The sequence below is a fragment of the Staurois parvus genome, unplaced genomic scaffold, assembly GCF_062004578.1.
Source record: "Staurois parvus isolate SC_StPar_1 unplaced genomic scaffold, SC_StPar_1.0 ptg000493l, whole genome shotgun sequence".
Lineage (NCBI taxonomy): Eukaryota > Metazoa > Chordata > Amphibia > Anura > Ranidae > Staurois > Staurois parvus.
The window spans coordinates 754,909-826,997 of NW_028318289.1; the positions used below are offsets into that span (position 1 = coordinate 754,909).

At 44.4% G+C, this 72,089-nt stretch overlaps 1 protein-coding gene across 1 annotated transcript; it reads left to right on the plus strand.

Annotated features, from left to right (window-relative positions):
• The first annotated feature begins 20,874 nt into the window (after positions 1 to 20,874).
• LOC149452168 (uncharacterized) lies at positions 20,875 to 40,095 on the plus strand. The gene is made up of 4 exons (XM_089689694.1): positions 20,875 to 21,080; positions 30,320 to 30,661; positions 35,300 to 35,425; positions 39,737 to 40,095. Exons 2-4 carry the CDS (start codon positions 30,332 to 30,334, stop codon positions 39,869 to 39,871), a joined length of 591 nt encoding a protein of 196 aa, XP_089545820.1. The 5' UTR covers positions 20,875 to 21,080; positions 30,320 to 30,331; the 3' UTR covers positions 39,872 to 40,095.
• Positions 40,096 to 72,089: the final 31,994 nt, after the last annotated feature.

Consider the following 72,089-nt stretch of genomic DNA (forward strand, 5'->3'; position numbering starts at 1 on the left):
AACACGTAATAAGCATTCCTGTGCACGAAAACACACCAGCACATGCAGGGTGTACTAATGACACTCAGTGGCCTTTATAAGGACTGCAGCTCTGCTCAGTGATTGCTGGATTATCGTCAGCCCCTCCTGTTCCTGTGCTCCTGAGTTTCCTGCTGATTACCCATTACCGACCGAGCTTGATCCTGACCTTGTTCCTGTCTGCTGCTCTGTGTATAATCCCGGCTTGCTCCTGAACTTGTTCCTGTCTGCTGCTCTGTGTATGATCCCTACTTGCTCTTCACCTTGTACCTGTCTGCTGCTCTGTGTGTGACCCCGGCTTGATCCTGATCTTGCTCCTATCTGCTGCTACTCTGTGTATGACCCCAGTTTGATCCTAACGTTGCTCTTGTCTTCTGTTCCATATTGATCCTGGCTCTGGCTACTGACTACTCTACCCATCCTCCAGGATCCACGTGTTCCCTGGAGAAATGCATCCTGCAACTAGAGCACCCACGGGTTCCATCTCATCAGGCATTGCCAAGCAGCAACACCACTGGCAACCCGTATTTCTTTGGGCACTGCACCTCCTGTTCCACCTCCAGGGGCGCACTGCACTTAGCACTATATTACACCTTGGTGGAAAAACTGTTACCTTTCCATTCTATTTATATTTTTTTTTTGGTTTCTGTTTGTTCTATATTCAACACAATATATTTGCTGTTTTATATAGATGAGCGCTGTTTTATGAGAAGGTCATATTATACTCACACATCAATTTATCTAGGAATAAAGTTAACTCCCTTCAATAAAGAACATATGTCAGGTAAACTATATCCCATTAATAAATGAAATAAAGAATGAGATTGGATTGGGCGTATAAACCTGGTTAAGATGGTGATAGTCCCAAAAATCTTGTATAAGTTCCACATGCTCCCAGTATATATACTGGGATCTTTCTTTGTGATAATAAAAAAAATGATACTTAAGTTTATATGGGCTAATAAGAAACCAAAAATTAATTATGAGGTTTTGTGCAATAATAAAGGGAAAGGGGGATTAAACTTGCCCAGTATTAGGAATTACTATATTTTGTTAATATTGTCATGAGTTGTAGATTGGACATATAACTCAGAGGAGAAAATTTGGGTTAAAATGGAAGGTATATTAAGTAACGCACAACTAGGGGGGATTATTTTGATACCACAAAAATTTTGTGCAGTGGATAAAAATATTAGCATGTTGTCAGGGGAGGTGTTAAGAGTATGAAATGCAATGCACAAGCAAATTGGTTGGAAGTATAATTCATTGTTGATTCCCCTGGTGAGAACAAAGATTTTCCCACTAGGGAAATATAATATTTCAGGGAAGTGATTTAAAGATAGAGATGCACGTTTAAAGGATATAGTAGATAAGGGGAAATTGCACACTTTTCAAGATTTAAAGAGTAAAAAAAAATTATTTTTCATATTAAACGAATTGAGGTATTATCAATTAAGACATTTTGTCTCAATGCTCCCCCAACCACTAAGGATTCCGGAGGACAAGCTCCCATTTGAAAAAATGTTGAGTTCAAATATAGCTCAAAAACATGCCACCTCTAGGATCTATAAGATCCTTATTGAACTGATGGGATCTAATCCTCCATTGTTCTTAGAGAAATAGGAAAGTGAATTGGGAACAAAAATGAATGAGCAACAGAAAAACAAGATATTATTTATATCAACACATGGGGTGATGAGCATGAACACAGTTGAAATGAATTACAAATGCTTACTGAGATGGTATTTCACACCAAGTGTGGCACATAGACAACGAGCAGAAGTTTCACCATTATGTAGGAGGGGGTATGGGTCTAAGGGAACAATGGCACATATATGGTGGGATTGTCCTAAAATACAGGTGTTCTGGCAAGAACTAATCCAATATATACAGGAGATATTGGGGATCACTATACAGAAGGATCTGTGGGTGTGTTTATTTATAGGTTAGAGATTTCAACGAAACAATATACAAGCAGTGTACTATACCATCTAAATAGCGCGGCCTAAAGGACTCATTACCAAATTTTGGCAGGTACAGGAGCCCCAAACAATGAAGGCCTGGATAGATAGGATCAAGTATATAAATAAGATGGAGGAGTTATACCATACAGAGGAAGATAAAATGTAAAAACCTAGAAAAGAATGGGGTAAATGGTATGACTTTAAAGCATCAAAACAATATTTAGAAGTGGAACAACTGGAGGGTCGTTTATAAAGATAAAAGAAAGGAGAGAGGGAAAAAAGAAAAGAAGGTAGGAGAGAAAGAGTGAGGGAAGAGAAAAGAAAGGGAAGAAAAAGAGTATAAGGAAAGAAAGAGGGAAAAAAAGAGATAAAGACAAAGACAGGAAAATATGAAAGGAAATAGATGCAAAGAATTACAGTGGGGCAAAAAAGTATTTAGTCAGCCACCAATTGTGCATGTTCTTCCACTTAAAAAGATGAGAGAGGCCTGTAATTGGCATCATAGGTAGACCTCAACTATGAGAGACAAAATGAGAAAAAAATCCAGACAATCACATTGGCTGATTTAGAAAGAATTTATTTGCAAATTATGGTGGAAAATTAGAGATGAGCGAATCGAACTTGGCGAAGTGGAATTAGTTTCGAATATTAGGAAAAATTCAATTCGCGCCGAATCCGAAAATTAGCAAACTTCGGATGCACGAATCGAATTTTCCCTGATCGGCTGATTTTCATCCCTTCTACAGCTGGCAAAAAGTGTCCCTGCAGAGAGCTCCGCTATTTCTGACAGTTCTCTGACAGTTCCTTCACATTTACAGCGGTTGAAACATTGTATCTATTTGTTTCCATTTAGGATACAGATGTTTTTATTCGGAAACAAATAGATACAATGTTTCAACCGCTGTAAATGTGAAGGAACTGTCAGAGAACTGTCAGAAATAGCGGAGCTCTCTGCAGATACACTTTTTGCTGGAATGGAATTCTTCTTATTTTTATCCTACTTCTTCTTCTTCTTCTTCATCCTCATCCTCATCCTCTTCTTCTTCTTCTTCATCCTCATCCTCTTCTTCTTCATCCTCATCCTCTTCCTCTTCTTCTTCTTCTTCTTCTTCTTCATCCTCATCCTCTTCTTCATCCTCATTCTCTTCTTCTTCATCCTCATCCTCTTCTTCTTCATCCTCATCCTCTTCTTCTTCTTCATCCTCATCCTCTTCTTCTTCTTCTTCTTCTTCTTCATCCTCATCCTCCTCTTCTTCTTCTTTTTCTTCTTCATCCTCATCCTCTTCTTCTTCTTCTTCCTCACCATCATCCTCTTCTTCTTCTTCATCATCCTCATCCTCTTCTTCATCCTCATCCTCTTCTTCTTCTTCTTCTTCTTCTTCTTCATCCTCATCCTCCTCTTCTTCTTCTTTTTCTTCTTCATCCTCATCCTCTTCTTCTTCTTCTTCCTCACCATCATCCTCTTCTTCTTCATCATCATCCTCATCCTCTTCTTCATCCTCATCCTCTTCTTCTTCTTCTTCTTCTTCTTCTTCTTCATCCTCATCCTCTTCTTCTTCTTCTTCTTCCTCATCCTCATCCTCTTCTTCTTCTTCATCCTCATCCTCATCCTCTTCTTCTTCTTCTTCTTCTTCATCCTCATCTTCTTCTTCATCCTCATCCTCTTCTTCTTCTTCTTCATCCTCATCCTCTTCTTCTTCTTCCTCATCCTCATCCTCTTCTTCTTCTTTTTCTTCTTCTTCATCCTCATCCTCATCTTCTTCTTCTTCTTCTTCTTCATCCTCATCCGCATCCTCTTCTTCTTCTTCTTCTTCTTCATCCTCATCTTCTTCTTCTTCTTCTTCTTCTTCTTCTTTTTCTTCTTCTTCATCCTCATCCTCTTCTTCTTCTTCTTCTTCTTCTTCTTCTTCATCCTCATCCTCTTCTTCTTCTTCCTCATCCTCATCCTCTTCTTCTTCTTTTTCTTCTTCTTCATCCTCATCCTCATCTTCTTCTTCTTCTTCTTCTTCTTCATCCTCATCCTCATCCTCTTCTTCTTCTTCTTCTTCTTCATCCTCATCTTCTTCTTCTTCTTCTTCATCATCCTCATCCTCTTCTTCTTCTTCTTCTTCTTCATCCTCATCCTCTTCTTCTTCTTCCTCATCCTCATCCTCTTCTTCTTCTTCTTCATCCTCATCCTCTTCTTCTTCTTCATCCTCATCTTCTTCTTCTTCTTCATCCTCATCCTCTTCTTCATCCTCATCCTCATCCTCTTCTTCTTCTTCTTCTTCTTCCTCATCCTCTTCTTCTTCTTCTTCTTCTTCTTCTTCATCATCATCCTCATCCTCTTCTTCTTCTTCTTCATCCTCATCTTCTTCTTCTTCTTCATCCTCATCCTCTTCTTCTTCTTCTTCATCCTCATCCTCTTCTTCTTCCTCATCCTCATCCTCTTCTTCTTCTTCTTCTTCTTCTTCATCATCATCCTCATCCTCTTCTTCTTATTCTTCTTCATCCTCATCCTCTTCTTCTTCTTCTTCTTCTTCTTCATCCTCATCTTCTTCTTCTTCTTCTTCATCCTCATCCTCTTCTTCTTCTTCTTCATCCTCATCCTCATCCTCTTCTTCTTCCTCATCCTCATCCTCTTCTTCTTCTTCATCCTCATCCTCTTGTTCTTCATCCTCATCCTCTTCTTCTTCTTCTTCTTCTTCTTCTTCTTCATCCTCATCCTCTTCTTCTTCTTCATCATCCTCATCATCTTCTTCTTCTTCTTCTTCATCCTCATCTTCTTCTTCTTCTTCTTCTTCTTTTTCATCCTCATCCTCTTCTTCTTCATCCTCATCTTCTTCTTCCTCATCCTCATCCTCTTCTTCTTCTTCTTCATCCTCATCCTCTTCTTCTTCTTCTTCTTCTTCATCCTCATCTTCTTCTTCTTCTTCATCCTCATCCTCTTCTTCTTCTTCTTCTTCTTCTTCTTCTTCTTCTTCTTCTTCATCCTATTCTTCTTCTTCCTCATCCTCATCCTCTTCTTCTTCTTCTTCATCCTCATCCTCTTCTTCTTCTTCTTCATCCTCATCTTCTTCTTCTTCATCCTCTTCTTCTTCTTCTTCTTCATCCTCATCCTCTTCTTCTTCAATTGAAGCTGCTTCTGCTCCGCCACTCTGCCATTGGACTCTTGATAGTCGTCTCCCCACACTGCTGCTGGGGGGACTTTTTAACATAGGCCTCTGTATGGCCTTCAATTTAAGCTGCTTACGCTTCGCCACTCTGCCATGGGCCCCTGTACCGCCTCCTCATGCTGCTGCCAGGTCCAGAGTGTGTCATGGGTCCCTGTACGGCCTCCCATTGCTGCTGACTTCATCGCCACACTCTGCCATGTGCCACTTTCAGGTCTCCTCACACTGCTGGTGGGTTCCATTTTGTCATAGGGTGCTGGCAGATTACGGGCCTCCCATTGCTGCTGCCAGGCCCGTAATCTGCCATGGGCCCCCGTACCGCCTCCTCATGCTGCTGCCAGGTCCAGAGTCTCTCATGGGTCCCTGTACGGCCTCCCATTGCTGCTGTCTCCATCGCCACACTCTGCCATGTGCCACTTTCAGGTCTCCTCACACTGCTGGTGGGTTCCATTTTGTCATAGGGTGCTGTATGGCCTCCCATTGCTGCTGCCTCCACCGCCACACTGTGGCTCCACACTCTGGTTTTGGCCCCGTGACTGCCCAAATGAGTGAAGTGTGCGGTGATTCTAAGATCGACGGCACTCATCTGCATGTCATACTGACTGACAGTATTATTTCTCTTCCCCAGCAGACTCCAAGGGCATTTAAATTAAAGGTACAGTGTTCTGCACTAATATGAAGGCTCTCTGAAGCCTAGAAACCCTTTTAATAAGTTAAATTCGCAGCGAATAAATTCGCATCGAATCAAATTTATTCCGCAAATTCGGCGAATCAGCCGAATCGAATTTTTGAATAATTCGCTCATCTCTATGGAAAATAAGTATTTGGTCTATATCAAAAGTTCATCTCAATACTTTGTTATATATCCTTTGTTGGCAATGACAGAGGTCAAACGTTTCCTGTAAGTCTTCACAAGGTTGGCACACACTGTTGCTGGTATGTTGGCCCATTCCTCCATGCAGATCTCCTCTAGAGCAGTGATGTTTTGGGGCTGTCGCTGGGCAACACGGACTTTCAACACTCTCCAAAGGTTTTCTATGGGGTTGAGATCTGGAGACTGGCTAGGCCACTCCAGGACCTTGAAATGCTTCTTACGAAGCCACTCCTTCGTTGCCCGGGCGGTATGTTTTGTTGGACTATTGTCATGTTGGAAGACCCAGCCATGTTTCATCTTCAATGCCCTTGCTGATGGAAGGAGGTTTGCACTCAAAATCTCACGATACATGGCCCCATTCATTCTGTCCTGTACATGGATCAGTTGTCCTGGTCCCTTTGCGGAGAAACAGCCCCAAAGCATGATGTTGCCACCCCCATGCTTTACAGTAGGTATGGTGTTCTTTGGATGCAACTCAGCATTCTCTCTCCTCCAAACAGGACGAGTTGTGTTTCTACCAAACAGTTCTATTTTGGTTTCATCTGACCATATGACATTCTCCCAATCCTCTTCTGGATCATCCAAGTGCTCTCTAGCAAACTTCAGATGGGCCCGGACATGTACTGGATTAAGCAGGGGGACACGTCTGGCACTGCAGGATCTGAGTCCCTGGTGGCGTAGTGTGTTACTGATGGTAGCCTAAGTTTTGTTGCTCCCAGCTCTCTGCAGGTCATTCACTTGGTCCCCCTGTGTGGTCCTGGGATTTTTGCTCATCGTTCTTGTGATCATTTTGACCCCACGGGGTGAGATCTTGCGTGGAGCCCCAGATCGAGAGAGATTATGAGTGGTCTTGTATGTCTTCCATTTTCTAATTATTGCTCCCACAGTTGATTTGTTCACACCAAGCTGCTTGCCTATTGCAGATTCAGTCTTCCCAGCCTGGTGCAGGTCTACAATTTTGATTCTGGTGTCCTCTGACAGCTCTTTAGTCTTCACCATAGTGGAGTATGGAGTGTGACTGTTTGAGGTTGTGGACAGGTGTCTTATATACTGATAACAAGTTCAAACAGGTGCCATTGATACAGATAATGAGTGCAGGACAGAGGAGCCTCTTAAAGAAGAAGGTACAGGTCTGTGAGAGCCAGAAATCTTGCTTGTTTGTAGGTGACCAAATACTTATTTTCCACCATAATTTGCAAATACATTCTTTCCAAATTAGCCAATGTGATTGTCTGGATTTTTTTTCTCATTTTGTCTCTCATAGTTGAGGTCTACATATGATGCCAATTACAGGCCTCTCTCATCTTTTTAAGTGGGAGAACTTGCACAATTGGTGGCTGACTAAATACTTTTTTGCCCCACTGTATATGGACAGGGGTAATTCAATAGGGGGATGGGATCATGGTGGGAGGGGATGGGAACAGACAATTTATGTGAAATGTCTGTATTTTTGATAAATTTGATATAGTGTCGATTTATATATTGGAACAAATTTAATAAAAGATATAATAAAAAAAAAAATTGTATGGTAATGAGAATTATCTAGGTTCGTATATGAAGAGAAGAGAAAGAAGAGAGGGGGAAAAAAAGAAGAAAGGAGAGAAAGAGAGGGAAGAGAAAAGGAAGGGAAGAAAAGGAGTATAAGGAAAGAAAAAAGAGAAAAAAAGGGATATAGACATAGACCGGAAAATATGGAAGGAAATGGATGCAAAGAATTATATGGACAGAGGTAATTCAATGGTGGGGATGGGATAATGGTGGGAGGGGATAGGAACAGATAATTATGTGAAATGTCTGTATTTTTGATACATTTGATATAGTGTCGATTTATATATTGGAAAAAATTTCATAAAAGATATAATAGTAAAAAAAAAAAATTGTATGGTAATGAGAACTATCTAGGTTCATGTGAATGTTAACTTAACGTGCTTTTAGCATTCATTTAAGTTACAATTAACGTATTTTTCGCTCCATAAGACGCACTTTTTTCCCCCCAAAAAAGGGGGGAAAATGTCAGTGCGTCTTATGGAGCAAATATGGAGCAGCCGGTCCGGTATTTCCACTGCCGCCGTGTCACAATACAGGGCCGGCCGCTCAGCTCTGCAGCGGGACCTTACCTGTTCCTCTATCCAGCGCCGTGCTGTCTTCCCGGCGTCTGTAGTGTGGGCGCTCGGCTTGACAGCCGGGTGCCCAGTGCGCATGCGCGAGAAGTGGTGTGCTTTGTGAATGGTAAGGCGGCACCTGGGACACATGACAGGTCCCAGAAGCCGCCGGACCAATAACAAAGCGCAGCGCTTCTTGCTCATGCGCACTGGGCACCCGGCTGTCAAGCCGAGCGCCCACACTACAGAAGCCGGGAAGACAGCGCGGTGCAGGATAGAGGAACAGGTAAGGTCCCACTGCAGAGTGGACACTACCCAAAGAACAACTCCGCCAAAGTAAGAGCGGGTACCTGTCAAATTCAGATACCTGCTCCCCCCTCTCCCCAAAGGTCAGCAGTCATCTCCTGTACTGTCCGCAGTCTCTAGTCATCTCTTGTACTATATCTGCAGTCTCTGGTCATCTCCTGTACTTTGTCTGCAGTCTCTGACCATCTCCTGTACTATGTCTGCAGTCTCTGATCATCTCTTGTACTGTGTCCGCAGTCTCTGGTCATCTCCTGTACTGTGTCCGCAGTCTCTGGTCATCTCTAGTACTATGTCCGCAGTCTCTGCTCATCTCCTGTACTGTGTCCGCAGTCTCTGCTCATCTCCTGTACTGTGTCCGCAGTCTCTGCTCATCTCCTGTAATATGTCCGCAGTCTCTGGTCATCTCCTGTACTGTGTCCGCAGTCTCTGGTCATCTCCTGTACTGTGTCTGCAGTCTCTGGTCATCTCCTGTACTGTGTCCGCAGTCTCTGGTCATCTCCTGTACTCTGTCCGCAGTCTCTGGTCATCTCCTGTACTATGTCCGCAGTCTCTGGTCATCTCCTGTACTATGTCTGCAGTCCATTGGTTTAGAATATTTTTTTTATGTTTTCTGCCTCTAAAACCTAGGTGCGTCTTATGGTCAGGTGCGTCTTATGGAGCGAAAAATACGGTATACACTTTTATGTAACTTGACTCCTTCCCTCCTTTGGAGACCAAAGGATCCTTGGTGGGGAGAGTGCGTAGTAGTGGGGTGCAGTTGACCTCCCCCCCTAATTGCTCTTCTTGTTGGACAGAATACAATAGGAACACTGTGACAGGAGAGGGCTTGGGAAGAGCTCTTAATTTTTTCTCTCCCGCTCAGTCCACCACCTCCACAGGGAGTAAGGCAGAGTGACTCTGTGTGTTCCTGCAGCTCGCTTTCTCTTTCTGTCAGCAGTGGGAAACCAGGTACGTAAAAAGGACTGGAGCATCTTTATTTGGGCAGGATGTAAGCAGGGGGCTTTGAGTAACTCCCCGCTCGTCCCCACCCCTTCCTATCAGCAGCTCTAAACACACAGAGCAGACTGGGTGTGTGGACTCTTTGCCCCCCTCCCTTCTAGCAACAGTGAGGGACCAATCATGGTACATGTAGACCCTGGAGATAGGTGGCCCATAGCATTTAATAGGGCATGCACTATAGCCCCTAGCTAGCTTCAACAGGAAAAAAAATCAGATTGAACTAGAAATATCCAGGTGGGCAATTCTGGATGACCCTGAGAGAGAATGTGACATGACTGTGTAAAGGAACACCACCTAACAGGAACAGCCTGTGTCGGATATGGATTCTCCTCAGAGTGTGACAGGAGCTGAGTATGACAGGACCGTGTCCAGGGGCACCACCTAACAGGGGAACAGCCTGTGTCGGATATGGATTTGCCTCAGAGTGTGACAGGAGCTGTGTATGACAGGACCGTGTCCAGGGGCACCACCTAACAGAGCCTGTGCCAGCGGAGCCTTCAGCCATATGAGGATACAGAGCATGATGGGAGTACAGAGGGACAAAGCTATCTACCAGCGTCATCATGGACAACCCAGGGTGAACAGATACCCAGTCAGAGAAACCACTACTGCTGTGTAGCTGGGTCTGGTGAGAAGGCCTTGTGGTTGTTATTTGTTACCATCGTTAGTGACTGAGTTTCAAGCGCCAAATGCGTGTAATTGCGGCTAAGTGCGTTTATAAGCGTTTGGAATTTTGTTTTAACTCTTCCATTTCCAGATGCTGCCCAGAGCCTTTTTTTATCATGAAAAATGCATGCAAAGTGTTTTACCGGTACTCAAATGGATCTGGTACACCATACTTTGAGGTTTCACATAAAAGGAAATATGTTAAACACTGCTGCAATAATTTCTGCGCAGAAATGAGCTGGAAAACATCCAAACACCACAAAAAAAAAAAGACTGCTAATCTCAACAAACACGGCTCTCTCTGCTTCTGCTCTATTTCTCTCAAAATGTCTGAAATAGTTACTTTTTCAGTGCATTCTGGGCATTTGGGAGGTTCTCCTGGGGTTATCTTTAAAAAACGCTTCTAAATGCAAACGCTCAAAAACACATATAAACGCAATATGCAAACACGACTAAACAGATGTTTTTTAACCTACGTTTTACAGCAGTTTCCATCATTCAGAAGTGTTTTGCAAACATCCCGTGTACATGGAGCATAAAGACTGCCCTTAAAAATTGATACCCTGAGGGCTTGGCCCTTTTCTTTAGTTAAAGAGGTACCTCTTAACCACTTCAAGTCCAGACACTTTCACCCCCTTCCTGTCCAGACCAATTTTCAGCTTTCAGCGCTATCACACTTTGAATGACAATTGCGCGGTCATGCAACACTGTACCCATATTAATTTTTTAGCATTTTTTGGAGACAGATAAAACTTTATTTTGGTGGTATTTATTCACCCTGGCATTTTAATTTTTTTTGCTATATAAATGAAAAAGTCCAAAAATTTTGAAAAAAAGTGTTTTTCTTATAACATTTTGCAAATAAATAACAAAAATAGTTTTTGTTGTGGTTTGCCAGGCTTTGACCTACTTGGGCATACAAGGGCATACTGTGAATGCCTCTCTGGGCTTAGTCCATTCACCTCCCACCACCTCACCCACACAGGAAGAAGCCACCATGTCTCTCCAGACGTTCCTTCTCTAGGGCGCTATCCCAATTAGAGAGCGTCCCTTCTAGCTTAGATATCAAGGATACAACTTACACCTGGGAGAGATAGCAGAGCGCCAGGGAGAGACTACGGTAACATTGTCCCCTAATGCAAGTTCAAAATCAGTAGATCCAGCATCAATCACAATGAGACAATCTACGGACATTATGGCCCATGCCACAAAGATCCTCCCTGATTGTACTTCCACTGCAAATGACAACTCTTAGGACAGCTGAATGTCAACAAACCAGCCAGGGATGCCAGCTGATGTCATTGACCACATATGGTCAATGACCATCATCCAGAATCCCCTCGTACATATCCCTCCCACCCAGCTCCCCGTGCCATTTCTTTACCAAAAGCTTGCAAATTGACCTTGAAAAAGGCCAGACAATTACAAGATTTGTCTTTTAAGGACTTATTTGGGGTTCAGGCTGTATGGTCAGGGTTTGTGGATTTTTTTCTAGTGTTCTCCAAGTGTCTAGAAGACCAAATGTTCTTATTTTTTGCTTTAATACTGGTTAAAACTGGAAAAAAAGCATTACATTTTTTTTTCTTTTAAACTGAAAATAAAATATTTTTCCATTGCTCATTTTGTTGCTATGCTCACTTTTGCAATGATGTGATATTTCCACACTCCTTTTTAGTTTGATTGCCCTTTGTCCAACTTGTTACTTTTTATACAACCATTTCTTTTTCAGTTCAAGTTGACCCAGAATCAGATATTTCTTATTAGGTGTATACAGTATATGCTAAGTATTGTGCAAGATTAACATTTCCAGGCATTTATTACCTCCCACAGGCTGTATCTCTTTGTTCAAGCCTCACCCGGAGTCACCATCTACTTTCTGGACTCAGTTGCTGGCTCAAAGATCAATAGATGGAATGTCAAACACACCTTAATGGAGTCCCATACAACCGCACAACACTGCACATATTTTGTTGTGTTTTTATGACACAATAAAATGAATTTACCACAAGAACATTTTTGTTCCAGTGACGTACCTTGTGGATGTTATATACAATACCAGATGGTTGTAATAGAATGCACATAATGGTTGATTACAGTATGATGTGGGATGTTGCAGTTTGATCACTGCTGGAGGGGAGACTGAAGAAATTACTCCTTTTTTTTTTTTTTAAGATAAAAGGTGTTTTTTTAAACCTATACTGTTATTTTGAGTTTGGACATGTCAAAAATTTACTCATTTGGAAATTTTAAATTACTGAAAGGCCAACTGTAATAACTTTGGCTCCACCTACAAATCATTTAATTGATCATTATTACTTGTTTATTTGCTTAATCAAAAACTGCACATTGTTTGTTTTTATTTTTTTTTTACATTTTACTGTAATGTGGTCTATTGTTAGTTTCTTTGTTTAACCACTTCAATACCAGGCACTTATACCCCCTTCCTGCCCAGGCCAATTTTCAGCTTTCAGCGCTGTCGTACTTTGACAATTGCGTGATCATGCAACACTGTACCCATATGAAATTTTTATATTTTTTTCACACAAATAGAGCTTTCTTTTCGTGGTGTGTAATCGCCACTGAGTTTTTTTTTATTATTTGCTAAATAAAACAAAAAACACCTGAAACTTGAAAATAATGCACTTTTCTTCATTTCTGTTATAAAATTTTGCAAATAAATAAAATTTTTCATAAATTTCAGTCAAAATGTATTCTACTACATTTCTTTGGTGAAAATAATAATAATAATTGAATTTAGTTTTTTTTTCAAATGTTTCTATTTTTAAAATGTTTTCTTTTTTTTTACTATTTCATTTTTCAGCACACTGTGATCAAAGCAATACAATGTTACCATTAGAGATGAGCGAATCGAACCAGGCGAAGTGGAATTCGATACGAATTTCAGGAAAAATTCGATTCGCGTCGAATCCGAATATTTGCCTACTTCGGGTACGCGAATCGGATTTTTCCCGATCAGCTGGCAAAAGTGTCCCTGCAGAGAGCTCCGCTATTTCTGACAGTTCTGTGACATTCCCTCCATACAGCGGTTGAAACTGCTGTATGGAGGGAATGTCACAGAACTGTCAGAAATAGGCTATTTCTGACAGTTCTGTGACATTCACTCCATACAGCGGTTTCAACCGCTGTATGGAGGGAATGTCACAGAACTGTCAGAAATAGCCTATTTCTGACAGTTCTGTGACATTCACTCCATACAGCGGTTTCAACCGCTGTATGGAGGAAATGTCACAGAACTGTCAGAAATAGCCTATTTCTGACAGTTCTGTGACATTCACTCCATACAGCGGTTGAAACATTGTATCTATTTGTTTCCATAAATGGAAACAAATAGATACAATGTTTCAACCGCTGTATGGAGGGAATGTCACAGAACTGTCAGAAATAGCGGAGCTCTGCAGATACACTTAGCGGAGCTCTGCAGATAGATACAGCGGTTGAAACATAGGCTATGTTTCAACCGCTGTATGGAGTGAATGTCACAGAACTGTCAGAAATAGCCTATTTCTGTCAGTTCTCTGACATTCACTCCATACAGCGGTTGAAACATAGCCTATGTTTCAACCGCTGTATCTATCTGCAGAGCTCCGCTAAGTGTATCTGCAGAGCTCCGCTATTTCTGACAGTTCTGTGACATTCCCTCCATACAGCGGTTGAAACATTGTATCTATTTGTTTCCATTTATGGAAACAAATAGATACAATGTTTCAACCGCTGTATGGAGTGAATGTCACAGAACTGTCAGAAATAGGCTATTTCTGACAGTTCTGTGACATTCCCTCCATACAGCGGTTGAAACCGCTGTATGGAGTGAATGTCACAGAACTGTCAGAAATAGGCTATTTCTGACAGTTCTGTGACATTCCCTCCATACAGCGGTTGAAACATAGCCTATGTTTCAACCGCTGTATCTATCTGCAGAGCTCCGCTAAGTGTATTTGCAGAGCTCCGCTATTTCTGACAGTTCTGTGACATTCCCTCCATACAGCGGTTGAAACATTGTATCTATTTCTTTCCATTTATGGAAACAAATAGATACAATGTTTCAACCGCTGTATGGAGGGAATGTCACAGAACTGTCAGAAATAGCGGAGCTCTGCAGATACACTTAGCGGAGCTCTGCAGATACACTTTTTGCCGGCTTGGAATTCTTCTTATTTTCATCCTACTTCTTCTTCTTCTTCTTCTTCATCCTCATCCTCAGAAGAAGAAGAAGAGGATGAGGATGAAGAAGAAGAAGTAGGATGAAAATAAGAAGAATTCCAAGCCGGCAAAAAGTGTATCTGCAGAGCTCCGCTAAGTGTATCTGCAGAGCTCCGCTAAGAAATAGCGGAGCTCTGCAGATACACTTTTTGCCGGCTTGGAATTCTCCTTCTTCTCATCCTTCTTCTTATCCTTCTTCTTCTTCTCATCCTTCTTCTTCTTCTCATCCTTCTCCTTCTTCTCATCCTTCTCCTTCTTCTCATCCTTCTCCTTCTTCTCATCCTTCTTCTTCTTCTCATCCTTCTCCTTCTTCTCATCCTTCTTCTTCTCATCCTTCTCCTTCTTCTCATCCTTCTTCTCATCCTTCTCCTTCTTCTCATTCTTCTTCTCATCCTTCTCCTTCTTCTCATCCTTCTCCTTCTTCTCATCCTTCTCCTTCTCCTTCTTCTCATCCTTCTCCTTCTTCTCATCCTTCTCCTTCTTCTCATCCTTCTCCTTCTCCTTCTTCTCATCCTTCTCCTTCTTCTCATCCTTCTCCTTCTCCTTCTTCTCATCCTTCTCCTTCTTCTCATCCTTCTCCTTCTCCTTCTTCTCATCCTTCTCCTTCTTCTCATCCTTCTCCTTCTCCTTCTTCTCATCCTTCTCCTTCTCCATCTTCTCATCCTTCTCCTTCTCCTTCTTCTCATCCTTCTCCTTCTCCTTCTTCTCATCCTTCTCCTTCTTCTCATCCTTCTCCTTCTTCTCATCCTTCTTCTCATCCTTCTCCTTCTTCTCATCCTTCTCCTTCTTCTCATCCTTCTTCTCATCCTTCTCCTCATCCTTCTTCTCATCCTTCTTCTCATCCTTCTTCTTCTCATCCTTCTTCTCATCCTTCTTCTCATCCTTCTCCTTCTTCTCATCCTTCTCCTTCTTCTCATCCTTCTCCTTCTTCTCATCCTTCTCCTTCTCCTTCTTCTCATCCTTCTCCTTCTCCTTCTTCTCATCCTTCTCCTTCTCCTTCTTCTCATCCTTATCCTTCTCCTTCTTCTCATCCTTCTCCTTCTCCTTCTCCTTCCTCATCTCCAAGGGCATTTAAATTAAAGGTACAGTGTTCTGCACTAATTTAAAGGCTCTCTGAAGCCTAGAAACCCTTTTTATAAGTTAACTTCGTAGCGAATAAATTCGCATCGAATCGAATTTCTTCCTGAAATTCGGCGAATCAGCCGAATCGAATTTTTGAATAATTCGCTCATCTCTAGTTACCATAGTAACATTGAACTACTCTGGACAAGTGATCAAGATTTTTTTTTTTTTTTTTAACACATTATGATTGCTAATACCGATGTATTTCATTGATATTTCCAACCATTGCTACTAAATGAAACTGATTCATTCAGTCTTTTGTTGTGATTAGCTGTGATTGGGCAAAGCGGATCACATTATACAGATGGGCTGTGATTGGCCCTGTCTGTATCATGTGACTGCCTTGACCAGTCACAGCTAACAAAATAATTGTATACAATGGATGGCATGTATAGAAGCCATCCATTGTATACAATTGACATGTGATCTGCTGTGATTGGTCACAGCGGTCACATGACACTGGCAACAGGCTGATGTAGCCGCTGAGCTGCTCGTTTTGACAGGATGTCATATGACGCCCAGTCACAATGGCGAGTGTCCCGCTGGCCATCAATCTGCTATAGGCCGGGCAGGAAGGTGTTAAAGATAGCCAATTAAGTTATTAACCACTAGGGGACTGCCCACACTACATTTACTGCGGCAAAGCGGCCCATGTAGGCAGGATCATGTTTATAAACGTCATCCTTGTTTACATGCTAGGGGGCACGTGCGATCGCGGCCGCAGGTGCCAATCACCGGGTCCCGGCTGATCATTACCCGCCGGGTCCTGGCGATTGCCGGCAAACACTGACACGGGGCACAGCTGCATTGTTTTCAATGCATCTCTGCTCCCTGTCAGTTCCCAACACACTCTGTTCCTGAGAGCAGAGCTTAGCTTTCTGGGACAGTGTGTTCCTGTGAAGCACACACACCCCCGTCCCCTAGTAAAACACTCCCCTCACACAGTTAACCCTTTGATTGTCTTTTTATGTTAACCCTTCCTGCCCAGTGCCATTAGTACAGTGTCAGTGCTTTTTTTTGATCACTGATCACTGTATTGGTGTCACTGGGGATGTCAGTGACCCCAAGTCAGTTCCCCCCAGTGTCAGAATGTCTGACGCAGTCCCGCCATAAGTTGCTGATCACTGCCATTATTAGTATAAAAAAAAGTATCTATACCGCCATTTGTAAATGCTATAACTTTTCACGTAAACCAATGAATTTACACGTATTGGGATTTTTTTTAACAAAGACATGTTGCAGAATACATTTTGGCTGAAATTTATGATGAAATTTGATTTTTTAATTTTTTTACTGGACATGTTTTATAGCAAAAAGTCCAAAATATAGTTTTTTTTTTCTCAAAATTGTCGGTCTTTTTTTTATAGCGCAAAAAAATAAAAAAAACGCACAGGTGATCAAATACCACCGAAAGAAAGCTCAATTCATGGGGAAAAAAATTACGTAAATTTAATTTTGGTGCAGTGGTACATGACCGTACAGTTGTCAGTTAAAGTAATGCAGTGCCGTAACACAAACAGCTTATATAACAGCTTCCTGACCGCCATATAGCAGAAATACTGCTACAGGGCGGCATGGCTGTGCAAAATCATGTGTGTGTATATATACGTGATTCGCGCTCCCGTGGTTCCCCTCCCAGATGGTGTCAGATTGCCTGTCAGTACACCAGTAATCACATATAACCCCTTATGCACAATAAACCTCCATTGCTAGTATAGTGTCTGAACGGATCAATATCTTTGATCAGATCAGCACTATACCAAAATTCACATTAGTATAGCGTCCCCAAAAACACAGTGTGAGCGGGATCAGCCCCGGCACCTGCCAGCACCTGCGTTTAGCCCCTACGTTTACCACCCCTTCTCCCCCAGCAAGTGCAGTGTCAGTAGGTCACTGTCACTTGATACATTACACACAAAACCGCAGTCCTCGCAGAATTAGGCCTGATCTCTGTTAGCACTTGTCAGTTTTGATGACTCTCATATGAAGCAGAGTGCCAGTACTAGTACCCATTAAGTTTTCTGGCCGCCTTGCATTCAAACAATTTCTCCCCAGCAAGCGTGCCAGATATGGGGTTAAGATGTAGAAGACCTGTGAGAGGGGAACAGGCTATACTTATAAGTTTCGGATTTATGAGGGAAAAGATAGTTACCTGGAGCCCCCTGGATGCCCAGACTACATGGGGAGCAGTGGCAAGATAGTTTGGGACTTGGTGTCATCCTTTTTCCAAATGGGGTACCACTTATATGTGGAAATTTTTATTCAAGCGTGCCACTATTTAGACATTTGTATAATCTTGGAACTGGCGCTTGTGGCAAAGTGTGACCTAATGTATGCCCACCATTAGAAGTGGGTGGATGCAGGGCGGTATATTCTAATGGTAGGCATACATTAGGTCATTTCTTCTTTTTTCATTCAGCCCACAGGCTGCATACAAAAAAAAAGAACATAGCATATATACCCAGCAAGGATCAGCGATGTACTGGAACAGCTGCAGGCATCATCCTGGTATGGTTTTTCAGCCGGCGATTGGCTTTCATGTAAAAGCAATCCTAGTGTCTAATTAGCTGCAGGATTGCTTTTACAAGCAGCGAGAGATGATGGACCCCCCTCCCCCACTGCCTTCCAGGGCCTTCTTGGGCAGTTCCATGCCATCGGGGGAACCTGAGAATGCAGCCGCTGTTTTTGCCAGCTGACCATAGAGCTGATTGGAGACCAGAGTGGTGCCAATCATCTCTATAGTCTAAGAAATCAGAAGCTATGAGAATTTCATCACTTCAGTTTTGCAGGATGTAAACAGCGCCATTTGGCGGGATTTGGTGCTATCCTGGCATTTCAGGGCCTCCGAAACTGTGATAGGTAGTGAGGAAGTGAAATCAGGAAGTTACGCACCTTCCGGGTTTCAAAGTGGTCATTGGATTTCAGGCTCCTGTATGTGGCTAGGCACCCAAAAAGTCATACACATTCACCACGCATGTGGTATACCCATACTCGTTAGAAGTAGCAGAATGTATTTTGGGGGTGTAATTCCACATATACCCAGGGCTTGTGCAAGGAATAAATAATTTAAATGACAACTTTGTGTAAAAAAAAAAAATGTTTTTGTCATTTTCCAGAAACGTGTGGAAAAAAATAAATCTTCCATGGACTCAATATGCCTCTCATCAGATAGCTGAAAAGGGGTCATTTGGGGGTGTTAGTACTGTCCTGGTATTTTAGCACCTCAAGAAATGTGATAAGCAGTCAGAAAGTAAAAGCTGTGTATATTCCATTATCTATACCAGCGTTTTTCAACCACTGTGCCGCGGCACACTAGTGTGCCGTGAGATATTGTCTGGTGTGCCGTGGGATAAATTGCAATTTCATCCGTAACATGTGGCCTCGGCTCACAAATAGACCAATCATTAGAACAGCGATGGGCAAACTACGGCCCACGGGCCGTATATGGCCCGGCGGACCTTTTAATCCGGCCCGCGGAGCGTGATACTGTCAGGATGATCTGTCCCCCTCAACGTATCTGCGCATGTGCCGGAGATCGCCGATCGGCTGCTAATGCCTGAAACTGGCACATGCGCAGATACATCGAGGGGGACAGATCCTCATAGGAGACAGATTTTCATGCTACACCGGAACGGCGAGAGGAACGCGCGGAGCAAAGGTAAGTGAATTGACACAGGGGGGGCTTGGGGACTTAATATGGGGGATGAATTACTATGGGGGATGAATTACTATGGGGGATGAATTACTATATGGGGGATGAATTACTATGGGGGATGAATTACTATGGGGGATGAATTACTATTGGGGGGGATGAATTACTATGGGGGATGAATTACTATATGGGGGATGAATTACTATGGGGGATGAATTACTATATGGGGGATTAATTACTATAGGGGGGATGAATTACTATATGGGGGATGAATTACTATATGGGGGATGAATTACTATAGGGGGGATGAATTACTATATGGGGGATGAATTACTATATGGGGGATGAATTACTATGAGGGATGAATTACTATATGGGGGATGAATTACTATGGGGGATGAATTACTATATGGGGGATGAATTACTATGGGGGATGAATTACTATATGGGGGATTAATTACTATGGGGAATGAATTACTATATGGGGGATTAATTACTATGGGGGATGAATTACTATGGGGGATGAATTACTATATGGGGGATTAATTACTATGGGGGATGAATTACTATGGGGGATGAATTACTATATGGGGGATGAATTACTATGGGGGATGAATTACTATATGGGGGATTAATTACTATGGGGGATGAATTACTATGGGGGATGAATTACTATGGGGGATGAATTACTATATGGGGGATTAATTACTATGGGGGATGAATTACTATATGGGGGATGAATTACTATGGGGGATGAATTACTATATGGGGGATTAATTACTATGCTTACTATGGGGGAATATTACTATACTTACTATGGATGATACATACACATCATTCATCTACTCTTGATCCGGCCCCCGGGTCCAATATATGAACCCATTGCGGCCCTCAAGTCAAAAAGTTTTTCAATAAATTTTTTTAACATTTTCTAATGGTGGTGTGCCTCATGATTTTTTTCATGAAAAAAGTGTGCCTTTGCACAAAAAAGGTTGAAAAACACTGATCTATACCATAGTTTGTAGGCGCTATAACTTTCACACAAAGCAATCAGTATACACTTATTGGGATTTTGTTAACCAAAAACATGTAGCAGAATATATTTTGGCCTAAATTTATGATGAAATATAAACTGCTAAAACTTCTCATCAGCAGTTAGAGCAGTCTTGTGACTTCTATCAGTGTTCAGCAGAGTTCTGGTTAAGCATTGTAGGAGGAGTTTTCTTTCTGCTCCAGGAGGATGCAGAACTCCTGACCTCTGTCAAAACAGTGCTGATTGGCCCTGTGTTGACCACATGCACTCTCCCAAGAAAAAAAACCTCTCTTGCAATACACACTAAACTGAGCATGTGCAGAGTGACTCCACACATGTCTTATCAGGAGAGAAGAGGGGGCACTGAAAGAAGGGGAGGATCAGTGAAGTCAGGATTAAACAGCCTTTTTACACAATGCAGAGGATTAACCCTTTAGGTTCCACAGTGAGTATAACAAGCATGCTTTACTGCATATACAGATTGATTATACTGTTGTGGGTTTAGTAACACTTTAAATCCTTTATAGTTAGTTAGGAATATAATTACTGTATAGGAACATTTATAGTTCAGCTCTGATGCCAAAATAACAGGTCCACAGATTTAATCTTTTTTTTTAGGCAAGTGTTGGCTGCTATAGGTTTTGGCAAAGCACAAAGGGATCCTGTGAAAAATTATCTATTGTATATTGATTTAAGCACAACAGAATTGTGGGTAAGGGACATGACCAGTTTAAACACAGTTCCATTGCTGTATCTTCTCTTACCTTCTCTCCTACATGCAATACATTTATACTTCCTTTTATATCTTTATTTTCATTCTGAATACAGTAAATTAATCAGTGCTGATCTTCCTACATCAGAGGTCAATGTTACTTGATAAGGACACCGCATCGGCTCTGCTTACAATATAATAACAAGAGAATCTTCAAGTTTGCACAGTAATAAGAATAATCAGCAAAGCTCAGTACAAGGTGAGTACATATTGTACAATCTGTGATTAGTATTCTGTATAACTAATGCAGGCCATAGACGGGGAGAAAAACGGCCGATTTTTCTTTTAAAAAACGAAAAATCGGTCGTTCAAGTGGCCGACGTTACCAGCAATGGTAAAAAAAAATCGGCAGATTTTCATCCCGTCTACAGCCGGCAAAAAGTGTCCCTGCAAAGAGCTCTGCTATTTCTTTGACAGTTCTTTGACATTTATAGCGGTTGCAACAATGTATCTATTTGTATCCATTTAGGATACAGATGTTTTTATTCAGAAACAAATAGATACAATGTTGCAACCGCTGTAATGCAGGCCATAGATGGGTCGAAAATCGGCCGATTTTTCGGCCGAAAATAAAAGCGGCCGATTTTCGGATCGTTAGTGGGCTATTTGTTCGGCCGTTTTTCGGTATTTTGGCACTTTTTTTTTATCGGTAAAGTTGGAAAAAAATCGGCCTATTTTGCCGATTGGCCGATTTTCGCGGCAATGATGGGCAAATTGGCCGATTTTTTACCGATAAAAAATCTGCGCATGAGCAGTGACCTGCAAGAGGAAGACAAAAAGAAGAAAAATAAGAAGAGGAAGAAGAAGATAAAGAAGAGATGATGATGAAGAAGAAGAGGATGATGATGAAGAAGAAGAAGAGGATGATGATGATGAAGAAGAAGGGGATGATGATGAAGAAGAAGAAGAGGATGATGATGAAGAAGAAGAGGATGAAGAAGAAGAAGAAGAGGATGATGATGAAGAAGAAGAAGAAGGGGATGATGAAGAAGAAGAAGAATAGGAAGAAGAAGAAGAAGAAGAAGAAGAGGATGATGATGATGAAGAAGAGGAAGAGGATGATGATGATGATGATGATGAAGAAGAGGATGATGATGATGAAGAAGAAGAGGATGATGATGAAGAAGAAGAAGAGGATGATGATGATGAAGAAGAGGATGATGATGATGAAGAAGAAGAGGATGATGAAGAAGAAGAAGAAGAAGAAGAAGAGGATGATGAAGAAGAAGAAGAGGATGATGAAGAAGAAGAAGAAGAAGAGGATGATGATGAAGAAGAAGAAGGATGAAAAATAAGAGGAATTCCAGTACGACAAAAAGTGTCCCTGCAAAGAGCTCCGCTATTTCTTTGACAGTTCTCTGACAGTTCCTTGACATGTACAGCGGTTGCAACATTGTATCTATTTGTTTCCGAATAAAAACATCTGTATCCTAAATGGATACAAATAGATACATTGTTGCAACCGCTATAAATGTCAAAGAACTGTCAAAGAAATAGCAGAGCTCTCTGCAGGGACACTTTTTGCCGGCTGTAGACAGGATGAAAATCGGCCGATTTTTTTTACCATTGCTGGTAACATCGGCCGCTTGAACGACCAATTTTTCATTTTTTAAAAGAAAAATTGGCCGTTTTTCTCCCCGTCTATGGCCTGCATAAATGTCAAGGAACTGTCAGAAGAAATAGCGGAGCTCTCTGCAGGGACACTTTTTGCCGTACTGAAATTCCTCTTATTTTTCATTCCTCTTCTTCTTCCTCTTCTTCCTCTTCTTCCTCCTCTTCCTCTTCTTCCTCCTCTTCCTCCTCTTCCTCTTCTTCCTCCTCTTCTTCATCATCATCCTCTTCTTCTTCTTCCTCTTCTTCATCATCATCCTCTTCTTCTTCTTCTTCATCCTCTTCTTCTTCCTCTTCTTTTTGTCTTCCTCTTGCAGGTCACTGCTCATGCGCAGATTTTTTATCGGTAAAAAATCGGCCGATTTGTCCATCATTGCCGTGAAAATCGGCCAATCGGCAAAATCGGCCAATTTTTTTCCAACTTTACCGATAAAAAAAATCTGCCAAAATACCGAAAAACGGTACAAATAGCCCACTAATGATCCGAAAATCGGCCGATTTTATTTTCGGCCAAATCGGCCGATTTTCGACCCATCTATGGCCTGCATAAGCGGTGCTGGAAAATCGTGCTGATTTAACCACTTCAAGTCCGGACACTTTTACCCCCTTCCTGTCCAGGCCAATTTTCAGCTTTCAGCGCTATCACACTTTGAATGACAATTGCGCGGTCATGCAACACTGTACCCATATGAATTTTTAGCATTTTTTTGAGACAGAAAAAGCTTTATTTTGGTGGTATTTATTCACCACTGGGATTTTTATTTTTTTTGCTATGTATATTAAAAAGTCCAAACGTTTTGAAAAAAAGTGTTTGTCTTATAAAATTTTGCAAATAAATAGTATTTCATCATAAATCTTGGCCAAAATGTATTCCGTTATATTTTTAGTAAAAAAAAAATCCCAAATTAGTTTATAACCAAAAATTATAATTTTTAAACATTTGTTCAACATTTTTTTAATTTTCTTTATATTATTAATTTTTTTTTTTTTTTTTTTTTACATACTGTCTCCCTAGCATTACAGTGTCACCATGGTGACACTGTACTACTTGTGGGGGGTGATTAAGATTTTTTTTTTTTTTACACTGATTGCTTTTACACCCATAAAGGATGTAAAAGCAATAATTTCTCCTCTCTAGCTGCATTCTTGCAGCCATTGAGAACTACTGAGTGAGCTGTGATTGGTCACAGCTTGTCACATGGTACAAGGCTGTTGTGAATAGCCTTGTACCATGTGACCTCTGTGATCATTGACAGATTTCACACGTAGTAAGCAATGATGTCACAAGTGACATCTTGCTTACTACTCTGCATGTGATCACTGATTGGCCAATCAGTTATCACATGAATCACATGAGGTCCCGTTCGACGATCAGTGTTCCGCTGGAGGACACAGCGCGCACAAGCAGGGTGCAGGGAGGCCGTTTATAAACGGCCACCCGACCCTGCACTGCCACCGTCCGGCCGTTTATATACAACAACCAGACAGGAAGTGGTTAAGAGGGTGCTGTGTGGGTATGACGTGGTGACAAGGATGGGATAGCGCCCACACCTTGGGTGACATCACTGATGGATCTTGTTGCGGATGTGCATTGAGCAGTGGCGCCCCAAAACAATTGAGCGGTCAAGCAACGCTGCACCCCAATGAAATTAAATTTACATCCCTTTTTTCCCACAAATTGAGCTTTCTTTTGGTGGTATTTGATCACATGTGTTTTTTTCTTTTTTTCAAATTACCGGTCAGGACCCAGTGATTGACATCCACGGCCACAAATGGCGGCGCGGGTAGGGCACACATGCCCCCTACCCAGAAATGCAAAATGACATATATATATGTGATTCTGTACACAGGTGCCGCCCTGCAGCAGTATACTACAGGGCAGTCCTTAACCTCTTCACGCCGACTGAACGCAAATATACGGCCTCCCGGCGTCTGAGCTTAGACGCTGAGCGGCCACACATTTGCGTTCTATTAAAAAAAGACATATGCGCTGCCAGCACACATGTCCAGTACTCACGGAAAGGTCCCGATCTCATCTTTCGATCGGGACCTTTCCCGATCATGTGACCGCGTGGCATGGCAGTCACATGACCCTAAACCCCGCCTCCCATCTTCTGAAACCCTTAAAGGGCCGGGAGGTGCTGGTGCGAAGGGTTTAAGCGGTTAAATTTTGTTATGAAGAATATTTTACAAACAAAACACAGTTGTGGTCATGGGGTATAAATATGCTCCCAGCATAGCCAATATGTTTATAGTTGAATGGGAACATGACACATTTCTAAAGATCAAACCAAAGGCTATTTAAGAAATATAGATTACATTTTTATGATCTGGGAAACTAGTGATAAGTATTTGATTTGGTTCCTTGATTTTTCAAACAAAAATGAGAGGAATATAGTTCTGACAAGGAAATATCACCACACTTATAGGCAATTTCTCAATTTGCAGATATACAGTATATGGAAAGAAATTATTTGGTCACAAAGTCCTATTTTAAGGACATTAAACCATATTAGTTATATTCTCATACCGTATGGTCACTACCCTATGTGGTTGTAGAACATCCTGCAGGACCAGTTTATCGGGATTATTATTATTATTACACAGCATTTATATAGCGCCAACAGTTTGTTCAGCGCTGTACATTACAATGGGAGACAATACACGAGACAGTACAGTAACAATAAAATACACGAGGGGTTCGAGGGCCCTGCTCCTTGGAGCTTACAATCTAGGGGGGAGGGGAGAGTGGTACAGGAGGAAATAGCTGTGGGGGATGGAGTGGTGGGGAGGGCGGAGGAGATCAGCAGTTAGGTGAGGGTAGGGTAGGCTTCTCTGAAGAGATGGGTTTTCAGGGTGCGCCTAAAGGTGAGGAGGGTAGGTGACAGTCTGATGGATTGGGGTAGTGAGTTCCAGAGGATGGGGAAAGTCCTGGAGAAGTCCTGGAGATGGGCATGGGAGGTGGAGACCAGGGAGCTAGAGAGTAGGAGGTCTTGTGAGGAGCGGAGAGTGCGTTTTGGGTGGTAGATGGATATCAGGTCGGTGATGTAGTTTGGGGCAGTGTTATGAACAGCTTTGTAAGTCAATGTTAGTATTTATAATTTTATGCGTTGGGCAATCGGAAGCCAGTGGAGGGAATGGCAGAGGGGGGTGACGGATAGAGAGCGGTTGGTAAGGTGGATGAGTCTGGCCGCAGTATTCAGGATAGACTGAAGCGGGGATAGCCTGTGTTGGGGTAGGCCGGCGAGGAGGGAGTTACAGTAGTCAAGTCGTGATATGATAAGGGAGTGAATGAGTTGCTTTGTAGTTTCTGTAGTTAGGAACATGCGTATTTTGGAGATGTTGCGGAGGTGGAGTCTGCATGAATTTGTCAGCGATTGGATCTGGGGCTGGAAAGACAGATTTGAGTCTAGAATGACACCTAGTACTCTGGCTTGCAGGGTGGGGCTGATGGTGACTTTGTTGGTTATGATCGAGAGGTCGGGGGGGGAGGGGCGCGGGCTGGGGGGAAAACTAGGAGCTCGGTTTTGGCAAGGTTTAATTTGAGGAAGTGGAGTGACATCCAGTCTGATATGTCGTTCAGAAGGCTAGTGATTCGGGCGGAGACTGAAGGGGTGAGGCGAGGGGTAGAGAGATAGATTTGAGTGTCATCAGCATAGAGATGGTAGTTGAAGTCGTGGGGGTGTAGCAGTTGACCAAGGGAGGAGGTGTAGATGGAGAAGAGAAGGGGCCCGAGGACAGAACCTTGGGGGACCCCAACAGAGAGGGGGAGTGAGGGGGAGGTGGCAGTGTTATAGGTAACGCTGCAGGATGAGAAACATTTTTACAAAATTGGAAGAGGCCTGATATCCTGGGGGGGGGGGGGGGGGGATTTATAGAGAAAGTGTATAATGGGATATTTATTCAGAAAAAAAATTAAAAATATGAAAGTTATGAAAAGGAAGCTGACAATGAAAGATGTAGAGAAAAAAAAAAGAATTAAAATTTCAGCGTAGCACTGGCTTTGGTAGAATAGATCATAGAAAAACATTTTGAAATGTTTCTGCATTAGGAATCTATATTACCAGACAGGCCAATGTTTGTTTATAAAAAAAAAAAGCACCAACATTGAGCAATACATTTATGAAAAATTTGATTAATCCACCTAAACATAATCTGAAAATGATTTTTTGTAGTAAAGGAATCTGTGAATGCAAATTATGTCAGGGGTGTAAGGAAACTAGGAACAATAGAGGAAGTAGAAAGGAATTTACAGTAATAAACACAAATAAAAAATGTAAAATGAAAAGTTGTACAATGAAATAATAATCAGCAAAGCTCAGTACAAGGTGAGTACATATTGTACAATCTGTGAGTAGTATTCTGTATAACTAAGCAGTGCTGGAAGATCATGCTGATTTAAGGGGGTGTATGACGTGATGGGATATAGCCCACACCTTGGGCGACATCACTGGTGGACCTTATTGCGGATGTGCATTGAGCAGTGGCGTTCTGAGGCAGATGCTGGGGGTGCGTTCCGCACCGGGTGACACCTACCGCATGGGGTGACACCGGACCCGCTCCACGAAAAGGTAAGTTATAAAGCAAGCCGATGATCCCCACAGGATGGATAGGATCTGCGGATTGAGCATAATGGATCAGAGTCAAATCCATTATGCTCCCCAATCCGCAGATCCGATTCATCCTGCGGGGATCGTCGGCTTTTTTTACAACTTACATTTTCGTGCAGCGGTCTCACCCCGTATAGGTTGCATGCCGACGATCCCCGCAGGATGGATCGGATCTGCAGATTGATCCATTATGTTCCCCAATCTGCAGATCTGGTTCATCCTGTGGGGATTGTCAGCTTGCAACCTATACGGGGTGACACCAGACCGGCTCCACGAAAAGGTAAGTTGTAAAGAAAACCCCGGCTTGCTTTACAACTTACCTTTTCGTGGAGCGGGTTCGGTGTCACCCGGTGCGGTGCACACCCCTGAACCTGCCTCGGGACGCCACTGTACATATGACAGGTCTCAAGATGACTCAGTCATGGCCTGATGAGGGAGCACGCATGCTTCCAATGCATGCCAACCCCCACCATCACATGACCAGAAGTGACATCTCCTTTGCGCTGAGGGAATCCACCTGAGTGCATATGGTGCATTTCATATTAAAGTTGCAGTGTAGGTGGGCCTGCAGTCTCATGCTCCTCCTGCCTTCACTGCACATATAAGCCTCAACCAAGACGGCTGCTGGATCGGCCTGAGAAAGGTGCGTGCATGCTCAGAACGCATGCCATATTTGGAGTTCTGGTCCCAAGTGACGCCATATTTGGAGTTCCGGTCCCAAGTGACGTCATCATCTAGAGCCTCCTTGAGTCTCTCTGCTACCCCCCCGAGCCCTAGAAACCATCGGGGTGGCAGGGATGATGAAGTGGACTGCACAGGACAACTAGCATCACCGGACCCATTTTAATCTTACATGCATGCTTTTATCCTACACTTGTGAGTGTGTTTTTAATCATTAAATCTGCCTGCTTTTTAACAGTCTACACTTAGAGTGTTGCCGCTGTGCTCTCTCTCTCCTAATGGTGAAAACCCCTGTAATGGAAATTTATATAAATTTGTGTGAAACTTTTTGTTGTCAATAAAAATGGGCCATCGAGCCCTCAAACAGATTTGTTGACTTGCATGGACTCATTGGAATGTTTGACACTACTGAGTTAGACTAGTTCTAAAGCCTTAAGGTTTTTTTTCCTTAATGCATTCTATGTAGTAAGGTAAAAAAAAACTTCCCTGCTGCAGGATCCCCCCAGCCCCCCTGCTCATTCTTACCTAAGCTTGATCTGATGCAGCGATGTGCATGAGAGCAGCGGCCATTGGCTGCCGCTTTTGTCAATCAAATGATGTGACAGGGTATTGTGGGGCGGGGTCAAGCCACCCAGTTAGTGTCAATAAGGCAGGGAAACTCAGGAACCCCCATCGAAAACTGCACCCATATGTACAGTGTGTGTGTGTATGTGTATATATCATTGTTCTAATCACCTTCATCACCTCCATGGCCACAGGTGAATGGACATGTGTGTGCAGTGCACCCAGTTAGAGGAGGAGACACGAGGAAATTAATGTTAGCTAGAGCTGCAAGAGGACATGCTGAGCATGCACACTAATCGAATGACCTGGAGTGACAAAAATAAAGATATTGTGCAATTAAGCCCGTTCTGCAAATGGCAAGACAGAGAAGAATGGGAGAAGCTGTGTTTTTTTTTTTGAAGAGTACCAAAAACACCTATATCTGGAATGGTAGGAGGACCTTCACCATTTCCAGGAGGAGTAACTATAATATGCATTATTCATTGGATGTAGAATTGCATATGTAGATTTTTTGAAAAATGAAAGGTAAAGTTACACTAAAAATGCAAGCTTTCGGGAGTCCTTAGATTCCCTCTTCAGGCTTTTTTACAACTGAGATGTGATCTCAGGCATCTCAAAAGCTTTTGTCTCTAATAACGTAAATGAGCTAATAAAGGGTATCACTAAGGCTCGGTTCACACTAGCTAACTCCAAAGTTTCACAATTTTCATTGCAACTTTAGAGTTCGACTTTGGTATGACTTTGCAGTGACTTTGATAAGACTTTTATACGCTGGCGTTAAAGCTGTGTCAAAGTCAAGTTGGAGTAGTGTAGGAAACTTTTCTGAAGTCTCAGCCACTTCAGTAGTGTCAACTGGAACGGCTCTCATAGGGATACATGGCATCTCACATGTCCTGCAACTTTGGGTCTCACAAATTGGATCCTAAGTCGCAGGAGTGTGAACTGAGCCTTAATCAAGAAACTTTCTGCAATAATTTTTCTAAAATATATATATCGATAGATTGATAAGATACTGTAACTACTATACGTTATAAGACCTGTTTCTGTTCTATTGTAGCCCTGATGAAGGGCCATCTGTCTATCACCCCCTTAACGCACGACAAATACAAATATCTGGACCATTTGCTTGGCACTCTCACACTCTCATCTTTTTACTCCATACAACCTGACTTTCCCAGGACCCCATTTATAATTATACAAATCAGACTGCAAACGTACCTCATCTGTAAACTACCATATCGAAAACCACAAAAACCAAATGGGACTTTACTGGTACAGAAAATGGACAACATCACATTATTATATAAAACATGTTTATTGAAACATATCTTCCAAAAATTTACCATAAAAACAGTATTTTGGCTAATCAGGCCCACATATTACAGCATTGTATAGCATGACATCATAACACTCCAAAGGTCAAAAATTTACCATAAAAACAGTATTTTGACTAATCAGCCCAATATATCACAGCATTTGATAGCCCAGAGTATTTGATTTGCCAGGACCCCATTTATGCTCTACTGTGAAAAAGAGAGCTGCCGTCGATTTCCTTGATAATCAGTATTACTTTAACTATTGTTAAAGCCAAAAAAAAAAATTACAAAAACCCAGATTACATGCAGTGTGACCCTATTAACATACAGTTCATTCTGTGGAGAAAACAAATAATTTTATACTTGTATTACATGTTTTCTCAGAATAGCAGTTAATGGAAACTCAAGTATACTATACTAGACAAAAATGGTATCCCAGAGAGTTATACTTTTAAGAAATCATTTGTACAAGAGAGTCAATGACCATCTAGAAACAAAGGAACTTGTAATAGGGATGAGCAGAGTGATCTGGGGAAGGGAGGGGGATTCTATTTTTCATGGACATGCCCTATAAGAGTTTTATTGGCAATTTTCTTAATCTTACAGTATATGCTCACCTTCAAAAGGTCCTGTTTAATTGTATATTTATATTACAGGAAATTTCACAGATGCCTTCGCAAATGAGCAATGATAACCAGCAAATTGGAATTCAAGCTTTGGATCAGATGGACCCTCCCCCTTATCAGTGCATTGCCCCCTCTGAGTATCCCATTTATTCCTCTAATGTTCCTCCTGCCAACCCAACATGGAACATCTACAATGCAGCACCACAGTCTATTACTGTCACCAACCCTCAACAGTGGAACGTTCATCCTTCTGCTACAGTGCCTTCCATGGTTCAGTCTCAGAGTGCCCTTCTGGGAACTGTTATGCCTCAAAAAACAGATCTGACACTCCTCCAGAAGGAGTACCTAAAGGATAAACCAAACATAATGGGGGTAAGTCATGATCTAGAGCTCTGATTATGTAATTGGGTCAACGGAAAATCACAATACAATGAATAAAGGAATAAAAAAAAAGAGAAGAATTAACAAAAAACTAAAATATTGACATACACTGACTGGTCACTTTATTAGGTATACCTGTTCAATTGCTTGGTAACGCAAACTGCTAATCAGCCAATCACATGGCAGCAACTCAATGTATTTAGGCATCTAGACGTGGTGAAGAGGACTTGCTGAATTTCAAACCGAGCATCAGAAAGGGGAAGAAAGGGGATTGAAGTGACTTTGAACGGGGCATGGTCTGAGTATTTAAAAAATTGCTGATCAACAGGGATTTTCACACACAACCATCTCAAGGGTTGCAAAACAATTGTTCCCTTTGTATACAGCCCTGTGTTTATATACAGCCTTAGGCTCTTGCTGCTGTCAATCACAGCAAGTAAGCCAATCAGGAGAGGGAGGGGGCGGGGCACAGCCATGGCTCTGTGTGTAAATGGACACATAGGGCCGCATTTCCAGAGCATGGCTGCTGTGGTGCCCCTATAGCAAGATACTTGCTGTGGGGGCACCCAACAGGGGGAAGGGACCAGGAACACCTACGGGGGACCTGAGAAGAGGGGGATCGGGGCTCCTTGGTGCAAAACCACTGTACACAGCAGGTTTTTTTTTTCTTAAACACAATTTTAGTATTTATTTTACAATGTAATCTTTTACACCTACAGTTTGTGTTGGGTGTTTCATTGCTGACCTACAGATGGCGAATGGTGAGAGGTGGGAGTGGATTAATAATGTTGATATTATTTAATAATGTAAAAATTGCAGGAGGTTTCCTGCATGATTTCCCAACATTCCTTGTGTGAATACAATAAGAAAAGGATCCCTAGGGTTGGTATTTTTTACGCAATATAAAAACAAAATATTAAAATAGGAATAACTTTAATTACATAATATTTAAAAGGTAACAGTATTTTCCAAGTCAATCAAATGTTCCAAAAACTGATGTGCAACATATACAGTATCATAGAAGTAGAGACCCAGAACTGAGTACCCAACACATTTTGGAGGCACAGCTCCTTCTTCAGGGGTGACTGCATACAATGCGATAAAATCTGTAGCAAAATTGAGAATATACATTTATATTAAGAATATACACAAAACCAAAAAAGCAAGCAAAAAAACACTTTTCTTACATAATATCAATACGATTGAAATATTGTGATACTCACAGCACAATCAGGGTGAAAAATGGTTATTGGGACCAGTGTACCACCATATGGAAATACCCCTCCTTAGATAGAACAGGGGAGGGTGCAGATTCCCCCAGAGACCCCGTACATCACCGCAGGCAGACACTGGGATTGCCTGGGGGCCAGCAAAGGGATACAAAGAAATCAGAAAAATGAATTCTACATTTTATAATATCTGGAAGCATGTCCAAAAAATAGAATGTATGAAGGTAAAAAACCTGTGTGCAGCAGCCCCCCTAATTCTCACTTGAGCCCCCTCTCGATCCAACGATGTGCACTGGAGTCTGGACTATCCCAGGGTTCCTTCTCATTGGCTGAGACAGAAGCTGGAACCATTGGCTCCCACTGCTGTCAATCACAGCCAGTGAGCCAATGAGAAGAGAGAGGAGGCGGGGCTAGGACACACAACACAGAACAGCTGGTGCCCCAATAGCAAAAATACTTTACTAAAAACCTGACAATTGTTCAATAGAATGCTTCCTGTTTTACCAACCATGAAACATTTTCAAATTAGAAAGGCAACATCAGGATTTTAACAAAGACTACCCAGCCCAGGTCCCTAGCCCCTTAATCTACCCTAAGCTGAGCCATCCCCTTTACAGGTATGTGGGTTAGGTGCAGCGTTGTGCGAAAGGCAGTAAACACACGGTCCAGGTTTGCTAATAGCTACAAAGTTCAGCAAGTACAAACAGGCAGAGTCTATTTAATACTCCCAGGCTTCAAACCCTTTATGCGTGTGGCTAGCATAGGGGTATGTTCCCCTTCTGATAGGAACACTGCTAAAGAAAGATTCATCTACCTCTTCCAAGAAGCCTCCCTTGTCTCAGCTGAGAGACACATCTGTTCGGAGCCACTTACAACTATGACAGTGGTTTGAAGATTGGAAGATGCTGACAGAATCTACCACAAAGGTTGGAATACTGCCTGTCCAGTCCACACTTAAAGTGGAGACTTCCTGGAAGAGTTAGACTTAGTCCCTGAACTGTCCCTACCCCTCTGGAATCTTTCCTTAGCAGTGTTCCTGTCAGAAGGGGAACATGCCCTTATGCTAGCCACTCACATAAAGGGCGTGAAGCTTGGGAGTATTAAATAGACTCTGCTTGACCCAAGATGGCCATCAAAGTCACATGAGGCACCAGCATCCAATCAGATAGCAGCTCCCCTGTGACCCAGTACATCATAGAGGAAACAAGTTCCTCTTAACTTCCTCCCCCACCTGCATTGCTGCTGTGGCCGAGCGCCACCTGCCATGGCAAATACTTACAAATACTTACAAATACTTACTGTCCAAGGCTCAAGAGGATTGTAATCCAGCCAGTTAGATACAGTGGATTTCTACATATAATAATTTTATATTCAGTCTGTGATAGATAAAATCTTTAGATAAACACCCCAAAGAAGGCAGTACAATTAAAATCCCCTTCTGTATGAGTATTGCTAATGAGAAATCTGTTTTCTATGCCTGTGCCGTGTGCATGTGCATTGGCCAAACAGCAAGTCCTGGCCTGATGAATAGAACTGAGTTCCTGACATTCTCCAGACTAGAACTCCAGGATAGTGCCCAGCAAAAATCCTTTAGTAATCTTCTCCAGTCCCTCAGCCCAGCACCTGCTGGGGCCTAGACTACAATTCCTTGACCCACTAGTTATCACCCAGGAGCAGCAGTCCTAGGAGATCTGAAACCCTCTCTGTAGAGAAAAGAACCCTTTGGAAAAGCCTCCCAAGCATTTATCACCTTACTCAGCCACCTGAGTGCCTCATCCCAGAGATTGTCTGAAGTCTTATAACTATTTATAATAATATAATAAGGATAATTGATCCTCTCTGCTCTATTTTCTAGAAGGTCCCTACAGAAACAGGCAGGAACAATCAAAACACTATAAAATACGGACTAGACCATACCAGACTAGAAAAACAGAACCTTGCTCCACTGACTACAGTGAAGCCAGAAACTAGATTTATCCTAACAGGGGCAAGGCACTACATCAGGAAAATAATGACATTTTGTTCAGCCTATGGACTTGTTCATCTGTATTTTACATGTGCAGATTAAACAATGCTTTAAAATATTGAGCCATCTCAAAAAGTAATATTTTAGCCATAGGAAGAGCCAGGAGGGTTCAGCCAGCTACTGGCTTCTTAAAGCTGAAGTATAGCTGAAAAAAAGTCCCTACATCTTTAGTCACATCATATACATGTCCCACATTGTGCAGACAGCTGGATCCTGGGTAAATCTTTACTGCAGGGGTGCCCCCACTTCTATCTGGCTCTGAACTTCCAGTGCTGCAATGGTTAACAGCTTTGGATCTTCAGAAAGAACAGAAGTACAGATGGTCCGATGAGGACACCCCCCCTCCTTCCTCCACTCCATGAAGAAAAGTTCTTTCACTGATTACACTGCTTGTAACACAATCTGTGAATGGTGGTTAGAATCATGAGACTGATAAGACTCCATTGACCTCTACTCCACAAAGCGGAGCTCCACCCAAAAAGGGAAGTTCTGCTTTGAGGACTACTCCCCTGCTCCCCATTAAGGATTGGCACCTCTGGGGAGCGGGGGGGAACGGGTACCCGAATTTGACAGGTACCCACTCCCACTTCCAGTCTGATCACCTAGGCGATCGGAAGCAGAAGATGTCCTCCCTCCCTGTAGTCTTTTGGGACACATGACAGGTCCCAGTAGACTACAGGGCCATTCATGAAGCGCAGTGCTACTTGCGCATGCACATTGGGTACCCGGCTGTGAAGCCGCAAGCTGTCACAGCTGGGTGCCCACACTGAAGATGCTGGCCTACTGGAATGGGCTGTGGGGGACACACCGCAGGACTGAGGTACAGGTAAGTGGCTTTTTTTAAAAGTCAGCAGCTACAGTTTTTGTAGCTGCCTTTTATTTTTTGACAGGGTGAGTGGAACTCCGCTTTAAGAACCAGTAACAACATAAAGTTGACATATGCAGAAGCAGTAGAAATATGGGGTCCATATGGGCAAAAGTTGGTTTGTCATTATTCGTAACCATTGTACTACCAGGAGTTCAGAAACAGGAAGAGGACGGGCATCCCTGCAGTGAAGATTTCTCCAGGATCCAGTTGGCCAGCACAATATGGAACAAACTTCATTAAAGATAAGTGGTGTAAAAAATTTTTTGTTAGTTGACCTTCAAATGTAAATTCTTGCGCCAGCAAAGAGATGTCCTTGTCCTAATTCCCAACTCTGTTCTTGACCCCCCTGGGACTTTTGAGCATTCCAGCTATCCCTGCTAAACTCTGTATATTATAAATCCTCAAGAGATAGCATAGACTGTCAGGTGGTGAATCTCCAAAGTATCTACCACACAATGACATTTTTGGGTGTACTCATGCTTTAATGTGTTTATTTGCATGTACAGGTTGGAGGCCATGTTCTCCGTGGACTGTTCATTCTTACATATCTGCTGCAGTTCTCCATTTCCGTTAGGCTTTCTGTGTTTGCCTTTTGGGGTCAGGAGCGCTCAAATCCAACACCAGCCACTCAGGTAAGTACCAGAGAAGACATGTCTTGTTAGGTTGGCAGAACTTTAACACAAAGTCCCAGGGCCTGATGCATTAAGTGGCATCTCAACTCGCATCCATACCACAGCCATGGGCGGACTGACAACTCATGGGGCCCCCGGGCAATAGAGGATCATGGGGCCCCTGTGTCCTTGCCCAAACTCAAAAAAGCCTATGAAAAAGGTACCAGGGGCATCTCATGGGGCCCTCTACTGACCCCGGGCTCCTGGGCAGTGCCCGAGTTTCCAAATGGTCAGTTCAGACCACAGCTACATTACAGTTCATGGCAGTGCACAAAATGCTTTGCAATGTGCTGCAAGAATATGCATCCAGACCTTTTTGCACTTTAAGGTGTTTTACAGCCCAATAATTTTGAATAGGCTGCCTAACACAGTGTGCCACAACATGTATCAATGCTCAAAAATAACATTTCATGGGGAGTACTGCATTCTGGGATAAACCATCCCTTAACCACTTCAGGTCCGGATTGTTTCACCCCCTTCCAATCCCGGCCAATTTTCAGCTTTCAGTGCTATCACACTTTGAATGACAATTGCGCGGTCATGCAACACTGTACCCGTATGAATTTTTAAGCATTGTTTTGAGACAGATACAACTTTAATTTGGTGGTATTTATTCACCACTGGGATTTTTATTTTTTTGCTATATAAATGAAAAATTCCAAAAATTTTGAAAAAAGTGTTTTTCTTATAATATTTTGCAAATAATCTTTCTTCATAAATCTTGGCCAAAATGTATTCATATATCTTTTTAGTAAAAAAAAAATAATAACCCAAATTAGTTTAGACCCGAAAATTATAATTGTTCTGTCTCTCCAATCTAAGCATTGAAAGTGTGATCTCTGTAACTCTGTGACTTTAATACAGTGATCAATGGTAATATTATACACTGTCACTGTACTAATGACACTGGCTGGGAAGGGGTAAACACCTAGGGGTGATAAAGGGTTAAATGGGTGCCTAACTATGTGTAGAGTATGTAAAGTGTGCTGCTAATAGATCGCTAAGTTTCTCACCCCTGCTTTGCACAGACAAGAAACAGAGAAAATGTTCCCTCTGCACAGAGCTCTGGGCTGATTGTCAACACAGAGCTCTGGGCTGATTGTCAACACAGAGCTCTGGGCTGATTGTCAACACAGAGCTCTGGGCTGTGATTGTGCACAGCCAATCAACAGGTTGTGAATCATTAGCCCGGATTTGCTGACAAGCCCTCACTGTGTACAATTTGCCTTAAAACTAGAAGTAGGCAGTGGTGTACGGGTACGTCGCTTTGCCTACAGTGGACCCCCGTCCACAGTACATTACAGGTGGGTGGGAGGGTGGGCTGGGAGAGGTTTCTGAAAATAATTTTGTAGCGGGTTGGTAACAAAATTATCTGTCCTGAGTGTCAAACATGCTGGGGACACCGCATTACTTATTTTTTTTTTAAAACTTTATTTGGCTTATTAATAACACCAATGTACCATGAGCTCTGTGCAGATTTTTTTTTTTCAATTATATTCTTTATTTTGAGAAAACTCTGTTACAGAGCCAATGAAGAACAAAAATACACCACTAATAAAATTCAATAATAAAATGTGTCGTGAATACCCATAAACTTAATGGTGACAACACAAACTCATAAACTGTCTGTGATTATTGTGACAAAAAAAACTATTCAAATACAAAAAAAAGTGATGAAAAAAGTGACTTTATTAAAGGATCTGTTTGTTCATATTACAATATTGGAGTGTTTTTTTGTTTGTTTTACATGGTCAATTTGGATGCAGCGGAATTGTTACTTTATCTCGAGTGATCTATAATCCATCTATAAATGGGAAAAGAGTCCCAGGAAGCTTGTTTGCCAACCCTGAGAGTAGAAGGCAAATATTTGTGGTGAGTTTGCATCCATGTGGGGGAATCCTATGAAGCATTTTGTTTTCAGTCTACTGCACATGGTGAAATAGAAGATTTAATTTCATGGACTTTGGATCACTTTACCATATGTTTTCATTGATTTTTTTTTTAATTTGAATTGTTTTTTTTGTCACAGTAATCACGGAGAGTTTGTGTTGTCACCAATAAGTTTATGGGTATTCACGACACATTTTATTATTGAATTTTATTATTGATTATTTATTTAGTGCCACTTTAAACACTTTATTATTTTGGTGTTTTACTTTTACATGCATTTTTTGGTCTATATATAGTGGCAGCTTCTTTGCACATAATTTGCATTCGGTGCGGTATAATAGGTGTTGATTATACTATCACATTTATTTAATATAGTTTTTCTGATAAATATACCACTGGTCAGCAAATGAACAAGAAACAGGATGTACAACATTGAAGTGTGTATATAGTACCCAATGTCCATGAAGCTGTCAAGTAGTAAGAATTTCAGAAACAATGACCTTCTAATAAGAGACCTAATGATCAAAAGATATGAACAGGTTTCCTTGTATACCAAGTAGTCCACCAGAAAAACACTCACAATCTCAAACATAGAAATCAAAATCAACAACCATAGAAGTACAGAGGACAGTTTGTACATACAAATAACGGGGGGAGTGAAAAGAAATGGAGAATGGAGGAAAGAGGAATAACTGCTTGTAGGGCCCCCATAGCCTACAGCTGGAAGATGAATGCAACACAAGATCACAAATGCCTATGAAGCTATGCTGTAGGAACAATTGAGTACTGATGTGATACTTTTTTTATTTGCACTAACATACAATTTTGAGGACAAGCTTTTGGGGTATGTCCCCTTCTTCAAGGTTCAGGCAGTACTACCAATTGTTTCTGTCGCAAGTGCACTAATACGGCTACAATCACCTCAAGCTATACTGTAAAAGAGAAAGGAACTGAGATGATTTTGCTCTGATGTCCTGATGAAGATAAGAGCTATGCTCCATGGTAGTATAAAAAATCTCACCAGTGAAACCAAGTTTTTTTCAAATCTTTTTCCCTGGGGTACAGAGAAGCTGTAAGGTTTTCCAATAGCACGAGGCTGTTGACCCAAAAGAACCAGAGCCAGAGCAGTGGAGAGTGCTGCTTCCAAAGGGCTAGGATTCACAGTTTGGCAGCAGTCACCAGGTGGATTAAAAGTGAGTTCTTGTATTGCTTGATAGAGAGATAGTTTTTATAAAGGAAAAAAGGCCACGGGAGCATTACTGAGAGGCACCTCTGCCAATTTGTGGCAAATAAATTGGATAGACAACCCGATAGAATTCTTTGAAGCAGGGGTTCCTTGAACATCTGAAAACTATTTCAAGGGTTCCTCAAGGGTAAAAAGATTGAGAAAGGCTGCTTTAAAAAAGTCCTGGCTAAGGAGTGAAATGAAAAGGTAATTTTTACCGCACATTCTGCTCTGCCCAATATCAGTAATTTGGACACAAAGTGTGGAAAGATCTTCCCAATGGGAATAAACATCATAATTATCCTGACAAAGGTTCCAGGTTTCACATGCTACTTGAAAGATGGTCCTTATTGCTGGCTATGTCCTCACTGGCTAGAATTCTTCTCACCTCCTGTACCAGACGCAGCTGTTGCCAAAGCAGAAAGTGGGGATCCAAAAGTTCACAGGTGTCACCAGAACAGGAGGTAATGTTCCCAAGACAGGAAGTGAAAGGATATATGCTCATCATGAACACAGAGATGACAACCCGAGAGGTCAGTTTACAGAGTGAGGAGGAAGTGGTTGTTCATTTTTTTAAGGGGAGTGGTTTATCCCATTCACTGCCAGAGCCATTTTTACTTTGTTTTTTTTTAAACACATGTTAAAATAATCATTTTAGGTCTGAAGTTTAGAAAAAATCTTAAACAGCATATAGTATATTTTCTAAAAGTAGAGACCCTGGAGAATAAATTGTGATATTTCCAATTTTTTTATACCACATGATATTAACATACTAGCACAACAGTTCCTCAAGCCCAAATTTTCAGTAAAAAATATACAAAGGTTAATTTTTTTGGTCTAGTAGTGCAGATTGATAGTAGGCTTGTATATTAGGCAAGCCTATACCTCCTATCTTTTTGTTAGGAAAAAAATGAAAGAAAATAATCTGACAGGTTGTTATGATCAATGCCTTTTAAAACATTATTTCAATGTTTTTTTTCAATTTTTAAAAAAGTACTGTGATAGATTTTACATGAGTGCATGGCTTATGAAGAGAGGAGAATTTGCTCAAAACACTGATAACTATTTCTTTGCTGCACCTATCATCAGTACACCTATTTTAGCTTGGTACACCTATGTATCTTAAATATTATTATTATATGTATTATTTTTTCCAGGTATTTGTGTTACAGAACAGTGCTCCAGTTTTGCAAGCATCTGCAGTTCCTGGATCCTATCCTACCTACCCTCCTCAACAAACACTCCCTTGTGTGACACAAAGTGGGATGAGTGGTGGACCAACATTATCTTAAAGAGACATGACTTTCTTTTATTATTTTGCTTCACTACCCCTTCCCACCATATAAGATTTGTAATGTTCCTAGATGTTGGCCATTTGTAACACTTGTGAAAGAAATAAGATGCCATCGACTTACAGAACATACTAAGAAAATACTGGGGAAACCAGGATAATTCAAATATTGACTATAGCCTATGTTGCATTTATTTTTTGAAAATGTACATTTAACAAAAGCAATTACTTTTTTTGTGTTTTAATTTCTTATCTCTTGTTATGAATGTCTCTTTATAGTGTCATAGGCTGAGAGAGGGAGGAGTTACTGTTTTGTAGTACCCACACCTAACATTCCTCATTCTCCAGTATCCACACCCACTCCAATGACATTCCTCACTTCTCAGCATTTCCCTCCTTCCACAGACATACCTCATTCTTTAGTATACCTACACCCTCAACAAACATTCCTCACACCCCCTCCACAGACATTTCTCACTCTCTAGTGTCCACATCCCCTCCACAGACAGTCCTCACTCTACAGTGTCCACATCCCCTCCACAGACAGTCCTCGCTCTACAGTGTCCTCATCCCCTCCACAGACAGTCCTCACTCTACAGTGTCCACATCTCCTCCACAGACAGTCCTCGCTCTGCAGTGTCCACATCTCCTCCACAGACAGTCCTCACTCTACAGTGTCCACATCCTCTCCACAGACAGTCCTCACTCTGCAGTGTCCACATCCTCTCCACAGACATTCCTCACTCTACAGAGTCCATATGCCCTTCACAGACAGTCCTCACTCTACAGTTTCATATCCCCTCCACAGACATCCCTCACTCTCCAGTGTCCACATCTCCTCCACATGTAAGCCGTGTACCAGGGTGGGCTCCCCAGGATACAGTGAAGTCACAAACGAGGAAAGCAACCCCAACACCAGCTTTTGCCACAACAGAATTTTACTTAGAAGTGGCAAATAAACACAACCACAAATGCTGGAAACATACAATAAATTGACATACACCCAGTCCAAAGGCTGAGACCCTTGTGCTGCACAGCACGGCGCCTTCTAACGGATGAAGGTAGAAAGTGAAGTAATTTACCTACTGGCGGGCACAACTAAGCTGCCACACCTTACCTGTTATTACCCAAAAAAAGCAGGAATCAGTGTATGGGTGTATGGTATGGGCTAGCCTGCGGTGCAGCACAACAGCTTACAATCTTACACAAATCTACAGTATTCCCCCTCCCATAACTGGTCCTGTAGCACGTGCCTGAGTATTCCCTCTGAGCAAAATGCCAGTCTGGCTTGAGTTTGTAGGATTTTATCAGCTCTCCAATGTGAAATGTCACTTTAAGTTGTGGAGTCCTTCCAATAATCAGTAACAACACTTGTGGCCTGACACAAAAAGAGACCCTAACTAACTAACTATAGGCCTGGACTCAGTCTCTAGGCGCCAACATTGAAATGAGGTGCGTGCACGATCTTAACGACCCGGGACTGGTTTGCATCCGCTGGTGACTCTCTACAGAACAAATGTCTCTCCAACAAGCATGCGGTCTTGCCGTATATGTTGCTTATTTCCTCTGCTTTCATCAGCCTTCCTGGCAGCAATCTCATCAGCGTTCCTGGCAGCAATCTCATCAGCTTCCTGGCAGCAATCTCTGGTTACTGAGGGACACTTCCACACCTGGATGTCATCAGATTCTCAGCGCACACGGCCCCTTATTCACCATGCTCCAAAACATGGCTTCTCTCTCTCCTTCCTGTTCTCTCCAACCCTGTGTGCAAAAGCCCACCTCTTCATGAATATACAAATATCTATGCAGTCTGAGGCTGTGTTAGAAAAACAGTGACATCTTGTGGCTAAACCACAGAATGTCAGTCAGAACATTAATTTACTTCCACACAAACAGTGTTCAAACAATGAGAGCTGTTTCCCCATCTCACACACAGACAGTCATCACATTGCAATGTCCACATATCCTCCACAGACAGTCCGCACTCTACAGTGTCCACATCCCCTCTACAGACAGTCTACAGTGTCCACACCCCCTCTACAGACAGTCCTTACTCTACAGTGTCCACACCCCCTCTACAGACAGTCCTCACTCTCCAGTGTCCACATCTCCTCCACAGACAGTCCTCACCCTTCAGTTTCTACATCCCCTCCACAGACAGTCCTCACACTGCAGTGTCCACATCCCCTCCACAGACAGTCCTCACTCTCCACTGTCCACATCCCCTCCACAGACAGTCCTCACACTGCAGTGTCCATGCCCCCTCTACAGACAGTCCTCACTCTCTAATATCCACACCCATTCCAATGACATTCCTCGTTCTGCAGTGTTTTTACCCCTTTCCGAGGCATTCCTCGCCCAGTCCACAGCCATCCCACTTTTACATGTCAAAGCTGCAGAGTGAAGAATGTCTGTTGAGGAGGTGTGAGCACTACATTGTGAGGAATGTCTCTAAAAGAGTTGTGGACACTTCAGAGTAAGGAATGTCTGTGGAGGGAGTGTGAACAATGTAGAGTGAAAATGTCTGTTGATGGGCGTGATGTTGACAATGCAATGAGTCATAACAGAAGACAGAAGGCTTAACAGCTAAAGAATGGTTCATGGATGAATATCTGAAGGTGGCTATGAGGAGAGGTCGATGTTCTATTCAGGTTTGGGAATACATTTCCTTAAAGTGTTACTAAACCCCTAACAGTAAAATCAGTCCGTATATGCAGTAAATCATGCTTGTTATACTCACTGTGGAACCTAAGGGGTTAATCCTCCACATTGTGTAAAAAGGATGTTTGATCCTGTCTTCTCTGATCCTCCCCTTCTTCCACAGTTCCCGATATAGCTCCTGGTAGAACAGGATAGAACAGAGCCTTGGGGGCAAGCTGCACATGCTCAGTTTGGTGTATATTGCTAAAAGTTTTTTTTTTCTTGGGAGAGTGCATGTGATCAGCACAGGGCCAATCAGTACTGTCCAGACAGAGGGTCAGGGGTCCTGAAGCCTCATAGGACAATCAACGGAGAATGAAAACTGCTCCTACAAGCCTTAACCAGTGCTCTGGTGGACACTGGTAGAAGTCACAAGTCTGTTCTTACTGCTGATGAGAAAAGGTATTTAGCAGTTTATATATTTATAAAATATTTGCATTTCCATGTTCTGTGGACTGTGGGAGACCAGATATAGTAAATGCAGGGTCCGGGGAGACCAGATATAGTGACTGCAATGTCCTGGGAGACCAGATATAGTGAATGCAGGGCCCGGGGAGACCAGATATAGTGAATGCAGGGTCCGGGGAGACCAGATATAGTGAATGCAGGGTCCGGGGAGACCAGATATAGTGAATGCAGGGTCCGGAGAGACCAGATGTAGAGAATGCAGGGTCCGGGGAGACCACATATAGTGAATGCAAGGTCCGGGGAGAGCATATATAGTGAATGCAGGGTCCGGGGAGACCGGATATAATGAATGCAGGGTCCTGGGAGACCAGATATAATGAATGCAGAGTCCGGGGAGACCGGATATAATGAATGCAGGGTCCTGGGAGACCAGATATAGTGAATGCAGGGTCCGGGGAGACCAGATATAATGAATGCAGGGTCCTGGGAGACCAGATATAGTGAATGCAGGGTCCTGAAAGACCGGATATAATGAATGCAGGGTCCTGGGAGACCAGATATAGTGAATGCAGGGTCATGGGTTTAGTAACACTTTAAGGCTTAAAGTGATTCTAAGGGTTTTTTTTTAAAAGAAAATATAACAAACATGGCTATACTTACCTTCTGTCTGCAGTGGTTTTACAAATAGCAGCCTGGATCCTCCTTGGGTCCCCCGCCAGTGCTCCTGGCCCCTCCCTCCTGTTAGGTGCTCCCACATCAAGCTGCTTGCTACGGGGGCACCTGCTGCTCCATGTGTCCATTCACACACGGAGCCGTAGCTCGGCCTCACCCTCCTTTCTTCTCATTGGCTGACTGTGTTTGACAGCAGACAGCTTCTGTCTCAGCTAATGAGAAGATGGAGTCCCGGGATAGCCGAGACTATAGTGCACAAGAAGAATAGAATGCATAAAGGTAAAAAACCTTGAGCCTTTACAAACACTTTAGGTGGAACTGTTCCAACCAGAAATATTTTAAATGGGAGGCAGATGCTTGAAAAGAGATCGCTGGCCCAAGGATATGCCCATAAGACTCTAAAGAAGGCATTCCACTGGGCAAATCAACAATCTCGTAGCGATTTGATTTTTCAAAATTCAAATCATAAACAAGATCCTGATTAGAGATGAGCGAAGAAATGAAAAATTCGATTCGACTGATTCGGCGAATTCGTGGACAATATTCGATTCGAGTCGAATAAATTCGCTGTGAATTTAACTTAAAAAAGGGTGTTTCTAGGCTTCAGAGAGACTTAATATTAGTGCAGAACACTGTACCTTTAATTTAAATGCCCTTGGAGTCTGCTGGGGAAGAGAAATAATACTGTCTGTCAGTATGACATGCAGATGAGTGCCGTCGATCTTAGAATCACTGCACACTTCACTCCTTTGGCCAGTCACGGGGCCAAAACCAGTGTTTGGAGCCACAGTGTGGCGGTGGAGGCAGCAGCAATGGGAGGCCATACAGCAACCTATGACAAAATGGAAACCAGCAGGAGCGTGAGGAGACCTGAAAGTGGCACATGGCAGAGTGGGAGCAATGGGAGGCGGTACAGGGACCCAGGTCACACTATGGGCCCAGCAGCAGCGTGACCAGGCGGTACGGGGGCCCATGGCCGATATGGGGCTTGGTGGCACCTATGGAAGGCCTGTAATCTGCCAGCAACCTATGACAAAATGGACAACCGCAGGAGTGTGAGGAGATTTCAAAGTGGCACATGGCAGAGTGGAAGCAATGGAAGGCCGTACAGGGACCCAGGTCACACTGTGGGACCAGCATCAGCGTGAACAGGCGGTACGGGGGCCCATGGCCGATTTGACCTCATTCATCCCATAGTCCTGCCGACTCACGAATAGCGTGGCCTCCTCAAAGGGCCTGAGCAAGCGCAGGTGTCACACATGAGCTGCCAATGGCTGACATCTAAGTTACACAGGGAGTACCTTTATCCGCTTTTAACATCAGGAAATCTGTGATGGCCTTTAGCTGTTCGTAAAGGCGGTCTAACATATGTAGGGTTGAATTCCACCTTGTTGCAACGTCACAGCATGAGGAGTCGGTACGGGGGCCCATGGCAGATTACATGTCTGGCAGCAGCTATGTGAGGCCCGTAATCTGCCTGCACCCTATGTCAAAAAATTTAACACACCAGCAGTGTGAAGAGACCTGAAAGTGGCACATGGCAGCAGAGTGTGGCGATGGAGACAGCAGCAATGGGAGGCCGTACAGGGACCCATGAGAGACTCTAGACTTGGCAGCAGCATGAGGAGGCAGTATATAGGGGCCCATGGCAGATTAGGGGCCTGGCAGCAGCTATGTGAGGCCCGTAATCTGCCTGCACCCTATGTCAAAAAATTTAACACACCAGCAGTGTGAAGAGACCTGAAAGTGGCACATGGCAGCAGAGTGTGGCGATGGAGACAGCAGCAATGGGAGGCCATACAGGGACCCATGACAGACTCTGGACTTGGCAGCAGCATGAGGAGGCGGTATATAGGGGCCCATGGCAGATTAGGGGCCTGGCAGCAGCTATGTGAGGCCCGTAATCTGCCTGCACCCTATGTCAAAAAATTTAACACACCAGCAGTGTGAAGAGACCTGAAAGTGGCACATGGCAGCAGAGTGTGGCGATGGAGACAGCAGCAATGGGAGGCCGTACAGGGACCCATGAGAGACTCTAGACTTGGCAGCAGCATGAGGAGGCGGTATATAGGGGCCCATGGCAGATTAGGGGCCTGGCAGCAGCTATGTGAGGCCCGTAATCTGCCTGCACCCTATGTCAAAAAATTTAACACACCAGCAGTGTGAAGAGACCTGAAAGTGGCACATGGCAGCAGAGTGTGGCGATGGAGACAGCAGCAATGGGAGGCCGTACAGGGACCCATGAGAGACTCTAGACTTGGCAGCAGCATGAGGAGGCGGTATATAGGGGCCCATGGCAGATTAGGGGCCTGGCAGCAGCTATAGGAGGCCCATAATCTGCCAGCACCCTATGTCAAAAAATTCTACACACCAGCAGTGTGAGGAGACCTGAAAGTGGCACATGGCAGCAGAGTGTGGCGATGGAGACAGCAGCAATGGGAGGCCGTACAGGGACCCATGAGAGACTCTAGACTTGGCAGCAGCATGAGGAGGCGGTATATAGGGGCCCATGGCAGATTAGGGGCCTGGCAGCAGCTATGTGAGGCCCGTAATCTGCCTGCACCCTATGTCAAAAAATTTAACACACCAGCAGTGTGAAGAGACCTGAAAGTGGCACATGGCAGCAGAGTGTGGCGATGGAGACAGCAGCAATGGGAGGCCATACAGGGACCCATGACAGACTCTGGACTTGGCAGCAGCATGAGGAGGCGGTATATAGGGGCCCATGGCAGATTAGGGGCCTGGCAGCAGCTATGTGAGGCCCGTAATCTGCCTGCACCCTATGTCAAAAAATTTAACACACCAGCAGTGTGAAGAGACCTGAAAGTGGCACATGGCAGCAGAGTGTGGCGATGGAGACAGCAGCAATGGGAGGCCGTACAGGGACCCATGAGAGACTCTAGACTTGGCAGCAGCATGAGGAGGCGGTATATAGGGGCCCATGGCAGATTAGGGGCCTGGCAGCAGCTATGTGAGGCCCGTAATCTGCCTGCACCCTATGTCAAAAAATTTAACACACCAGCAGTGTGTGAGGAGACCTGAAAGTGGCACATGGCAGAGTGTGGCGATGGAGACAGCAGCAATGGGAGGCCGTACAGGGACCCATGAGAGACTCTGGACCTGGCAGCAGCATGAGGAAGCGGTATATAGGGGCCTATGGCAGATTAGGGGCCTGGCAGCAGCTATAGGAGGCCCATAATCTGCCAGCACCCTATGTCAAAAAATTCTACACACCAGCAGTGTGTGAGGAGACCTGAAAGTGGCACATGGCAGAGTGTGGCGATGGAGACAGCAGCAATGGGAGGCCGTACAGGGACCCATGAGAGACTCTGGACCTGGCAGCAGCATGAGGAGGCGGTATATAGGGGCCTATGGCAGATTAGGGGCCTGGCAGCAGCTATAGGAGGCCCATAATCTGCCAGCACCCTATGTCAAAAAATTCTACACACCAGCAGTGTGAGGAGACCTGAAAGTGGCACATGGCAGCAGAGTGTGGCGATGGAGACAGCAGCAATGGGAGGCCGTACAGGGACCCATGACAGACTCTAGACTTGGCAGCAGCATGAGGAGGCGGTATATAGGGGCCCATGGCAGATTAGGGGCCTGGCAGCAGCTATGTGAGGCCCGTAATCTGCCTGCACCCTATGTCAAAAAATTTAACACACCAGCAGTGTGAAGAGACCTGAAAGTGGCACATGGCAGCAGAGTGTGGCGATGGAGACAGCAGCAATGGGAGGCCATACAGGGACCCATGACAGACTCTGGACTTGGCAGCAGCATGAGGAGGCGGTATATAGGGGCCCATGGCAGATTAGGGGCCTGGCAGCAGCTATGTGAGGCCCGTAATCTGCCTGCACCCTATGTCAAAAAATTTAACACACCAGCAGTGTGAAGAGACCTGAAAGTGGCACATGGCAGCAGAGTGTGGCGATGGAGACAGCAGCAATGGGAGGCCGTACAGGGACCCATGAGAGACTCTAGACTTGGCAGCAGCATGAGGAGGCGGTATATAGGGGCCCATGGCAGATTAGGGGCCTGGCAGCAGCTATGTGAGGCCCGTAATCTGCCTGCACCCTATGTCAAAAAATTTAACACACCAGCAGTGTGAAGAGACCTGAAAGTGGCACATGGCAGCAGAGTGTGGCGATGGAGACAGCAGCAATGGGAGGCCATACAGGGACCCATGACAGACTCTGGACTTGGCAGCAGCATGAGGAGGCGGTATATAGGGGCCCATGGCAGATTAGGGGCCTGGCAGCAGCTATGTGAGGCCCGTAATCTGCCTGCACCCTATGTCAAAAAATTTAACACACCAGCAGTGTGAAGAGACCTGAAAGTGGCACATGGCAGCAGAGTGTGGCGATGGAGACAGCAGCAATGGGAGGCCGTACAGGGACCCATGAGAGACTCTAGACTTGGCAGCAGCATGAGGAGGCGGTATATAGGGGCCCATGGCAGATTAGGGGCCTGGCAGCAGCTATGTGAGGCCCGTAATCTGCCTGCACCCTATGTCAAAAAATTTAACACACCAGCAGTGTGTGAGGAGACCTGAAAGTGGCACATGGCAGAGTGTGGCGATGGAGACAGCAGCAATGGGAGGCCGTACAGGGACCCATGAGAGACTCTGGACCTGGCAGCAGCATGAGGAAGCGGTATATAGGGGCCTATGGCAGATTAGGGGCCTGGCAGCAGCTATAGGAGGCCCATAATCTGCCAGCACCCTATGTCAAAAAATTCTACACACCAGCAGTGTGTGAGGAGACCTGAAAGTGGCACATGGCAGAGTGTGGCGATGGAGACAGCAGCAATGGGAGGCCGTACAGGGACCCATGAGAGACTCTGGACCTGGCAGCAGCATGAGGAGGCGGTATATAGGGGCCTATGGCAGATTAGGGGCCTGGCAGCAGCTATAGGAGGCCCATAATCTGCCAGCACCCTATGTCAAAAAATTCTACACACCAGCAGTGTGAGGAGACCTGAAAGTGGCACATGGCAGCAGAGTGTGGCGATGGAGACAGCAGCAATGGGAGGCCGTACAGGGACCCATGACAGACTCTAGACTTGGCAGCAGCATGAGGAGGCGGTATATAGGGGCCCATGGCAGATTAGGGGCCTGGCAGCAGCTATGTGAGGCCCGTAATCTGCCTGCACCCTATGTCAAAAAATTTAACACACCAGCAGTGTGAAGAGACCTGAAAGTGGCACATGGCAGCAGAGTGTGGCGATGGAGACAGCAGCAATGGGAGGCCATACAGGGACCCATGACAGACTCTGGACTTGGCAGCAGCATGAGGAGGCGGTATATAGGGGCCCATGGCAGATTAGGGGCCTGGCAGCAGCTATGTGAGGCCCGTAATCTGCCTGCACCCTATGTCAAAAAATTTAACACACCAGCAGTGTGAAGAGACCTGAAAGTGGCACATGGCAGCAGAGTGTGGCGATGGAGACAGCAGCAATGGGAGGCCGTACAGGGACCCATGAGAGACTCTAGACTTGGCAGCAGCATGAGGAGGCGGTATATAGGGGCCCATGGCAGATTAGGGGCCTGGCAGCAGCTATGTGAGGCCCGTAATCTGCCTGCACCCTATGTCAAAAAATTTAACACACCAGCAGTGTGAAGAGACCTGAAAGTGGCACATGGCAGCAGAGTGTGGCGATGGAGACAGCAGCAATGGGAGGCCATACAGGGACCCATGACAGACTCTGGACTTGGCAGCAGCATGAGGAGGCGGTATATAGGGGCCCATGGCAGATTAGGGGCCTGGCAGCAGCTATGTGAGGCCCGTAATCTGCCTGCACCCTATGTCAAAAAATTTAACACACCAGCAGTGTGAAGAGACCTGAAAGTGGCACATGGCAGCAGAGTGTGGCGATGGAGACAGCAGCAATGGGAGGCCGTACAGGGACCCATGAGAGACTCTAGACTTGGCAGCAGCATGAGGAGGCGGTATATAGGGGCCCATGGCAGATTAGGGGCCTGGCAGCAGCTATGTGAGGCCCGTAATCTGCCTGCACCCTATGTCAAAAAATTTAACACACCAGCAGTGTGAAGAGACCTGAAAGTGGCACATGGCAGCAGAGTGTGGCGATGGAGACAGCAGCAATGGGAGGCCGTACAGGGACCCATGAGAGACTCTAGACTTGGCAGCAGCATGAGGAGGCGGTATATAGGGGCCCATGGCAGATTAGGGGCCTGGCAGCAGCTATAGGAGGCCCATAATCTGCCAGCACCCTATGTCAAAAAATTCTACACACCAGCAGTGTGAGGAGACCTGAAAGTGGCACATGGCAGCAGAGTGTGGCGATGGAGACAGCAGCAATGGGAGGCCGTACAGGGACCCATGACAGACTCTAGACTTGGCAGCAGCATGAGGAGGCGGTATATAGGGGCCCATGGCAGATTAGGGGCCTGGCAGCAGCTATGTGAGGCCCGTAATCTGCCTGCACCCTATGTCAAAAAATTTAACACACCAGCAGTGTGAAGAGACCTGAAAGTGGCACATGGCAGCAGAGTGTGGCGATGGAGACAGCAGCAATGGGAGGCCATACAGGGACCCATGACAGACTCTGGACTTGGCAGCAGCATGAGGAGGCGGTATATAGGGGCCCATGGCAGATTAGGGGCCTGGCAGCAGCTATGTGAGGCCCGTAATCTGCCTGCACCCTATGTCAAAAAATTTAACACACCAGCAGTGTGAAGAGACCTGAAAGTGGCACATGGCAGCAGAGTGTGGCGATGGAGACAGCAGCAATGGGAGGCCGTACAGGGACCCATGAGAGACTCTAGACTTGGCAGCAGCATGAGGAGGCGGTATATAGGGGCCCATGGCAGATTAGGGGCCTGGCAGCAGCTATGTGAGGCCCGTAATCTGCCTGCACCCTATGTCAAAAAATTTAACACACCAGCAGTGTGTGAGGAGACCTGAAAGTGGCACATGGCAGAGTGTGGCGATGGAGACAGCAGCAATGGGAGGCCGTACAGGGACCCATGAGAGACTCTGGACCTGGCAGCAGCATGAGGAAGCGGTATATAGGGGCCTATGGCAGATTAGGGGCCTGGCAGCAGCTATAGGAGGCCCATAATCTGCCAGCACCCTATGTCAAAAAATTCTACACACCAGCAGTGTGTGAGGAGACCTGAAAGTGGCACATGGCAGAGTGTGGCGATGGAGACAGCAGCAATGGGAGGCCGTACAGGGACCCATGAGAGACTCTGGACCTGGCAGCAGCATGAGGAGGCGGTATATAGGGGCCTATGGCAGATTAGGGGCCTGGCAGCAGCTATAGGAGGCCCATAATCTGCCAGCACCCTATGTCAAAAAATTCTACACACCAGCAGTGTGAGGAGACCTGAAAGTGGCACATGGCAGCAGAGTGTGGCGATGGAGACAGCAGCAATGGGAGGCCGTACAGGGACCCATGACAGACTCTAGACTTGGCAGCAGCATGAGGAGGCGGTATATAGGGGCCCATGGCAGATTAGGGGCCTGGCAGCAGCTATGTGAGGCCCGTAATCTGCCTGCACCCTATGTCAAAAAATTTAACACACCAGCAGTGTGAAGAGACCTGAAAGTGGCACATGGCAGCAGAGTGTGGCGATGGAGACAGCAGCAATGGGAGGCCATACAGGGACCCATGACAGACTCTGGACTTGGCAGCAGCATGAGGAGGCGGTATATAGGGGCCCATGGCAGATTAGGGGCCTGGCAGCAGCTATGTGAGGCCCGTAATCTGCCTGCACCCTATGTCAAAAAATTTAACACACCAGCAGTGTGAAGAGACCTGAAAGTGGCACATGGCAGCAGAGTGTGGCGATGGAGACAGCAGCAATGGGAGGCCGTACAGGGACCCATGAGAGACTCTAGACTTGGCAGCAGCATGAGGAGGCGGTATATAGGGGCCCATGGCAGATTAGGGGCCTGGCAGCAGCTATGTGAGGCCCGTAATCTGCCTGCACCCTATGTCAAAAAATTTAACACACCAGCAGTGTGAAGAGACCTGAAAGTGGCACATGGCAGCAGAGTGTGGCGATGGAGACAGCAGCAATGGGAGGCCATACAGGGACCCATGACAGACTCTGGACTTGGCAGCAGCATGAGGAGGCGGTATATAGGGGCCCATGGCAGATTAGGGGCCTGGCAGCAGCTATGTGAGGCCCGTAATCTGCCTGCACCCTATGTCAAAAAATTTAACACACCAGCAGTGTGTGAGGAGACCTGAAAGTGGCACATGGCAGAGTGTGGCGATGGAGACAGCAGCAATGGGAGGCCGTACAGGGACCCATGAGAGACTCTGGACCTGGCAGCAGCATGAGGAAGCGGTATATAGGGGCCTATGGCAGATTAGGGGCCTGGCAGCAGCTATAGGAGGCCCATAATCTGCCAGCACCCTATGTCAAAAAATTCTACACACCAGCAGTGTGTGAGGAGACCTGAAAGTGGCACATGGCAGAGTGTGGCGATGGAGACAGCAGCAATGGGAGGCCGTACAGGGACCCATGAGAGACTCTGGACCTGGCAGCAGCATGAGGAGGCGGTATATAGGGGCCTATGGCAGATTAGGGGCCTGGCAGCAGCTATAGGAGGCCCATAATCTGCCAGCACCCTATGTCAAAAAATTCTACACACCAGCAGTGTGAGGAGACCTGAAAGTGGCACATGGCAGCAGAGTGTGGCGATGGAGACAGCAGCAATGGGAGGCCGTACAGGGACCCATGACAGACTCTAGACTTGGCAGCAGCATGAGGAGGCGGTATATAGGGGCCCATGGCAGATTAGGGGCCTGGCAGCAGCTATGTGAGGCCCGTAATCTGCCTGCACCCTATGTCAAAAAATTTAACACACCAGCAGTGTGAAGAGACCTGAAAGTGGCACATGGCAGCAGAGTGTGGCGATGGAGACAGCAGCAATGGGAGGCCATACAGGGACCCATGACAGACTCTGGACTTGGCAGCAGCATGAGGAGGCGGTATATAGGGGCCCATGGCAGATTAGGGGCCTGGCAGCAGCTATGTGAGGCCCGTAATCTGCCTGCACCCTATGTCAAAAAATTTAACACACCAGCAGTGTGAAGAGACCTGAAAGTGGCACATGGCAGCAGAGTGTGGCGATGGAGACAGCAGCAATGGGAGGCCATACAGGGACCCATGACAGACTCTGGACTTGGCAGCAGCATGAGGAGGCGGTATATAGGGGCCCATGGCAGATTAGGGGCCTGGCAGCAGCTATGTGAGGCCCGTAATCTGCCTGCACCCTATGTCAAAAAATTTAACACACCAGCAGTGTGAAGAGACCTGAAAGTGGCACATGGCAGCAGAGTGTGGCGATGGAGACAGCAGCAATGGGAGGCCGTACAGGGACCCATGAGAGACTCTAGACTTGGCAGCAGCATGAGGAGGCGGTATATAGGGGCCCATGGCAGATTAGGGGCCTGGCAGCAGCTATGTGAGGCCCGTAATCTGCCTGCACCCTATGTCAAAAAATTTAACACACCAGCAGTGTGAAGAGACCTGAAAGTGGCACATGGCAGCAGAGTGTGGCGATGGAGACAGCAGCAATGGGAGGCCGTACAGGGACCCATGACAGACTCTGGACTTGGCAGCAGCATGAGGAGGCGGTATATAGGGGCCCATGGCAGATTAGGGGCCTGGCAGCAGCTATGTGAGGCCCGTAATCTGCCTGCACCCTATGTCAAAAAATTTAACACACCAGCAGTGTGTGAGGAGACCTGAAAGTGGCACATGGCAGAGTGTGGCGATGGAGACAGCAGCAATGGGAGGCCGTACAGGGACCCATGAGAGACTCTGGACCTGGCAGCAGCATGAGGAAGCGGTATATAGGGGCCTATGGCAGATTAGGGGCCTGGCAGCAGCTATAGGAGGCCCATAATCTGCCAGCACCCTATGTCAAAAAATTCTACACACCAGCAGTGTGTGAGGAGACCTGAAAGTGGCACATGGCAGAGTGTGGCGATGGAGACAGCAGCAATGGGAGGCCGTACAGGGACCCATGAGAGACTCTGGACCTGGCAGCAGCATGAGGAGGCGGTATATAGGGGCCTATGGCAGATTAGGGGCCTGGCAGCAGCTATAGGAGGCCCATAATCTGCCAGCACCCTATGTCAAAAAATTCTACACACCAGCAGTGTGAGGAGACCTGAAAGTGGCACATGGCAGCAGAGTGTGGCGATGGAGACAGCAGCAATGGGAGGCCGTACAGGGACCCATGACAGACTCTAGACTTGGCAGCAGCATGAGGAGGCGGTATATAGGGGCCCATGGCAGATTAGGGGCCTGGCAGCAGCTATGTGAGGCCCGTAATCTGCCTGCACCCTATGTCAAAAAATTTAACACACCAGCAGTGTGAAGAGACCTGAAAGTGGCACATGGCAGCAGAGTGTGGCGATGGAGACAGCAGCAATGGGAGGCCATACAGGGACCCATGACAGACTCTGGACTTGGCAGCAGCATGAGGAGGCGGTATATAGGGGCCCATGGCAGATTAGGGGCCTGGCAGCAGCTATGTGAGGCCCGTAATCTGCCTGCACCCTATGTCAAAAAATTTAACACACCAGCAGTGTGAAGAGACCTGAAAGTGGCACATGGCAGCAGAGTGTGGCGATGGAGACAGCAGCAATGGGAGGCCATACAGGGACCCATGACAGACTCTGGACTTGGCAGCAGCATGAGGAGGCGGTATATAGGGGCCCATGGCAGATTAGGGGCCTGGCAGCAGCTATGTGAGGCCCGTAATCTGCCTGCACCCTATGTCAAAAAATTTAACACACCAGCAGTGTGAAGAGACCTGAAAGTGGCACATGGCAGCAGAGTGTGGCGATGGAGACAGCAGCAATGGGAGGCCGTACAGGGACCCATGAGAGACTCTGGACCTGGCAGCAGCATGAGGAAGCGGTATATAGGGGCCTATGGCAGATTAGGGGCCTGGCAGCAGCTATAGGAGGCCCATAATCTGCCAGCACCCTATGTCAAAAAATTCTACACACCAGCAGTGTGTGAGGAGACCTGAAAGTGGCACATGGCAGAGTGTGGCGATGGAGACAGCAGCAATGGGAGGCCGTACAGGGACCCATGAGAGACTCTGGACCTGGCAGCAGCATGAGGAGGCGGTATATAGGGGCCTATGGCAGATTAGGGGCCTGGCAGCAGCTATAGGAGGCCCATAATCTGCCAGCACCCTATGTCAAAAAATTCTACACACCAGCAGTGTGAGGAGACCTGAAAGTGGCACATGGCAGCAGAGTGTGGCGATGGAGACAGCAGCAATGGGAGGCCGTACAGGGACCCATGACAGACTCTAGACTTGGCAGCAGCATGAGGAGGCGGTATATAGGGGCCCATGGCAGATTAGGGGCCTGGCAGCAGCTATGTGAGGCCCGTAATCTGCCTGCACCCTATGTCAAAAAATTTAACACACCAGCAGTGTGAAGAGACCTGAAAGTGGCACATGGCAGCAGAGTGTGGCGATGGAGACAGCAGCAATGGGAGGCCATACAGGGACCCATGACAGACTCTGGACTTGGCAGCAGCATGAGGAGGCGGTATATAGGGGCCCATGGCAGATTAGGGGCCTGGCAGCAGCTATAGGAGGCCCGTAATCTGCCAGCACCCTATGTCAAAAAATTAAACACACCAGCAGTGTGAGGAGACCTGAAAGTGGCACATGTTTGAGGCATGATTCATGGCGGATTTAGTCAGTTGTGTCAGGAACTGGTGGTTTGAAATCCAGACTAATCCACGCCTGATTCATTTTCACAAACGTGAGTCTCTCCACACTTTGGGTGGACAGTCGTGTCCTCCGCGGAGTTACAATACCTCCTGCCGCACTAAACACGCGCTCCGATGCCACGCTACTGGCCGGGCATGACAGCCTTTCAAGGGCAAATTCAGCTAGTTGGGGCCAAAGGTCAAGTTTCGTTGCCCAGTAGTCAAGGGGATTGTCTACCTCGGTTGGCAGGGTGCTGTCCAAGTAGGCCCAAGCCTGTTGTTTGAGCTCCTGCTCCAGGTCCACCTGATGCTGCTGCTGCTGCTGCGGCTGGTTAGTAGTTTCCTCACTGCGCTGGTGAAGAAAGCTACTCATCATCGACTGCAGACTGAGGCAGCCACTGCTGGTGGAGCTGCCACTGCTCCTACCACCCCACCCCTCCCCTGCTGCCATGCCAGCGGAACGCGAGCGCACAGGGCCCACAGTGTCTGAGGATGGACGTTGGCGCACAAAGGCAGAGACCAACTGACTACATAGGTGGTTTTTATAGTACGTAATTTTGGCCTCCCTCTCAGCAGGTGTGAAAAAGGCCACCATTTTGGACCGGTAGCGAGGGTCCAACAAGGTGGACAGCCAAAAGTCATCCCTCTGTCTGATGGTTATTATTCGGCTGTCGCTACGCAAGCAACCGAGCATGCTATGGGCCATTTGTGCCAAGGAATGCGAGGGACTCCCTGCCTCCATCTCCACAGCATACTGCCACGGTGCGTCTGGGTCCTCTGTCTCCTCCTCCTCCTCCTCTACCAGATGCTCCTGCTCCTCCACTCCTGTCCGCTGAGTGGAAAAACCACCCATTTCACTCAATAATTCCTGAGCACAAATGTCCTCCTCTACCTCCTCCTCTTCTTCCTGTCCTGCCCCCACAGGGGTCATGTGGCGTTGAGATCTGTGCGCCACGTCTACCGCACCCTGACCAGCCATTGTTAACAGCATTTGTTCCAGGACGTGCAACAGAGGAATGACGTCGTTCATCCCATAGTCCTGCCGACTCACGAATAGCGTGGCCTCCTCAAAGGGCCTGAGCAAGCGGCAGGTGTCACGCATGAGCTGCCAATGGCTGACATCTAAGTTACACAGGGGAGTACCTTTATCCGCTTGTAACATCAGGAAATCGGTGATGGCCTTTCGCTGCTCGTAAAGGCGGTCTAACATGTGTAGGGTTGAATTCCACCTTGTTGCAACGTCGCAGATCAGGCGATGCTGTGGAATTCCGTTCTGCCGCTGCAGCTCAATGAGGGTGTTCTTTGCGGTGTAGGAATGGCTGAAATGCATGCACAGTTTACGTGACATTTTAAGGATGTCTTGCAGTGGGATGGTGGATTTTAGGAACCGCTTGACAACCAGATTGAACACGTGAGCCATGCATGGCGCATGGCACAACCTTCCTTGACGCAGAGCAGACACCATGTTCTTTCCGTTGTCAGTCAACATGGTTCCGATTTTTAGTTTGCGCGGAGACAGCCATCTGTCGATTTCTCTGTTCATTACACTCAGCAGTTCCTCCCCTGTGTGACTACGTTCGCCAAGGCATACCAGGTGCAGCACAGCGTGACACCGTTGCGCCCTGCACATGTGATATGCCGGTCGGGTAATGGGACTTGGCACGGGGGTGGCGGCTGAGGACACGGCGGAAAAAGAGGTGGTAGAGGCGGACATGCTTGCTGGACCAAGGACGTGCAAACGTGGAGGCAAAAGCGTCGTGACCTGTCCAAGTTGCTGGTGCGGCTGTGCCGGCACCACGTTCACCCAGTGGGCCGTAAATGACATGTACTGTCCCTGACCGTAGTTACAGCTCCACACGTCGGCGCTGCCGTGCACTTTGGCAGAGACCGACATGCTCAAAGACTGGCCCACCATCTCTTCTACATGTGAATGCAGGGCTGGCACTGCCTTTTGGGCAAAGAAATGACGGCTTGGCACTCTCCACCGCGGCGCGGCACAAGCCATCATTTCTCGGAAAGGTGCTGGGTCCACCAGTTGGAAAGGGAGGGACTGCAGCACCAGCAACTTGGACAGGAGGACGTTCAGCTTTTGCACCGTCGGGTGCGTGCTCGCAAACTGTTGTCTCTTGGATACGGATTCCAAGAAAGACTGTTGACGGAATCCGAGAAGAGGAGTAGCAGGAGAAGGAGCATCTGAACGAGCGGAAGATGCCAATGAGCGACAACTCCCCTCAGCAGAGGTGTTGGAGCCTTGACTGGCTGATAGAGGACGATTGACGACGTCGGGTGACGGAGCAAGTAACGGAGCGGGTGATGGAGCGGGGGCTGGGGCAGGCAGAACCGCCGTATGTTTATCACGGTTTTCCCAGGCCACCGAATGGTGACGCTGCATATGCTGACGCAACGCTGTAGTCCCAACATGGGCCCCCTGGCCACGCTTGCATTTCTGGCCACATAGTCGACATACGGCTACGTTTACTTCCTCGGGCGGCTTGAGGAAAAATTGCCACACCACCGAGTAGGAAACTTTGCCCCCGCTACTCTTCACTGGCTGACTGCTACTTCCTCCGTGCGCAACGGCACCACTACTGGCCGTGGTGGTAGGCTGCAGTGGAGCTGGTGCTCTACTCCGTGGACGTTTGGCTCCACTGACACTGATGCGACCCTGCTGCTGTCTCCTGGGCAACCCACCGACTGTTTTGCTCGCTGCCAAGCTGCCACCCTCTTCTCCTGATGATGCGGAAGAAATTGCCTGATGACGACGAGGCTGCCAAGTGCGATCAACCTCCTCATCATCAAGTAGGGTCTCCGCCTCACTACTAGCCCCCTCGGCTGCGTCTGGGTCAGGAGACAGACCTGTCTCTAGACCGGCTACCGAGCCACTCTCCTCGCCAGTACTTGTTCGCTTGGCTGCTGAAAAGGCCGATGTCTCCCCCCGTTCCTGACCGCCCTCTGTTAGCTCTTCCTCACTGTACAGTGGGGCTGAGCCCACAGCATGCGATACTTCGCTTGGTGAGGGAACAGCAAAGGACAGGGGCAGGTAGAGGACACGTGATTTCAGTGGGCTTGGTCCCGGGCCATGCCAACTAACGGTTGTGTCTGACGTACCCACCGACCGTTGGCTGTAGGTGTCAGAGGTGACCTGGGAAGAGGAAGACGACCGAGCCAACCAATCAATGACGGCAGGGTTGTCGGTGGAGACACGACCGCTGGATGACACCGGGAGCACTGGCCTCTGGCTGCGAATACTGCTGCCTCGACCCCTTCCTCTGCTGCCACGTCTGCTCGCTCCTAAAACATTGCCTCCTCTGCCACTCCTCTGCATGTTGTCTGACATACTATTTAATTCAACGATTAGGTGTCCCTGAGTAACAATTCTCTGGCACTCAGTAACAATTCTGTCTGTCCCTGAGTATGAATTCTGTGGCCCTGAGTAACAATTATGTGTCTGTGCGAGTAACAATTCTGTGTCTGTGCGAGTAACAATTCTGTGTCTGTGCAAGTAACAATTTTGTGTCTGTGCGAGTAACAATTCTCTGGCACTCAGTAACAATTCTGTCTGTCCCTGAGTAACAATTCTCTGGCACTCAGTAACAATTCTGTCTGTCCCTGAGTATGAATTCTGTGGCCCTGAGTAACAATTCTGTGTCTGTGCGAGTAACAATTCTGTGTCTGTGCAAGTAACAATTTTGTGTCTGTGCGAGTAACAATTCTCTGGCACTCAGTAACAATTCTGTCTGTCCCTGAGTAACAATTCTCTGGCACTCAGTAACAATTCTGTCTGTCCCTGAGTATGAATTCTGTGGCCCTGAGTAACAATTCTGTGTCTGTGCGAGTAACAATTCTGTGTCTGTGCAAGTAACAATTTTGTGTCTGTGCGAGTAACAATTCTCTGGCACTCAGTAACAATTCTGTCTGTCCCTGAGTAACAATTCTCTGGCACTCAGTAACAATTCTGTCTGTCCCTGAGTAACAATTCTCTGGCACTCAGTAACAATTCTGTCTGTCCCTGAGTATGAATTCTGTGGCCCTGAGTAACAATTCTGTGTCTGTGCGAGTAACAATTCTGTGTCTGTGCAAGTAACAATTTTGTGTCTGTGCGAGTAACAATTCTCTGGCACTCAGTAACAATTCTGTCTGTCCCTGAGTAACAATTCTCTGGCACTCAGTAACAATTCTGTCTGTCCCTGAGTAACAATTCTCTGGCACTCAGTAACAATTCTGTCTATCCCTGAGTATGAATTCTGTGGCCCTGAGTAACAATTCTGTGTCTGTGCGAGTAACAATTCTGTGTCTGTGCAAGTAACAATTTTGTGTCTGTGCGAGTAACAATTCTCTGGCACTCAGTAACAATTCTGTCTGTCCCTGAGTAACAATTCTCTGGCACTCAGTAACAATTCTGTCTGTCCCTGAGTAACAATTCTCTGGCACTCAGTAACAATTCTGTCTATCCCTGAGTATGAATTCTGTGGCCCTGAGTAACAATTCTGTGTCTGTGCGAGTAACAATTCTGTGTCTGTGCAAGTAACAATTTTGTGTCTGTGCGAGTAACAATTCTCTGGCACTCAGTAACAATTCTGTCTGTCCCTGAGTAACAATTCTCTGGCACTCAGTAACAATTCTGTCTGTCCCTGAGTAACAATTCTCTGGCACTCAGTAACAATTCTGTCTGTCCCTGAGTAACAATTCTCTGGCACTCAGTAACAATTCTGTCTGTCCCTGAGTAACAATTCTCTGGCACTCAGTAACAATTCTGTCTGTCCCTGAGTATGAATTCTGTGGCCCTGAGTAACAATTCTGTGTCTGTGCGAGTAACAATTCTGTGTCTGTGCAAGTAACAATTTTGTGTCTGTGCGAGTAACAAATCTCTGGCACTCAGTAACAATTCTGTCTGTCCCTGAGTAACAATTCTCTGGCACTCAGTAACAATTCTGTCTGTCCCTGAGTAACAATTCTCTGGCACTCAGTAACAATTCTGTCTGTCCCTGAGTATGAATTCTGTGGCCCTGAGTAACAATTCTGTGTCTGTGCGAGTAACAATTCTGTGTCTGTGCAAGTAACAATTTTGTGTCTGTGCGAGTAACAATTCTCTGGCACTCAGTAACAATTCTGTCTGTCCCTGAGTAACAATTCTCTGGCACTCAGTAACAATTCTGTCTGTCCCTGAGTAACAATTCTCTGGCACTCAGTAACAATTCTGTCTGTCCCTGAGTATGAATTCTGTGGCCCTGAGTAACAATTCTGTGTCTGTGCGAGTAACAATTCTGTGTCTGTGCAAGTAACAATTTTGTGTCTGTGCGAGTAACAATTCTCTGGCACTCAGTAACAATTCTGTCTGTCCCTGAGTAACAATTCTCTGGCACTCAGTAACAATTCTGTCTGTCCCTGAGTAACAATTCTCTGGCACTCAGTAACAATTCTGTCTGTCCCTGAGTATGAATTCTGTGGCCCTGAGTAACAATTCTGTGTCTGTGCGAGTAACAATTCTGTGTCTGTGCAAGTAACAATTTTGTGTCTGTGCGAGTAACAATTCTCTGGCACTCAGTAACAATTCTGTCTGTCCCTGAGTAACAATTCTCTGGCACTCAGTAACAATTCTGTCTGTCCCTGAGTAACAATTCTCTGGCACTCAGTAACAATTCTGTCTGTCCCTGAGTATGAATTCTGTGGCCCTGAGTAACAATTCTGTGTCTGTGCGAGTAACAATTCTGTGTCTGTGCAAGTAACAATTTTGTGTCTGTGCGAGTAACAATTCTCTGGCACTCAGTAACAATTCTGTCTGTCCCTGAGTAACAATTCTCTGGCACTCAGTAACAATTCTGTCTGTCCCTGAGTAACAATTCTCTGGCACTCAGTAACAATTCTGTCTGTCCCTGAGTAACAATTCTCTGGCACTCAGTAACAATTCTGTCTGTCCCTGAGTAACAATTCTCTGGCACTCAGTAACAATTCTGTCTGTCCCTGAGTAACAATTCTCTGGCACTCAGTAACAATTCTGTCTGTCCCTGAGTAACAATTCTCTGGCACTCAGTAACAATTCTGTCTGTCCCTGAGTAACAATTCTCTGGCACTCAGTAACAATTCTGTCTGTCCCTGAGTAACAATTCTGTCTGTCCCTGAGAATGAATTCTGTGGCCCTAAGAATTCTCTGGCACTCAGTAACAATTCTGTCTGTCCCTGAGTAACAATTCTCTGGCACTCAGTAACAATTCTGTCTGTCCCTGAGTAAAAATTCTGTGGCCCTAATAACGTTTCTGTGGCCCTAAGTAACAATTCTCTGGCACTGAGTAACAATTCTGTCTGTCCCTGAGTATGAATTCTGTGGCCCTAACTAGCGTTTCTTTGTCCCTAAATAACGATTCTGTGGCCCTCATTAACAAGTCTGTGTCCCTGAGTAATGGTTCTCTGTCCCTAAGTAACTTCTCTCTGTCCCCAATTCTCGTTTCTGTGGCCCTAACTCTGTCCCTGTCCCTAGTACAGAGCGGTCTGCCTCTGTTCAATGACTGCAGGCAAATGAAGATTTCCAAAATGGCCGCTATATATACCTCGACCATTACACAGTGCTGGCTGGCTGGCTGCTGATTGGCTGATGCGATCACATGTCGTTGAGGAATGCATTATGGGGCAGCGCGCCTTGTCTGCGCGCCTTCCCCGACATCCCCGCTCCGTCGCCGCACATGTCAGCCGCCATTTTCTGAAAAATTTCGATTCGCGCGTCCGAATTAGGCTGTTTTTCGGATTCGGCACGAATCGAAATTTTTCCGATATTCGACTCGAATTCCACTTCGGATACTTCGATTCGCTCATCTCTAATCCTGATGTTACCACAAAATGTATTACACAATATAATATGCAGCAAAACCAAAATACTTGTAATGAATAAGTACTGGTACCTTTTGAAGGCTGACCCTGTGGAGGCCTCCTTTGTCAAAGACAAGGTGGAAATTGTGTATCATAGGAATCAATCAATTTGGGACACCTGTATTACATTTTAGTCATTTCAGCAGAACTAGTACACAAAGCCCATGTCGACAATTGGGTACTTTCATTTGTGGAAATTGCTTTTATGGCCAATATAGAGTATCTCCCAAGGCAGGCGTCATCACCTGCCTAATGGGATAATATATCAAGCTAAACATTAAGTAAATTGCCAGATGGAGGGAATTGTATATATGATGTTCTGCACCTGTCGTAGTATTTATACAGGTAAAACTAAACATAAATTTTATAAGAGAATTTATGATCATGTAACGCCATCAAAAGGAAGCTAAATGGATACATCAGCAAGCAGCAACTCAATCTCCAGGTCTGAATGATGCTCTGGGTTTTAACCCATTTCCTATATAAGTCTTGTTTTTTTTACATGTATGATAGTACTTGATGTGTATTATGGTTTGACCTGTGTGATTTGATGGTTATCTGCCTTTTCTGTACCTTACTTGGTTCATGTACAATATGGAGTTGTCTATGATAGACTGTAGTCTGTACTTACTATTTATCTTATTTTTTGGTTGCATCATTATTTATTAATATTAAACAACACCAACACTATATTTCTGTAACCGCTAATTACCCAGCCACATGACCTACATAAACGTGTAAACATATTGTATACTTTTTTCTTCACTAATGATTTTGTATTATGGTTATATTTACAAAATAAAATTTGGAAAAAAATCAACCACATGTAATATAAACCATGGTTAAGAGCGTGTATGTCTTTTGAAAATGTAAAATGCATTGTTATATGTAAAGAAAACAATTTTTGGTGTAGGTGTACTCCATAAAGCATCTGTGTGTTGGGGGTATGAGCCGCAGCCATGAGATGGGGAATGTGAGCCTTTATTTCAGTTATGGCATAGGCAGCTTGTAAGTGGTCTTTACACATGAAAAAAAAATTTGCCTGGAAGATGGCCTTTACATTGCTTGCTCTATCACGTATACTCAAAATGGCCACTATGCAATGCCCTTGTGACATCATGCCACGTGATGACATCACCACACATGCACAGAATGTACAGGATGCCGTTTTTGGTGCCATGTGGAGGTATAAAGCCAGCACAGCCATCTTATATCTGCTGGCTGTCTGGAGAGTATTGAATGAGCTATGAACATCTATGCCCTCAAAAGGGAAACCACATGGAGCCAACTTACTTGTCTTTAGCCTTTTTGGATCCACCAACCACTTCCTTAACTTTTTGAAGGTATATATCTTTCACTTTGTCTTTTTTTTTTGGTCTTATTAATAATTTTTTCTGTGAACCCAGTCCCTGTTGGCTTCAATAGATACAAATGGTTGCCTGTTTCCCCAATTTTGTCATTTAATATTGAGTTTGTGATATCAAACATAAGCTAGTTTGGGGGAGTAGGGGTGTAGTTTGTAAATGTTCCTTTCCACACAATTAGATGATAGGTACGATATCCTGGGGATGGAAGTCATGGAAATATAGTATATTTTATCACACCTTGGACCTAGGTGTTAAAAAAGTTAGTTACATTCCTGGAACTATAAGAGGGCAAGAGATTGAATTTATATGAAGATCCTTACTGTATATCTATACCTTCTTTTCCTTTTTCTTAAAGCTGCATATACAGTACCATCTGTTTCCTTTTAAACGTATATTTAAAAATGTATATTTTTAAATGGTTCCCCCATCATATAGTGGCAGTAGTTTTGACCGTATGGCCCAGACTGTTTTGTGATTATGCATTCATGATAGCTAATATTGCCAATGGTGTTATCATGATATACAGTGTGTACATTTAAGTGAAAACTTTTTCCTGTCTATGGATACATTGATGTTGTAATTTTCTGATTTTGTATTTTGTTTATAATTTGCAGAATCCCTGAGGAAGCGGGCAATGTCTCTGCAAAATGCGTTGGAGATACCTGCATGAATAGGATCATCTGGGTTTATACCTATTTGCTAAATTTTAATTACATTTACTGCATTTTCATGTAATACCTATGCTGTTGGAATGCTACTCTTTTAAAATATAATCTCTTTTAAAAGTTTTGTACAATAAACAATTCTTTTTTTTTACAATTTGGTGTGGTACCTTAAAAGTCCTAGTATTATTTGGTAGGGTTTTCTTGGATTTGTTATTGTGATTGACATTGGACCTACAAGGCGGCACAGTGTTTTTTTTAATAGGACTTTGTTATGGTGTGTGTTTATTTACTTTGTCTTTGTGGGAATGAGTAACAAGGGGTACTATAGGAGGCAAATATCTGTGGACCCACCTATTCTAAACAGGGATTCTACTTTTTGACAAGCACCCCTTTCCAAAGTTCCACAGACTCACTGGTCCAGGAATGTGGGAATGAGGCTATGGCACCATCCCAATGTTGATGGCATGTCGCTTGCTTTAGTTCAGGATGAGGGAGTGCACACTCATTTCTCCTCCTTTTTCTGGCCAGCTAAATAATGGTGCGTTTCCCTACGCACAATCTGGCCAATTGATGAATCTAAAATATAACCTTTATTCAAATATATAAAAAATGTATGTTCTGCTGCAATTAATGCCTGTTGGAGTGGAATGTACTGCGCACAACAATATAACTGAATACCACTGCAATTGTTTACCTTACATCCAAATGGTTGATAACACCAGACCAAAATCAAATACCATACTGTTTTAGATGAAGTGATGGCATACAAGGAGGTACTGTAGTTTAATCATAAGCCTATAAGCTTGAATATATAATCTCTGTTAAGGAAATGGAGTTACCCCATGGACAAACTAATTGAATAGTATAATCTATCTTGCTACAGATATGTACTAAGGGTAGACTCATCCACGGCCTTAAAAGTCAGCCTCTCATGGAAAAGCCCCAAACGTCACCATATCCACCAAAAATACCTCACTGTCTTGAGGAATGCAAAGGATGCACTTTAAAAATGCAGTACAGACCTCTCCCAAAAAAAAAAGGTTTTTCGAGACCACCTAGAGGAAATCGTGCAAATTGTTTAGGTTATCTCACCCAGCAATTGAGAAATCAGGAGGAGTGGGGATATACAGGTGCCAAGCGAGGGAAGAAATAACAGGCCCTGCCGACACGAATATGACCCAAGAAGATGATTTGCAAGTATTGAATCGATCTAAGATGTCATTAACAATTGACCATCTAACAGACTTTAACCTATTTGAATGGGTTAACGATATACATTTGTTTTCCAGGAAACTTGATTTAAATAAGTAATATAAGGACAAACCATCTAATACTCCGATGGGTCTGACATCTAGAGATATGGAAGCTCTAAGTGTATTGGAATCATTACAAGCTGAAAATAACAGTGGTGATGCTGAAATACGGGGCCCTTTTACCACATTCAAACCAAGGAATAACTATACCCCACCTTTCCCTCAGGGGAGAAGCATCCGACTGTTTGTAAAATTGGTTGAGAGAGATTTGAATGATTTATGGTTAAGAAGGCAGAGGAAAAATAAATCAAATAATATGACTTAATTTGAATGGAAGGCATTGGAAGATCTGCATAGTAATAAAGAAGTAGTTATAAAGGCAGCTGACAAAGGGGGAAATATAGTCTTGATGAACAGAGCATTTTATTTGAAAATGTGTTATGAGTTATTAAGCAATGAGGACAACTATGAAATACTTCAGAATGACCCAACCCCCAAATATTTTTGAACTCTATTTTGAAAAGGGCTGTTTAAGAGGTGATCCTCTCCAAAGATGAAGGTGCCTTTATTATGAATGCACATACAACTATTGCAACTTTTAATGCCTTACCCAAGTTACATAAACACAAAGGAAAACTCCTTGGCCGCCCTATCATATTGGGCAATAAAAATCTCACAGAAGGAGCAAGCAAATATCTAGATTATATCATGCATCCATTTGTATATAGTTTACCTTCATATATCGAAGATACACAAGACTTTGTAAACAGACTAATAGATATCACAATGGAAGATGATGTGTGGTTAGCTAGTCTAGATGTGGAGGCTTTATATAGTAATATTAGTCATGACTTGGGCCTAAAAGCCTGTAAATCCTTTGAGAACCATACCACATTCACTCTCCAAATTTTGCAGTTTGTATTTGAACATAATTTTTTCCTATTTGATGGCAAAGTATATAGACAGCGTACAGGTACTGCGATGGGTTTATTGCGTGCACCTACGTATGCAAATCTATTTCTTGGGTAGTGGGAGTGTACTATGGTCTTTGTATCGGAATTAGAGCATTTTAAGTCATTCATTCTCATGTAGGCAAGATTCATTGATGATGTGTTCATATTATGGCAGGGTCAAAAGGATCTGTTCGTGGAATTTGTAGCCACCTTGAATCAAAACAATTTTGGAATGTATTTTGCGAGTGAAATTAAATATGATAGCGTTAATTTTTTGGACTTGGAGAGTAAAAGGGGTTAAGGAGGCAATATTTAGACAACAATCTATCGAAAACCCACCTCCACGAATAGCCTGTTACATTGGGGATGTTAACATCCAGCAGCCCTAAAAAGAGGAATTCCCACTGCTCAATTTATGAGAGCAAAGAGAAATTGCTCAACGGAAGGGGCATTCCAAATGGAGAGTCAAAAATTGTATGACAGATATACGAGACGTAACAAAATAAAAAAACGGTGTCCAAATAATATACAAATACCAATACCCTATATTGACACTAAAAAGTCACACTTTCACCCTTGAAAGCCCAAAATAAATAAATAATAAAACCCCTTCTAGTATCACGTAAATCTTCCCAATTATTTTTTTCTTCAATGTAATAATCCAAAAAGTAAAATCGATTTCCACCATGTACCTCCAAAGAAATATAAATAAAAAAATGGATAGTGAAAGTGAAAAACTGTCAAACACGTGAAAAAGTGAGACAAGTCCTATGAGCACATCTATGTGGCTAGAGTAAATAGTCTTACCCTAAATAAATAATCAAGAACCTTTAGGATAATAATCCAATATGCCAAAATTTCCTCTTTCATTTTGAGTGGTAACCTATGGATGGCCCTGAGAAGTATTTTCTCACATCATGATTGAGAACATGGGATAGTCCAGTACCCTGCTTAAAGATTGTGTGATAACCTTGGAGGAAATTTTGGCATATTGGATTATTATCCTAAAGGCTCTTGATTATTTATTTAGGATAAGAATATTTACTCTAGCCGCATAGAAGTGCTTACGGGGTGTCTCACTTTTTCACGTGTTTCACAGTTTTTCACATATTGGTAATTTTTATGTGTATATGTTTTGAATATTTGGATACTGAGGATAATACACTATCCAGTTATTTATTTATTTTTATTTGGAGGTACATGGTGGAAATCGATTTTACTTTTTGGATTATTACATTGAAGAAAAAAAGAATTGGGAAGATTTATGTGACACTAAGAAGATTTATGAGACATGGCTATCTTAAGACTTATTTGTTTAAATCCTATGAGAAAGTGAAAGGGGTTCCAAGAGAATCTCTGTTGGGTCAGAAAACCATAAAAGTGGATGACCAGCAAGGCATGCCTATGATAGATAAATATTCAAATCAATCAGGGCAGATTTATAACATCATAAAGAGATATTGGAACATTTTGACATGAGGACAAATACCTATCACAGATCCTACCTAAAGACCCCAAGATAACCTACAGACAGGTCAGGAATTTGAGAGACATCTTAGTACACAGTCATCTAAAAAAAACTCTAAAACATCAATGAAACACACTTGGCTACCTGAGAAGCTCAAAGTAGCTTGAGGTGTGGTCACTGTAAGGCATGTACTTTCTTGAGCAATACCAAGGAGTTTTTTAATCTTAAAAATGGGGAGATTAATAAAATAAGAGATTTCTATAATTGCAGCACATAGGGGGTGATTTATGCTTTAAAATGCCCATGCCCCCTAATATATGTATTAAAAGCAATTCACCCCTTTAGGAGACGAGTTCTTGAACATGTGAACGATATTGCTCAAAACAAGGATAAACCAGTAGCAAGACATATGATACAAAAACATGATGGTAATGCTGACCTCTTAGACTTTTGGATCATTGACAAATATAATCTGGATCTTAAAAAAGAAGACCTAGATAAATGTCTTTTGAAACTTGAAGCAAAATGGATTTTCTGTTTAGGCTCAAGAGCACCCTATGGTTTAAATGAAGGATTCACCTTCCTTCCTTTTGTGTGTGATTAGGGATTCTGTGTTTTTTGTTTGATTTTGCTCCATAAATGCTATATAATGGTATGAACTGCAATATTGGTCTGTTATTAGTGGGGCATGAACAGTGCTTGAAAGCACCAGCAGTGTCTATTGTGTTGTGGACTGATGTGCTGCTGTAGTGTTGTTTTGTGTCCAAAAGATGGCGCCTGTTTAGGTACTGAGCATGTGCAGTTCATTGTGTACAAGATGGTGTCTGTTGAGGAACTGAGCATGTGCGGGGGCCATTTTAACGGTTATCTCTATATATAGAGGTGAAACAAACACTAGGTGCCATTTTTTCACCATGTGCAGCTGATCACAACTTCCAGCCACTATGTGACCTATTTTAGATCTTTAAACTCCTGACAAATCTGTTTTCTAGAGCCTTTTTGTTTTCTTTGGGAGCACTTTTTGAATGCACATGGTATTCACTCCTCTTTCCCCCTCTTTTTTTTTGGGAGAGGTCTGTACTGTGTTTTTACAGTGCATCACTTGCATTCCTCAAGACAATGAGGTATTTTTGGTGGATATGGTGATGTTTGGGGCTTTTCCATGAAAGGCTGATGTTTAAGCCCGTGGATGAGTGTACTCTTACTACATATCTGTAGCAAGATAGATTATACTATTCAATTAGTTTGTCCATAAGGTAACTCCATTTCCTTAACAGAGATTATATATTCAAGCTGATAGGCTTATGATCAAACTATGGTACCTCCTTGTATGCCGTCACTTCATCTAAAATGATATGGTATTTGATTTTGGTCTGGTGTTATCAACCATTTGGATGTAAGGTAAACAATTGCAATGGTATTCAGTTATATTGTTGTGCGCAGTACATTCCACTCCAACAGGCATTAATTGCAGCTAAGCATACGTTTTTTATATATTTAAATGTTATATTTTAAATTCATCAATTGGCCAGATAGTGCGTACGGAAATGCACCCTCCAGTATATTTTTATTTGCCAAAAATGATGATTTACAATTAGGGCTTAGACATATAGCAGCTAGATAATTGTCTGGTATTGATTTTGGGGTGAACCTATACAGATTTGTGTGTGGGGGTTTTTGCATGTGGTCCCCTTTAAAAATTTATACCAGACTGCTATCTAGGAAATGGGTCTGGTATGGATTTTGGGGGATCCACCTGCCATTTTTTTTATTTTTTTCTACATGGAGTCCTCATTTAAAATCCATACCAGTTCCTCATATGGACACGCAGCATGGTTGGCCACAGGGAGGGACATTAAAGCATGCTCACCCCTTCCTTCTCACCTATAGCAGGCTGAAAGCAGGTTGCACACCCTTGCCCCAGGTCATTAAGCCAATTCCCACATGAAGGCAGGTCTGGGACTCCAATATCTATGCCTACAGTTCACCACTTTATCAGGTTCCCCCTCATCTTAGCCCTATTCCATGACAGCAAGTAATCCTTCATACTTGGAAGAGGCCTTTCCATTTTCAGTGGTTCTAGATCTAGACCACAGGAGGTCCTGCTGAACGCCCAGGTTTCCAGGCATGTGCACCCAGAGGGAGCCTTCCCTACCATTGCCAAACAGGTGGATCCTACTCTACTTGGCCACCACTTGTTCCTGATCAGAAATGAACACAGTCAAGCACTCATAGCAGCAGTGCAAGCCTAATCCCTGTAGCTGCAAGCAGATTCTCACCATGCCAAACCTTGCTTTGCTATGCTGGCAGTTCCAACTGAAAACATCAGAGACACTTCCTTTTGAAACATTTACTAACTCTCTTTGTGATATATCAAGTTAACAGTCATTTGCATACATAGATTTGTTTCCAAAAATATGGTAAAGAACACACCTTATAGCTAAAAATTACCCACTCCAGTGCCAGATGAGGGGCACTGTGGTACTCATGAAACTGACTTGCATTTCCTAACATATTTGTAAACAAGCAACTTTATTCCAGCTTCATCCCTATCTAAGGAACCGGCCTTGTCTCAACTTTCCCCCAAAGGGGAAAGTTGGCGTACCCTACATCTTTGGTCATGATGTCCAGCGTATGAACCTGCACTTACTCAAACGCCTTAGTTTTAAGTCACATTTTCTAGGAGACAAGGCCACAGGGCCATCCTAAAGGGGACACCACTCATGGTTAACTGGGTACTCCATTCTGCTACACCCCCTACCCCTCTTAAACCATTGCACAACCTCCTGCCATATGTAAACACCAAACACATCCCTGTATGCGAGTTTTGCATGGTAACACAAAACTGAAACTGATTTTACAGCATGAGGTATTAACCAGCACACTATAATCCGCTAGTAAACTACAAATAGGCATGGTACTTGTAAACTCATTTAACCATAGCAAGGAGTGTTCAGCATCTGGACCAAATTCTTGGTACCTGGGTGCTTCTGCTGTACAGGGAGGCGCACTGGGGCACACAAAGAGCTCCCTGTCCTTGCAGATATGACCAACAGCGAAAGAACCCCCGACTGGACTTTTCAGGCAGTCAAAAATACAAATGTATTAGGACTGTCAATCTTATTACAAACATATTAAAGAGCAAAAGATCAATGTAGTAGTACCATACTTAAGTTGCATAAAATATAGGAATGCAGATATCCTAATGATCTGAGATACACCAAAATCAGAACTGCCAGTAAAGTTGGTCAGTAGTGGTGATCAACAGAAGAGGTCTCAATGTGCTTTGGAAACAGTATTTCCTTATTCAGGGGAATTAAAGGGTATATCCGGTATTGTACAATCCAAGGTCAGTAAAACCAGTAGCAGATTTATAAGGCTGCTTTCTGCAGTCACCCAGGTGCTCTACAGGAAGGGGGACAACCCGACACCCCTACAGGGACAGTAAGACAAGTGTCTGGTGACCACCAAATAGAAGCATCAGTCAAAAATGCTGGATGTGGTATGTCCAGTATGCAGTCAGCCAAATAGCCTTCCAGATATGCAGATAATAATTAAAGTTCTGAACACATCAGTCAAAATCTTTACAGGCTGGATTGCTTTGATTTTGATAGAGGTGCAGCTTAGATACTTAGTCCTAGACTGCTTGCTCATACAGCACTTGCCGATCCTGATCTAGGGCATCAAACAATTCCAGCATACTATAAAAGTTACTCGTATTCCAGAAAGTCAGACTAGTTTTGGAATGTTTGCAGCAGAGCTAGCTGGGGAAGGAACCTTCCAGGCCCCTGTCCTGGAGAAGACAAGCTTTCTCAGACAACAAAATGGGAATGATGCAGTCTTAAGCCGTTTTGAACAGTTTTTCATAAGTAGTGACCAGTCCAGTCATCCCCATAAGGCAACCCAAATTAAGAGCAGAAGTCCCAGAAGAGTCAGCACTGGTACATAGTGTTACACTTTGAGGCCTTTGTTGCTGGATGCACCATTCCTTTATTACTGCACTCTTACTTCATAATCAGGTTTAAGTATCACAGAAATACAGCAGTGTACATCCTCTTCTATTAATGCCTGAACACACTCTCCTCACTACCCAAGATGGCTGCCGTGCCCTCTAACGTATGTCATTCTGAGGTGCAGCCACTAGTTAAGG

What these genes read in the sequence shown, in the direction of transcription:
- LOC149452168 (XM_089689694.1), top strand. Translation starts at nt 30,332, where the DNA reads ATGCCTTCGCAAATGAGCAATGATAACCAGCAAATTGGAATTCAAGCT. An exon ending in ATAAACCAAACATAATGGGG is followed by an intron (nt 30,662 to 35,299) that starts GTAAGTCATGAT and finishes TTGCATGTACAG; the next exon opens with GTTGGAGGCCATGTTCTCCG. An exon ending in ATCCAACACCAGCCACTCAG is followed by an intron (nt 35,426 to 39,736) that starts GTAAGTACCAGA and finishes TATTTTTTCCAG; the next exon opens with GTATTTGTGTTACAGAACAG.